The 71,571-nt window shown below is 48.1% G+C and overlaps 1 long non-coding RNA gene across 1 annotated transcript; it reads left to right on the top strand.

The window, feature by feature from the left end:
- Positions 1–24,028: 24,028 nt before the first annotated feature.
- Positions 24,029–37,012, top strand: LOC116534984. Its single transcript, XR_004261985.1, has 4 exons — positions 24,029–24,039; positions 27,279–27,288; positions 29,616–29,618; positions 36,943–37,012. It is a non-coding gene; the product is annotated as an uncharacterized LOC116534984 (long non-coding RNA).
- The last annotated feature ends 34,559 nt before the right edge of the window (positions 37,013–71,571 follow it).

Below are 71,571 nucleotides of genomic sequence, written 5' to 3'. Positions count from 1 at the left end.
AGGGATGTGTGCAGGGAGCGGGGGAGAGGGCCTCAGCCAGTCCCTGGAAAGGTGTGAGTGAAATGGAAGAAGCTGTTCCTTTGGGGCTCTATCCTCCCCAGTCCCCAGAAACAATAGGAGGAGGGGAAGCAGGCCCAAAGGGACTTGAGGCCATCCCCAAATTTGGTATTTAGGCCTCTCTGTGTGGTTTTCCTGCTCCAGAAAATGTTAATTTACTGCAATTTGAAAAATGATCAAGCCAGGGCTGGAACTCAGCAGCTGGTGCAAGGGAGAGAGAAATCTCTTTTTGTTCTGTGGGGAATTGGGCTGCAGCCCCCACCCCCACGCTGCTCCCATTCGGGGCCATCCTTCTCCCAGTGTTGAATGTCGACAGGCTCCTCCCGGGAGCGGCCTGCTTTCCTCGGGGCACTGAACCGCGCCAACATTTATCAAAAGCTTCACAGCTTCTGAGCAAAAGAGGTGTGTGTGGAGGTATGAAAGCCGGCACCGGTGAGGGGCGGGGTCCCAGGCTGGGCCTATCCCAGGCCCGGATGATTCTCAGCAGCCTTTGGGGGGTCACCACAGAGGCCCTGAGCTAGGAAGGGAGGCCTGCAGTGGGCAGCTGGCTGGAAGCAGTGTGGGAGCCTCCCCTCCTCTTCCTCAGCCCTGTCAAGCTATGTCCCACCTGCCTGGCTGCCCCCTCACCTCTATTGTTCAGCCAGACAAAAGATGATTATGGAAAAACAGCCTGCACCCAGCAGGCAGGCTCAGCAAATCAACACATCCCCAAACCTGCTGCTGCTGCTGCCTAGTTGGGGCCCACTGAGCCCGGCTCGACTAGACAGGCCAGCCTCTAGGGCCCTCCGTACTCATTCCACAGTCTCCACTGGCAGGGAGCACCTTTGTTGTGCCTTAGGGGGACAGTTCGCTCTCCGAACTCCGGGGACATGGACATCATTCTGTGGAGCCTCTGCTCCCACAAGGGAGTGTTCCAACATGGCCGCTTCTTCCGGTCATAATGGCCGGCCAGCCTCACCATCTCTCCTGCCCCACACTATTTCACACTCCATTCATCAGCAAGCACTTGTTGATACTGACGATATGCAGTGCACCAGGCCAGATGCTAGGACACAAAGGTGAGCAAGGCACAGGCCCTGCTCCAAAAGGGGTTCTAGAAGGGGAAACAGACGCATACAGAGACAAGAGGGAAAGTGTCTTCAGAAGGGTATGGACAACTCAGATCACTACCTTCATCACCCTCACTCACCACTTCCATCTTCATCAACCTCACATCCATCTACTTCCCTCGCCTTTATTTCCAGCTCCCCACCACCACTACCACGTCTCTCTCCTCTTCTTCTTATACTGTGGCCACCAACATCAACCCTCCTCATCCCGGCAAATCAATTCCCTGCCCTCTAGGAATTCATAGCCTGAAACTGACATGCCCACAGGGCACAACTATTAAGATACAATTTTTAAAAAAATAAACCTTTGCATGAATGTGTAGGAAAGTATACTGTAGTCTCTAGTTCAAGCAACCTGTTGGGGGCTTATGGAATCTCTTAGATCTGCGTGGAGCTTTTCAGTGAGAATTAGATTAGGTCCTGGCCTACAAAAAGCTCTTCATCCTGCCTCTCTGTTCCATTGGGTCAACATTAACTCTTCTGGAGGCTGAGGACCAAGGAGTCAAAGAAATCTAACTCAGGGACTAAGGGTGGTGCCTGTCTGTGTTTTAGCTGGAACCTGCCGGCAGCTTGCTAGTTTAGAATTCTCAGCATTCTTGCCAAGCCCAGGCTTGGCTTAGGTGCCACCCATCCTGGCCTGGCTGACAGTAGATGAAAAGGGTCAGAAACTCAAGAACTCCAAATGAAGCACCCCTCTGCTAGGTCCCAGAGCCTCCACACTGTCACACCTGGGATGAGGAGACCAGTCCCAGCTAATATTCCAACCCAGTGGTTTTCCAAGTAGGTCTACTTATCAGCAGCATCACTCCCTCCCCAACCTCCCCTGCTGTGCACATTATTGGAAATGAAAGCTCCTCCACAGCAGACCCACTGAATCAGAAACTCTGGGGTAGCGCTTAGCAATCTATGCCTTAATGAGCCTTCCTGATGATTCTGATGCATGCTAGAGTTTGAGAACCAGTGGCAGAAAGAGGGCAATGGACTCAGGCTAACCAAGATTTAAATTCCAGCTCTGCCATTACTAGCTGTGTAACCTAGAACAGGCTGGCAAATCTCCGTAAGCCTCGGTTTCTTCATCTGCAAAATGGAGAGCATAGTACCTGGCTACCTGAAAATTGCATTACTTTTGATTTCATGTAAGGAAAAAATAAACAGGTCACAAACAATTACAACTGAAGCTGCTGGTCCCCAGAGTTATTAAAGAAGAGTCCAGGGGACCACACTGTGGAGTGAGTGAACGGTGCATGAGCCAGGAGTCCTGTGTGGCTGGGACGCAAGGCATCTACTGTATGTCTGCCTTCTTGTTTAACCCTGCCAAATCTGTCATGTGTCACACACTTCAAGCCTCCATCCGTGCCTTGAACTGGCTGTTTCCTCTCTCTGGAATTATTTATTCCTAGAATCCACGCAAATTATTTCTTTCCTGTGGAGTTTTCCAAATAACTTAGGAATTGCACTCAGTGCAAGAAACTGAACCTAAAAGTCTAGCTTAAACACACAAAGGTTTGTAATCTCAGATAAGAGAAGCCTGGAGATAGGCAGTTCAGAGATGGCACTGTGGCACCATGGAGTCATCAAGATCTCACCTCCTCCATCTCTCTGCTGTAACATCCTAGTACCACCGTCATTTTCAAGGTCTTGTCAGGGTTCAAGATGGCTGCTAGAGCTCCAGTCATCACGTCACCATTCTAGGCAACAGAAAAGGGATAGGGCTGTCAATTTCCTTTTAGGCAGCAGCTCCAGAATTCCCATATGACATTTTCTTTTACATTTTATTGCTCAGAATGTAGTCACATGGTCACATCTAGTTGTAAGAGAGGCTAGGAAATACAGTCTTTCAGCTAGGCATTGCCATGGTGGGTAAAATTGGAGCTTTGTTACTCAGGGAGAAGGGAAGAATAGGTATTGAATGGTAACTGTCAGAGCAGTCTCTATGACAGCTTCCCTTCTCCTCCCAGAAGTGCTGATCATCAGCTGGGCTCCTATAGCACTGTGCTGCCTCCCCAATTACAGCATTTAGTGCTCCTCTCTGAAATGTAATATCAGTAGGTCCACCGAGCAGGAGCGAGTGCTCCAAGCACTGCTCTGTTTAGCCGAATTCAAAAGAAAGCCTTGAGTGGTAGTGCTGGTGAGCAGTGGCGAGCTAGAGGGTACAGAGCATTGCAAAGAGCGTTGGCTTTAGAACCAGCCTCAGGTTCAAATTGTAGCCCTGCTATACAACAACTCTGTAACCTCAGTCACTAGTAGCAATGACCTTTGAGCACTTGCTATATACGCCAGCCAGGTTGTTTCCATATGTAATCTCATTTAATCTATTTAATCGGTATGATTATCATCTCCATTTTAGAGCTGAGAAAACTGGGAGTTAAGTGATTTATTCAAGGGCCCCTAGCTACAAAGAGGTAGAGCCAGGCTTCAAATCTGGTGGTCTGAGCCAGAGCTCAAGCTCTTAGCCACTGCACTGCAGAGCCTCTATAAACGTCACCACCCCTCAGGTTCCTCATTGGTGAGGTGGGTGTGATCATCCTGCTTCACAGGCTTGTGTTAGGGATTTTATGTCATCATATATGTGAAAGTGCCTCCCACTGTGCCTGGTGCAATAAATGCTCATTCTTTTCTTCTTCCACTTCTGAAAGGGCCCTGTGCTGGCTCCCTATGGCAGGCTCTTTGGAAGCCAGGGTTTCTTGTCTTCCCACTCTTTTCCTCCTGTCAATGTCATGGTTCTCTGAGGATGAGGATCTGCTCACCTCTGCATCCAGACAGAGTTATTGTCACAGGCAGCCTCGACCCAAGGAACAACCTCACACTGTGGTGGTTCCTGACTCTAAGAGGAGCTGCCCCTGGTGGAGGAAGGTGGGCACCTCCAGTTCTGAGAAGACGTGGGGCTCATGTTTCACTTTAGGACAGATGGAAGCGAGAGAGCGGCTGCGACCTGTGCCAGGTCACACAGTGGGTCAGTGGCAGGGTGGGGTTTCAAACTACAAATGAACAGTGCTCTTGACACATCTCTTCCCCTCTCGGGGCCACCCATTTCCTGAGAACCTTAAATTGCTTGGTCTTGAAGGAACCCTCAGCTGGGATATGCTGACATTTCCCATCCTACTGGCGCTTGATCTAGGCTCATGGTCACCTCCTCCAGGAAGTCAACATCTCCCTTTCCTCCATGGTGCCACTGACATGGCTAGTCTGCCTTCTGCTCTCATGCTGACCACATTGCATATAACAGGATCATTTTCCCACCGACTGGGAGCTCAGGGAGGGTAGGGCCTATGGTGCATGAAGCACTGCTTCCATGGGAGTCAGCCTTGGGCTCATCCCAAAGTCGGTGCTTGACAAATGCTCAATGACAGAACAACTGATTGAGTGAAGAACAAATAAGTGATTGAATACGTGCACTCTTTCTCTACGCCTGGGCCTTAGGGGGCTGTCTGGGCAGTAACAGCCGAAGCCTGGCTGTGGCTTCCCTGGAGGTACAAGAACAGGAAAACATGGAAGAGACAAAGTGACATCACAGGAAAACCAATTCCCCATGGCATTAATAGCCCAAGTTTTGCTGCAGGAGAGAGGCGAGTAGCAAAACTGGTGTGTGCGCAGATAATACAATCTTCCTCCCTAACACCCATGTCGCTGAGCCAGGGAGCCGGCAGCCAAGAGATTAAAGCCCTGGCGTTTTCTAACAGTGCCAATCAATATTTATTGTTACAGGAGGCAGAGATTACTATCAGCGAGCATACAACAGAGAATAGATATATAGATATGCTTGTGTGTGTGCGCGCGTGCATGCACCTGTGTGTGTAAAAGCAAGGCATAACTTATTATTCCTACTTAGATTCAAGAGAAGCAAATAACAACAATAATGACGATAATAATACAAGACAACCTTGGAAAAGGAGCTTTGTTGATTTCTTATGCTGAGAAGATAGCTCCTTTGGCAAGAGGCTCACTTAGTCTCCATGTGTCCACCCCGCTGAGGTTTTGATGTTCCACTTTCATCAAGAATATTGAGCATGAAATCCCAACATTATGTGGGCTGTCTGGTGACAGCTGATGAAGAGATGGAGTGTGGAGTAGAAGAGTGCCAGGGATGCCTGCCTCCACTGCCCAGGGACAAAGCGCTGGCTTAATTGGGGCTCTGGGAACCACGACAGCCCAAGGGAGCAAAGCAGGGGACATCTGGGCCCTCTGCCACCCATCACCATTCGAGGCCTGACTTAGCAGCCAGGTTAGGGGTGTGAGGGAGGCTGAGGGTGCGTCACCCTTCAGGGCAGTGGAGAGCTGGAGATTCCAGTGCTGTTGACCTTGGCAGGAGGGGCAGACCAACACATGCCCAGGCTCTTGTGCTTAGTGAATGAGGATGCCGAGAGCTGTGGGATTTGCCTTTCAGCTGCAAATTCTGAGCTCCAAAAACTGGCTCATAGAGCTTGCTGCACTGGCCATGGGAACCCACTTACTCGGCCAGTACTGCTGCCTCATGGCCAAACCTGAGGCTTTTCTAGAGGAGCCGGGCCTGGGCTCTCCATATCACTAAGGTTTGCAGTGTTTTTGAAGGGCATCAAGTCCATCTCTGAGCTTTCAGGCCTTACTCCATTTGTCCAGTCCCAGACTTAAGAGGGCTCAAGGCATCATTGGCTTAAAGGTGTCTCAGAGTGCTGTCTGGGGCTGGCAACATGACGTTTCATGGTGGCTTATTAGGAATGCAGAGTCTCAGGCTCAAACCTACTGAATGGAAATTCTCATTGAAACAAAATCCCCAGGAGATTTGCCTTTACATTAAAGTTGGAGAAGCCCTGCTCTAGATGACTGGGTTTCAGCCTCAGCTGCACGCTACAATCCTTTGGGGATCCATTTGAAATGCTGATGTCTGGGCCATATCCCCACCTGAAAAAATGCAAGTCTCTGGGGATGGAGCCTGAGTACAGGTGCTTTGAAAAACCTCGCCTCTGATTCTAATGTGCAGCTGAGGTTGAGCACCCCAGGGCCAGAGAGCATTCTATGGGCACCCATTCAGACGCATCCTTGGCTTCGGAGTCAGGCAGTCCTTCCAGCTGTCTAGCCCACAGACCTCCTCTTGTGACTCTAACCCATAGGCTCTTCCTCAGTCAGGAGAGACAGGAAAGAGAAGTACACCCTCTTTCTAAGAACCATTCTGAGGCCTACAGGACATTCACGTGCATGACCACCATTCCTCCTGTGGACTCATTTCTGTAACAAACCCTGGCAGAGTTAGCAGAGAATCAAAAGAACAGGGAAGCCTTGCACCTTCAGAGCTTACCTTGCTCTCGTGTTCAAAGGGTACTGACCCCCAGCCAGGGGCTGCCCACACCCTTGGGTGCTCTCCCACCTGGGAGTACAGCAAGCTAAGTGCACTCATCTGTCATGCCCTTCCTCTACCTCCCTATTGGAGACCCTGATTCTTTAGGCAAATAGGACTAAAGGTGGACGGATTAACTCCACCATTTTCCCACATACAGAAAAGCTGCTCTGCTGGCCTACAGCTTGAGGGTCTCGAGAGGAGAAGGTGCCGACTTAATTCTAGGTTTTCCTCAAGAAAATAACTAGAGCCAAAGGGTGACTATTATAAGGAGGGAAATTGCCGCATAATTTTCTTAAAGGGCATTCCTAAAAGTCACAAGTGTTGCAGGTATCTCACAATGGCAAGGTCTGCACGTGAGGCAATGAGCGCTGACACTGGAGGGGAGCAATCACCTGGGAGGGAAATGAGAGCCTGTTGCATCCAATGAGAGTTGTGGTGGGGGCTGAAGCTCCTCGACAGTCTCCAGCTCTGAGCACTTAGAGGATCAATTGTCAAAAAAAGGGTGACACAATTTGCAATTGCAAAAATGTGGAACCAACTCAAATGCCCATCAAGCAACACATGCATAAAGAAACTGTGAGATATATATATATATATATATATATGTATACACACACACACACACACGTATATATATATACACACATATATACACGTGTATATATGTATATATATATATACATATATATATACATACATACATATATATACATATATGTATATATATATACATGTGTGTGTATATATATATGTGTGTATATATATATATAAATATATATATATATATATATATATAAAATGGAATACTACTCAGCCATAGAAAGGAATGAATGAGTGGCATTCATAGCAACCTGGATGGGATTGGAGACCATTATTCTAAGTGAAGTAACTCAGGAATGGAAAACCAAACATCGTATGCTCTCATTCAGAAATGGGAGCTAAGCTATGAGGATGAAAATGCACAAAAATAACAAAATGAATTTGGGGACTTGGGGGAAAGTGTGGGAAGGAGGTGAGGGATGAAAGACTACAAGTTGGGTGCAGTGTATACTGCTCAGGAGACAGGTGCACCGAAATCTCACAAATCACCCCTGAAGGATTACTCATGTAACAAAATACCACCTGTTCAGCAAAAACCTAGGGAAATAAAAAATTTTTAAAAAGGGGTGACAGGAGTGATTAGGCAAAGAGCTTGTTCTAGAGAAGCTTGAAGGGTCTTAATATCTGGAGCAAGTCTACAGGAGAGGAAAAGGAAAGGCAGTCTAGGTTCTAGTTTTCACACTGCCGCTGACTGGCTGAACTGTGTGACCTTGGGCAAATGTATTGCCATCTTGAGCATCAATCCAGGGAACTAAACTCAATGGGTTCAAGAGGGCCTCCCAGCCAGAGCTACCATTTTGAACTAGTGCGTGCCACTCATGTAGACCACAGTCTAGCCTGTGATTATGTATCTGCTACATACTTTGCAGGGCACAGTGCAAAATACAAATGCAAGGCCTCTAGATTAAGAAAAAAAATTACTAAGAATTTCAGCCAAGTGCAGTGGCTTACACTTGTAATCCCAGCACTTTGGGAGCAAGGCAGGCGGATGGCTTGAGTCCAGGAATTTGAGACCAGCCTGAGGAACATAGCAAAACTCCATCTCTACAAAAAATATAAAATTTACCTGGCATGTGGCATGTGCCTGTAGTCCCAGCCACTGGGGCAGCTGAGGTGTGAGGATCACCTGAGCCCAGGAGACCGAGGCTGCAGTGAGCCGAAATCACGCCACTCTAGCTTGAGTGAGAGAGTGAGACCCTGTTTCCAAAAAAAAAGGAATTTCAAAGTGAGAACAGCAGAGCATTAAAGCAAGTGTGGGACCCTGTGGATTGCACTGGTGGCGTGTCTGTGAGGCTGGCCCTGATAATACGAGTGCAAGCTGAAGGGGCAGTAAGACAGATATGGGGGCTTATACCTTAGCATTGTCCCTCCTCCCACCCTGCTCCCCTTGGGCTTGGCAGCCCTCAGATGAAGCCCTTGACTGTTTAGTTAGAGGGTGGGCGGAAAGCCCAGAGAAGCCATGGGCCTGTTGACCCTGGCGAACTGAATTAGGAGGAAATGATTTGAGAGGTAATCAATATGCTCAATTGCAGTTCATTACCATCTAATGAGTCCTCTAACAGTTCAGCCTCCACTGGGGCCCAGTCAGCACTGTCACCTCTCCATGCTCCTGTTTGTTCCCCTAGGGGGCTGATCCCAGGTGTGAGACAGTGAGCGATGAGGGGCAGTGAGGAAGGGGAAGGGAGCACCAGACAACTGACTGCAGGCTGCAGCTGAAAGGGCCCTTGGGGACCTTCCAGTCCAGCCTCTTCATGGCACAGGCAAGGAAACAGAGGCCCGGAGAGGGAAAGGAATGTATCTGAAATCATACAGCGAGTCCAGCTGGAAAAACCAGAATTGGAATTGGGTTCCACTAACCCTTCACCCAGGGCTGTCTTCCCACTTGCTTCGGCAGTACAAGCCCCAAGCTTGCACCCCAGCCTTGCCATATGCTGGCTGTGCCCCCTGACTTTTCAAAACCTCAGCTCCCCATCTATAAAATGAAGGCAATATTACCCATTCTACAAGTCTAGAGTATGGTTGAAGTGAGAAAACAGAAGTGAAAAGCGCTTTGTAAAGTGCAAGGAGCTCTTCAAACAGAAGACATCCATGCATTCATCATTTCCCAAGGCCCTGGTTTTGTGCAGGCGCTGCACTGTAATGCTGGGAGCCAAGCAAGAGCTCTGACAGAGTCCCTGACCTCCCTCAGGGAGACTTCTTCTGTGTAGAGGGAGGTAAGCTACAGCAGAGTGCAGCCTCCTGGGAGTTGCGGGAGAGACAGGCAGGGAAGACTTCACGGAGGAGGTTATCGGGGAGGAACAGGAAGTAGCATGGGGTTTTAAGTGAGGAATGGCATAATCATATGTTTGACAACATTTGCATAGCACTTACTATATGTTAGACCCTGTTCTAGGCACCTTCCAAATATTAACTCATTCAATCCAAACAACAAGCCTATGAAGTTTTCTAGGGAAACTGAAGCCCAGAAGTAAAATGACTCATTCAGGTCACAAAGCTAGTAAGTGGCAGAACTAAGATTCAAATTCAAAAAAGCCCACGTTGAGGAAGAGGTGACGGATCGGCAGTTTGCATGCAGAATAATGGACTTTGTGATATTTTAACTTCATCTTCAAATGGGATGACCATCGTTCTCTGTGGACACACACCAGTGAATTTGCATTGGTCAAAGTCCACATTTAGAGTTAACCTTCACTCTAATTTTTTAGAGTCCAGAGAATCGGTAATAATGATTGTCTTGATCCTTTTGGGATTCATTTTCCTTCTTTGGGTTAAAGGAGATGAAAATATTTTACTCCTAAATATATCTGACATATTTTGAGGTGGCTGTCAGGGGCCAGCAAGCAAAAGCGTCCCTGCAAAGCTGCCTTTTGTGGGGGCCATTTGCATCTGTGGAGAATCTGCATTGATGCAGCCAGGCCTTCCCTTGTCAGGACCTGGGAAAGACTAACCGAGAGGCTCACACGTTAAAGATCTGAAAGAAACATTCACTGTCTATTCTCTCTGAGGGCTGCTCCCTGTGAGGGTTCATCTACCTAAGGAGACCACCTTTGCTCGCCAGGCCTCGTCTTCTCCCCCTCCCATAACCCGTCCTGCCATCACAACCTGATTTACCACCATGACCTGTTTCTGGCCATGCCTCAGGGGAGCTCCCATTCTTCCTGTAACCTTAAGATGACATATAAGCTTCTGCACCCCATTGTGGGGTTGGGTAATCACTCTGTGATGCTCCCTGTGTACACATGTACACATGAATAAATTGTATGCCTTTCCTCCCCATTAGACTGTCTTTTGTCAGTTGATATTTCAGCAAACCTTCAGAGGGTCAAAGGGAAGTTTTTCCTTAGCCCCTCCAGGGTAAAACATCCAGCCTGCCTGGCCACAGGTGTGAGCATGTGGCCTAAGCCAGCCTATCAGTATCCTTTCCTGAGACTCTCCTAATCCGTGGTGTTGGGAAAAGCTCTGCTTCCTTGCTGCTACCAAACCTGTAAGAATGCAAGCACTGCTTCTACCCCTTCCTGGCCCTGTGACAGCTGTGCCTAGAGCTAAGCCTCCTCATTCTCTAGGCTACCTGCACCACCCAGGGGTGCAAGCCTCCCTAATACCTGGAAGACCCCCTTCAGGCCACCCTCTCCTTCATCTACATCCAATTTGTCACCAAATTTCTTAGATTCTGCTACCTCAGTAGGTCTTGAATCGTCTGCTTCTTTCTTTCCCCACTGCCTTGTCACCTCTCTCTTGGATGACTGTAATCAACTTCCAGCTGCTCTCTCTGATATTCTAACTCCCTGTAATATATCCTCTGCTCAGTGGTCAGAGGGCTCTGATAAGTCGTATGGATCTGATCACAACTGACACCTGTGACCAGCACACTAGAGTTCTTACCTCCAGGGCCTTTGCCATACAACTTCCTGTTCCCGGAGTGGCAGTGAATGAAGGTGCCTTGCAAACGTCTACTTTTTTGATGGCTGTCTTAGTCAGTTTGGGCTGTGATAACAAAGTACCATAGACTGGGTGGCTTAGAAACAAGAGAAGTTTATTTCTTACAGTTCTGGAGGCTGGAAGTCAGAGATCAGGGTGACAGTGTGTTCAGGTTTCAGTGGGGGTCCTCTTCAGACTGCTTACTTTCACTTCATGTTGTATCCTCACATGGTGGAAAGAGGACTAGATAACTTTTGGGTGTCTCTTTTATAAGGGTACTGATTTCATTTATGAGGGCTGCAATCGCATGAGCTAATCAACTCCCAAAGGTTCCTACCTCCTAATACCATCACCTTAGGGATTAGATCGAAACACATGAATTTGGGGGGATACAAACATTCAGCCCGTAATAACCCCTGAATCAAATATGGCAGTTTCTTAAACTCCTTTGACTGCCTGACAGTGGCTCCTCTTCGGGCTTCCACCTTGGTGACATTCACCCATAATGTTTTGGCGAATTCCTTTCTAGTCTTTTTTTTTTTTTTTTTTTTTTTTTGAGAAGGAGTCTCCCTCTGTTGCCGGAGTGCAGTGGCGCCATCTTGGCTCACCACAACCTCCACCTCCCAGGTTCAAGCAATTCTCCTGCCTCAGCCTCCCAAGTAGCTAGGACTACAGGCACATGCCATCATGGCCAGTTTATTTTTGTATTTTTAGTAGAGAATGGTGTTTCACTATGTTGGCCAGGCTGGTCTCAAACTCCTGACCTCATGATTCTTCCGCCTTGGCCTCCCAAAGTGCTGGGATTAGAGGCGTGAGCCACTGCACCTGGCCTCCCTTCTAGTGTTAAAAAGAAAAAAAATTGAAGTCATAACTTACTATTGTTTTGTGCTCTTTTCTTTTTTAAAAAAATTATTTATTTGAGACAGGGTCTTGTTCTATCACCCAGGCTAGGGAGTACAGTGGCACAACAAGGCTCACTGCAGGCTCAAACTCCTGGGTTCAAACAATCTTCCTGCCTCAGCTTCTTTTTTTTTTTTTTTTTTTTTGAGACGGAGTTTCACTCATGTTACCCAGGCTGGAGTGCAATGCCGCGATCTCGGCTTACTGCAACCTCTGCCTCCTGGGTTCAGGCAATTCTCCTGCCTCAGCCTCCTGAGTAGCTGGGATTACAGGCACGCACCACCATGCCCAGCTAATTTTTTGTATTTTTAATAGAGACGGGGTTTCACCATGTTGACCAGGATGGTCTCGATCTCTTGACCTCGTGATCCACCCGCCTCGGCCTCCCAAAGTGCTGGGATTACAGGCTTGAGCCACCGCGCCCGGCGCCTCAGCCTCTTTAGTAGCTAGTACTACAAGCTCAGGCCACCATGCCTGGCTAGTTAAAAAAAAATTGTAGAGACAGGACTTCACTAGGTCGCCCAAGCTGCTCTCAAACTCCTTGCCTTAAGCGAGCCCCTTACCTCAGTTTCCCAAAGTTCTGGGATTACAGGTGTAAGCCATTGTGCTTGACCTTGTGTTCTTTTTCACTTCACAATATGTCATTAGCATCCCTCTACATAATCAGGAATGCTTGAAATCAAAATTGTGAATGGCTGCCTAGCCATCTGGCCGGATGTGACATGCACTTAGGACTTGTATATCTCCAAGTTCCCCAGCCTCCCATGAGCACTCAACATCCAAATGGCCCAAGTCCGAGAACCCACCTGGGAGGAAGGCTAGAGGCCTCCCTGAGTTGAGTGGAGTGCTCCCACTCCAGGGATTCTGTTGTTTTGCTTGTCCTTTCTCACCTGCAGCCCCCAGCCAGTGCTCTGGGGTTCTCCCTGTTCCCTTCTGGTGCCCTCGTTGCCCCTTTCTTTCTATGTTTTTATAGCTATTTCTGAGACCCCCAGTGTCTGTGTAGACTACAGCCTCTGTCTTAATTTCCCGACATACAGCTGAGTCTGTAAGTCATAACTTACTGACTTTCTGATGGCTTGTTGGTAACACAGAGTGGTGTTCCCCATAGCAGTTCATTACAAACCTCCTTCACCACTTGCCATATTCATGTTCCACGTGTCCTAGCATGTACTCTAGTATTGGTCTTTGTAGCTTCCACCCCCTGCCCCCCGCACCTTTTTGCTTGAGTTTCATCCTAAGCAAGTATTCAATGTATTCAATTTCTTTTTCTTTCTTTCTTTCTTTCTTTTTTTTTTTTTTTTTTTTTTTTAGACTTGCTCTGTCAACAGGCTGGAGTGCAGTGGCTTGATCTCGGCTCACTGCAGCCTCCGCCTCCCAGGTTCAAGTGATTCCCCTGCCTCAGACTCCCGAGTAGCTGGGACTACAGGCGTGCCACCACGCCCAGCTAATTTTTGTATTTTTAGTAGAGACGGGTTTCACCATGTTGGCCAGGATGGTCCGGATCTCTTGACCTCGTGATCCACCCGCCTCAGCCTCCCAAAGTGCTGGGATCACAGGCAAAAGCCACCGCACCCAGCTGCAAGTATTAAATTTCTTTTTCCTCCACGGCCTACCTAAAATCCTCTCCGGTACAGAACTTCTCTTGGGGTAACGCTGGCATAGGGAATTACAATTGATAGCGGCCTCATTTGCTCCGAGTCTTTGCCCTTTCCCAGGGCTCACTGTTGGCGGTCATGGTCTTTAATCCAGACTGCCGCCTTGTTGCTGGGACCCTGTCCTCCTCAAACCCAAACCTCTTTTCTTCTGTCCTTTCTATTCCCATGCCAAGGCTGTCACCGACCCCCCGCCCCACCTGCCCCCACGCTGTAGCAAAGCCTGGCCAAAGGAAGCTGAAAATCATTTAACATCACAAGAGATTCTGCGGAGATGCCGCCCAGCCCACAAAGAAGACGGCCTTTTACATTATTAAACAGAATGCTTAACATCGCTGCTTACCGCATCTGCATATGGAGTCAGGGCCTCCCCAAGACAATGAATAGGTACTTGAGGTACATCTGCATGACCAAGAGGTCTCGCCTGCGGGTCCCTAGCGGAACAAAGGCACCGTCTGCCCCCAGGACAAATTTTAGCGGCTCCCCTTAGAGACCCAGGCAACGCACTACCCGCAGCTTAAAAAAGAAATAGCGGTTTTGTCTCTTGCCTCCAGCCTTTGAGGATTCAGAAATGTTAAGGTCCAGTCTCCGAGGTCGCGGTCACACAGTTTTAACACTTCCTGCATTCGATCCAGTTATTTGCTTTTATAAATAACTCCCGGGGTGGGGAGACATTTGGGGCATGAATTTTTACTCACATCCACAATTTCTCTAGGACAAATACCTAGAAACGGGATTTCCCGGTCACACGATGTGCACTTTTAAAAAGCTTTCAGCATCTCTTGTCAAACAGTCCTTCCAACGGCCGAAGCGATTCACGGCCCGACCGCCTCCCCCGCACCCCTCCCCGCAGTGACCAAGGGACCGCCTCACAAAACCCTCCGCAGCATCAAGTGTTATCATTTTTAATCCCTGCTAATTTGATAGGCCAAATATGGTATCTCATTGTTGCTTTAATTTGCATTTCTTTGCTTTCTAGTGGGGTTGAACATCTTTTCATATGTTTATTGGCCATTATTTTGTGAATTGCCAGCTCATTGGGGCCTTGTTTTCTTCATCCCTTGTCTTCTCCAAAGCCCAGGGCTAGCCATGCATTAAACACATCATACATTATTTTTAATTAATCTTCCTTAAACACAGCTCTGATCATGTTACTCCCCTACTTACAAAACCTCTGATGGCTCAGTATTGCGGACAAGATTATGTCCAGATTCTTTAGCCTGGTTTTCAAGGCCAGTCACAGTCGGCCCCAATCTAGCTCCTCCCCTGTCCCCCGCACTCATATCCACTCTCTCCTCTGCCACCGTGGACTGTCTGATGCTTCCCACCTCTGTGCTTTGCCCATGCCACTGGCGTTGCCCTCATTCATCCTTAGACACACAGCTGAAATGTCACTTTCTATTGGGCGATTTCCTACTAGCCCCAGGTAAGATGGCTTTCCCGCCTCCTCTCTCTACTCCTGTTGGCAGCACAGGTTTGGGCGTCTGGCTCTTCCTCTCCCTCTTTGGACTGTGAGCTCTTGGGTGGGGTGAGGTGAGGGACAGGGATCAGTCTCTTTCCAGTCTGTGGCCTCAGAACCTGACTGGTGAGAATGGGAAGACGGGTAACCACAAGGATCACTTCTCACAGGCCAGGTCATGTGCTAGATGCTTCATGGCTGCACGTACATGTGAATTTATGATGGAAGAGGAAAAAAAACCAGTTTTAACCCAAACAACTAAAGTCACTTCTAGCATCCAAGGCATTGAGACAAAAGTCACATGGAATGGAGATGGGGGGATACATCTCTACATAGCTGCCTTTCCCTCTATGGCAAAGAGAAAGGGTGACAGAGAAAGGAAGTGGTCCAGTGTTAATTAGAGCATGATAGTGAGTTTGGAAATGTAGAAAGGCATCCTGGGAGGGGGTGGGGGCAGGGGCTGGAGAAGGTCAAATTATTCAGCATAATGAAGTGGGTGGGAAGGTGTAGATATATGTATATTTGAGTTGCCATAGGGTAGCAAAAGGTGGGGAGCAGAGAGCTGGCCAAGCACGATAGAGCTTACCTAGATGGTAAGAAACACTCAGGAAAATTTTTAAAGAACGGTGTCTAAAACTCACTTTAAAATTGACAGTGATTCTATGATGTAAACTCCTCTGTCTTAACCAGACTGCGATCAAGTCGCCCCCCTACACACACACACACCCTGGCAGGAGTGCGTTCCCTGAGAGGGAGCCTGGAGACAACACCTGCGGGGCAGTGAGGCAATCTATAGAGAAACCTCTCAGGGCCGCAGGCTCAGAGCCAGAGGGTATTGTGAGAAGCAGCCTATCTGCCAGCTTCCTGCCTATGAACTGACACTTGAGTACTTTCCTTCGAATCTTAGAAAAGCTACCTAAGTTGAGACAGGAATACCCATACCTCTCCTGAGTGCCCCCAGCAACCCCAGGTATGGGAAGGTCTGCCATCCTACAGATGCTGAAATGAAGGCAGTGGTGGGAAGCAGTCGGCTGGGGTGCCTGATTCCAATGCCAGCGTTGCCTACTGCTGTGCTTTGCTGTTGGTGTCTAGCACCATGCCTGGCACAGCATCAGTATGCAATACATGTTTGTTGATTGAATTCCATCTGTTGCAACCAACGTTTTCTCCTCTGTCGATTGTGCTCCTAGGTGTGTGGACAAGGTATTGAGGGGTTTGGAGATAGAGGTGCAGATGGTATAAGGGATGATTTCTGCTCTCTCTGGGCATATAGCCAAATAGGCAAAATCTGAACATGTAAATGGTGAGCAAACAATCCCCAGCAGCAATGATAATAACAGGTACCATTTACTCAGTGTTTATTGTAAGCCATGTCCTGTTCCAAGTGCTTTTCTTTCTTTCTTTCTTTCTTTTTTTTTTCCTTTTTTGAGACAGAATCTCACTCTGTTGCCCAGGCTGGAGTGCAGTGACATGATCTCAGCTCACTGCAACCTCCATCTCTTGGGTTCCAGCGATTCTCCTGCCTCAGCCTCCCAAGTAGCTGGAATTACAAACACCCACCACCATGCCCAACTAATTTTTGTATTTTTAGTAGAAACAGGGTTTCACCATGTCGGCCAGGCTGCTCTCGAACTCCTGACCTCGGGTGATCCACCCATCTCGGCCTCCCAACATGCTGGGATTATAGGCATGAGCCATCGCGCCCAGCCCCAAGTGCTTTTCCTAGATTATCCCATTTAGTCCTTATAACAACCCCATGACAAAGAAAATGGGTCATAGAGAAGGTTAAAAAAACCTTGCCTAGGGTCACGCAGCTAATAAGTAGCTAAGCCGAAATTCAAATCCAAGCAGTCTAATTACAATTCCACACTTCTAACCTCTAACCTTGGTGCTCTGCTGCCTCCCTCAACACCCTAGCTGGGGTGCCAGGTACATGATGTTGAATGCTAAAGGTCACAGGAAGTTGGAGAGGACTGGGGTGGCCAGGGAGGGCTTCGCCAGCTCGATTAGACCTTACCTGGGCCTTGAAGACTGGGGAGGCTTGGGACAGGACAGGTGGAAGGGCACTCTAAGCAGGAACGGATGTGGATGGAGCCTGGATATTGCAAGACTAGAGTCAATGAGCAACAGCTCACAGCAGAGGTGTGTTTTGTGTGACCCAGCACAAAATTTCACAAAAATCTGAATGATTTGACAACATTAAAAAAAAATCTAGAGATTTTGCCTTCTAGTTTTGGATTTCTGGCTTCTCTGGATAAATTAGAGGATCTGGCAACATTGGGCCCTGCTATAGTCTGAATGTTTGTATTCTCCCCAAAGTTAATATATTGAAATCCTAGCCCCCAAAGTGATGGCATTATGTAATGGGGTCTTTGGGAGCTGATCGGTCATGGGAGTACAGTCCTCATGAATGAGATCAGTGCCCTTCTAAAAGAGACTCCAGAGGCACCTTCGCCCCTTCTGCTATTAAGGTTACAGTGAGAAGATGGCCAACTAGGGAGCAGGCCCTCACCAGAAACCAAATCTGCCAGCACCTTGGTCTTGGACTTGCCAGCCTCCAGAATTGTGAGAAATAAATTTCCATTGTTTATAAGTCACCCAGTCTATGGTATTCTGTTATAGCAGTTCAAACAAACTAAGATAGGCCCTCATTCCTGCATGGGCATGATTGGTGGGAATTGAAGAATGTCACCCCTTGTAAATGAAGCATGCTACTCCCATTCTCCACACTCTGCCCTAGTCCTGATTGCATCTGCAACTCAGCTCGCATCCCTCCCTTCCTTTCCCTACCCAGCCTCTGCACGCCAATGATTTTTGTGACCTCCACGCAGACCAAGACTGTTGGAGGACAGTGAGGAGCCCTGGATGCTCAAGGCACGTCAAATGGCAGCGGCCTACCAGGAGACGAAGGTTTCCTGCAGAAGCAATGGGGAGAGGGTTAGAAAGGGCAGTTGGAGCTTGACTGCACAGGATCTTGTCTCCTATGCTGAAGAATTGTGACTTTACTGGCAGGCAATGGGGAGGAATGTTGAGAGGGAGGAGCGCCACTTGTGGAGGAAAATCTTGGCGTGCAGAGGACATGACCAGAGGAGACTCAACAGTCTGGAGAGTGACCCACTGGCTGGAGTATATGGGAGGGGAAAGCAGGGATAGGCCGCACTTGTGGTGACTGAGGCTTGCTGGGTTGAGTGGATCATGAGTACCATGTGCAGTAATTGGACCAGATGGCTACTGCAGGGCACATGGAGGATGAGATGAATCTAGCTTAGCTATGTTGAATTTGAGGTGCTGGAGAGAATTCCAGGTGTCTGCCAGTAGGGATGTGAGACTGGAGTTTGGCGAAGAGGATGGGCTGGAAAGAAATTTGAGAAGCCTCCTTTCGGAGGTTGCAGTGAGCCGAGATCTCGCCACTGCACCTTAGTCTGGGCAACAGAGCAAGACTCTGTTTCAAAAAAAGGAAAGAAAAGAAAAGCCTCTTTTAAGAGGGCAGCAGTGTGGATGAGGGAGTAGAGTGTGTCTTAAGACAGAAACTTTGTGCCAAATCCAGAACCTCATTGTGGGAGTGGGTGAGGAGTGGGTGAACAGAAGAGGAAGCAGGGATGTTTGTGTGTGTGTGTGTGTGTGTGTGTGTGTGTGTTGGTGGAGGGCATCAGCAGAGAGATCAGAGGAGAATCAGGACAATAAGTCTTCATGAAAGCCAACAGAGGAGTTTCAGGAAGGAGTTTGTTGTGTCCACCAGGGCCAGAGGCCCAGGAGATGCAGGCGGAGAAGTAGCCAGTGGGGTGGATGATTTCTAATTCCAACCTCACTCAGCCTCACGGAGGGGGATGATTCCCCTTCACCTCCTCACCCTCTGGTGAGGTCCTCTGTGAGTTGAGGGAGGAGTCAGGGATTCTGGGCCATGTGCTTTGAAGGCAAAAGGTCACACAGCTTTGGCCCGAGAAGGATGACTGCTCGTGTCTGGTTCCAGAGCCCTCTCTCAAAACAGGTAAGAAGAGGCCGAGGGGGCTGTAGCCCAGTGGTTCGCAGCCTTGGCTACACAGGAGAATCATCTGGGGAGCTTTTAAAACATACGAATGTTCAGGCCCCACCCCACACCAATTAAGTCGGAGTCGCTAGGTTTTGGGCCTGGACATTCGTATGTTTTAAAAGCTCCCCAGGTGATTCTCATGTGCAGCCAGAGCTGAGAACCAGTGATCTAGGTGGTTACTGGAATCAGGTTTGACCCAATACTCCAGCACTTCATGGCAGAGGAGACAGATGGGGCTGCCTCATGTGTGCCACAGTTGCCCTGCCAGCTCGTTGATTCTACCTATGATACTTAATTGAATCCTTAGTTAGGCATACATGCCTATTGGAAAGCATACGTCACAGAAAGAGGATGTGAATTTTGAGATTGTTTTCTCCTACTCACTTAACCTAAAATGCATGGATTCCCTTATGCCTCTGGCCTCGAGGTCCCAGTTAGCACTGGAATTTGCTTCCCAGGGCATATCCACTTCACTCCTGTAAGGAATGCCTGAGGTTCAGCACATTTCAAATCCTGCATGTGATGCTGTCACGGGACATTTGTTTTATTATGAAATATTTCAGACACACAGACAAGACACAAGGAAAAAAAATGCCTTAACAGACATCTGTGTACCTATCACCCAGTTTGCTTTCTGCCTTGGTTTAGGAATGAAACAATGCAGTAGAGATGAGTGTCCTTATGTACTCCTGCCCTGGCCCATTTCCCTTCCTCCCACCCTCCCCAGACAGAACCACTCTCCTGAATCTAGCGTGCCTCATTTCCACGCATATTGATCATCAGCCCCATTTGAGAGAAGAGGAAACTGAGGCTCAGGGAAGTAAAGGAGTTTTCCCCTGAGTTACACAAATTTATAGTAGGTTGTAGAGTCCAGAAGCCCCAGGACAAGGTACCAAGCAGTCACCTCCCAGCATGCTGGCCCTGCAGTGCCCCCATCTGGGGACCTCCCACCCCATCATTCTGTCAACACCTCCTTTACAGGCAGGGCTGGCCCAGACCAGGCCCAGCACGGCCCAGGACCAAGCAGAAATTGTGGCCTTCTCCTCACATCTCCTGGTTCCTGCCCTGCCTAAGAGGCCAGGCTTCCCGAGACCCAGGCCAACCCCTCCTCTGTTTCCTCTCTGGGCCACTGTCCAGCCCAGCTCTACCCCACCTCCCCCAAGCCCAAAGCAAAGAGCCTGTCTGTGCAGCCAGATTTCCCCACTAGGCCACTGGGGCCTGGGCTGAGGCAGGGGGGCTGCAATTCTGTTCTGTGGGTCCTCCTGGTTTAATTAGCATGCTGCCTGGAGTAGCAGGCCTAAGAGGTGGTGGGCAGGCGCCGAGACACTCTCCCTGGGCCCCAAACCACTGCCTGCCTCCACCTCCCCACTTCCTTGCCAGCAACAGAGAAAGCCTGTGTGCAGTGGAAAGGAAGGCAGTGGCTGACACCTCCACACTGAGGAATTGGGTGGGGAGAGGCAAGCAGAACAGGCATAAACACAGGGAGAGAATTGCTTCCCTTACACATTAAGGAAGGGGAGGGAGCAGGGGAGGAAATGGCTATTTACGAAGCACCTACTTACAGGCGGCCACACATTATTCTAGTTGCTCCCCATAGCCACCCTATGTGGGACACAGAGTGGCTTCTCGGTACAGAGGGAAAAACTAAGGATGAGAGAGGTGGAGTCAGAGGCCCAAGGCCAACAGCTAAAAAGAGGGAAAAGGAATCTGAACCCAGGTCCACCTGGCTCCACATGCCTTTCCAAGGAAGCAGCCTGACTCCACAAACCTCTTCCTTCCCTGGAGGCCTCTTCCTCCAAGAAGTCCTCCTCTTTAGTGGAGGAATGGCCAGTTTAGATGGGTAGGCAGAGGTAAGGAGAGTGGATGGACAAGAGGCATAATTTACTCTTCATCCCGAAGCCCCCAGTTTCAAATTGACAAACTTCCACTCTGGAGGCTTCAGGCTGCCAGTTTTTCCTTCCTAGCCTCCAGCCCTGTCCCAGGCAGACCCTGCTTCATCTAGGGACCTTCACCTTAAGGCACTTTCTCCCACATGATTCCACCTCGACCCCTGAGTAGGACCCATATGTTCATAGGCTGCAGGACTAGAGGCCAGCCCAGGGTATCTCAAGATGTGGATTATGGTAAAAGCCAGAATACAGCTACCACTTATAGAGAAATTAATATGTGCCAGGCACTGGGTGAAGACCTTGGCACACATTAACTGCTTTGATCACTACCGTGGAGATACTATTATTTCCCCAGTTTAAGACCAAGGAATTGAAGCACAGAGAAATAGAGGAACCTGCTCTGGGTCTATTAGGTGGCTGGGCTCCAAAAAAAAAAAAAATGCTCTGAGGAACCCTGGAAGACAGGGCTGGCTGGTAAGAGGGAGGAGAGGCTGGTAGTCTCAGAGAAGAGTCTGAGGAACGAGGATGGCCATGGGAGAGAACTCCCACAGTCTCTTGGCTCCAGCTGGAAGCTCTCCAGGCTTTGCAGTGGGGCTCCTGCTCTGCCCCTGGAGTGTGTGCCAACTAACCCCTTCCAGAGGGCTGGTGTTGCTTGGAGCCATCTGCAGCATGTCTTTCTTGCGGAGCTGAGGCTGTGGGGTGAGACAGCACAGGCTTCAGTCCCCTGCCCTGCAGGGCAGAGCCTAGGGGAGGCCCAGCAGGTGGGAAGTTCTGAGCAGTTAGACCCTAGCTTGAAGGCTCCACCCATGCACCTCTTTTCCATATCTGGGCCTGAGGCCTCTAGGCTCTTAGAGAAAAATTGCTAAAAATCAAATTGCAATTAACAGAGGCAATTATCCACCTATTAGAAAACGTCCCCTGAGTCAGGCATGTGCTGTGAGTTGCCTGGGCCCCACGGAGCAGCTGGGCCCCAAGGGAGGCCCTAGAGCACGGCAGCAGCCAGGAGTCATGGGGAGGCAGGCAGCACACTAGGTCTGGTGCGGGGTGGGAGGCTCTGAAGAGCCCTAGGGGTATCCAATAGAAACATGGGTCTAGCTGTGCCCTGGGAAAGCAGCCCCAGCCTGAGCACTGGCCCTGACGCTACAGACCCTCGTTTCCCAGCCCCTTTCTGGCCCCTCCTCTCCATTAAGCTTTCCTAGAGGGCAGACCCAGGGCAGTCTGTGTGTGTGGAAAGAACAAAGGAAAGAAAAATCACGCAGCAGTAACCCTCCGGGAGCGATGATAACATTTTCACTTGAAAATTACCAGAGAACAGATTGTCTTATGCAAATTATATGCAAATCACTCTCCGGTTGGTCCTCTCCTAGCACTACCCAGAGTTCTTCCAGCTCTTTCCCTGGCTGGGTATGATGAGGGAGGGAGAGGGCTCTTATGGAAATCAGGGTTTAAGGGGAATTCTGCCTAGAAGCATGCGGATGAGATGACCTCTTGGCTTTCCATCCATTCCAGCTCTCTGAGTCTTGCTGCATTTGCATGAATCCTGTAGAAACCCCACTGCCTCCTGGCTGGACTGCTTTCAGACCCCAAATCCAATGAAGGGTTCTCTGCTGTGTCACCAGGACTGTGCATTTTCAGAAGATATTTGATGTTGGTTGCACAGAATAGAAGCATGAGACCAAGAATCAAGAAAGCAGCGGAGGGCTCTCAAATCTCTCTCCAGCCCAGACCTCACCGCTGGGATCCAAATGCAACCATTCCAGTCCCGGATGTCCCGTGACTCAACCTACCCTCTGTTTGCTCCTCCTCTGTGTTCCTTCCTGACTCAGAGCCTGGCAACCTCATCTCATAAGATGCCCAAGCCAGAGCCTGGGAATCAGCCTTGACCTCCACCCGTCCCCTGCCTTTAATCCTTCCTGTCCCATCTACCAGCTACAATTTTTGGGAAATTTGTCCCCTCTTCGCTGTCCCCAGGGCCACAATGGTAGTTTATCTATCGCCTTCCCTGACCTATTCCCAAGGTCTTCTGTCTGGGTTTTTGCCTCCAGCTCAGCCTCTTAGATCTGCAGACCCTGCTGCCAGAGTGGTCTTTCTACAAAACAAACTGACCATGCATAAAGTCCTCTGTGGCTTCCCAGGCCCATCAAGTTCAGTCCAGACACCTTGCACTGGTGCACAAGACCTGTAAGATACAGGCTGCAAGTCCACCTCCTACACTGTCCCACATGCCCTCTACAGGCCTCACCGCATACCATCTTGTCTCTCATCAGTCACCAAACACACTGCATTCTGACAGCCCTGCTCAAGCTGTTCCCTCCTCTAAAACATCTTCCCCTTCTTCTTTCCCCACCCCCAATGAAATTATATTTATTTTTCAATAAAAGCTTCATCTGGCAGACATTCACTGTCTGCCAATGCTCCCCACAACACACACACACTTCACAAACACACGCACACCCCTCCCAGCTGTCATTGGGTTTCTTCTTCCTCAGTTCTCCCCAAGTCTTGTTTCTATAACAGAAATTAATTCACATTGTGTTCTCAGTTCCTAATTAGTGATTAATGAATGAAAGAATAAGAAGTATGAAAAGTTTGTGAGTAAATGGGGCCTGGGTTTGATTCCTTGCTCCAGATGGGTGAGTTACCTCTTTGAGTCTCAGGTTCCTTACCTATAAATCGGGGAAGTAAAACCTACCTCATTGTGAGAATTCTTTGAGATGAGGCATGGAAAGTCACCTAAAGCAGTCCCTGGGATCCAGTAGATGCTCTGGATGAATCTTTAGCTATCTGAACTCAGAGTTGGCTTCAAGAACATGTGCCTTCTCAGCTAGCGTGACCCGATGGTCATTGTCTCTATGGTCCTTGCTCTGGATTGACTCTGAACCTTGGATCCAGCCTCCATTCCTAAGAGCTGGCCGGAGACCCCATGCCAGGGAGGTGCCAAGGCACATTTCCTAGAGTAAGGCCTATCACACCTCCTCAGACCTCACTGGCCCTCAGGGGAAGCAGTGGCGAGATATCTGCCCTGCAGGGGACCAGAAGTCCTTTGAGTGGATCAAGGCATATCAAAAGGGGATGGGGCAGGAACTGGAGGAGCCAATGTTAACTCTGCCAGTAGAGACCTACATCAGTGTGGGGGTCTCTCTGGACTAAATTTCTGCATTCTTCACATGGGGGTGATAATACATGCTGGCCATGACATGATTGTTGTGATGATTGTAATACTGTGTGTAACATGACTAGCCCAGTGCTTAGCACACAGTAATAATACAGCCGCCAGTATTTAATGAGCACTTACTGTGGGCATACCATGAAATGATCGTGTGCACTTGTTCATTCAATTCTCAAAGAAACCCCGTGAGATAAGTATTATATTATCACCTCCCTTTGATAGATGCAAAAGCTAAGGAACAGAGAGGCAAAGCTATTTGCTCATGGCTGCACAGCTTGTTAATGGCAGAGCTAGATGATTTTTTATGTAACAGCTTTATGAAATATAATTCACATATCACACAATTCACTCATTTGAACTGTGGCTTTTAATATGTTCACAGAATAGAGCTAGATTTTCAACTCAACTTTCTGATTCCAGATCTCACTTGCATAGCCTCTGCATTACACAAGATAATGCTCATAGGCTATGCAAATAAGTTCCCTTTCCCTGGGGCCTTTATTCACCTCTGCACCTGCAACGGAAACCTCAGCCTTCCTCTGACATAGACCCTACTCTTCCTGCTTTTCTAAAGTAGAGCTGCTGGCTTGGGGCCACGCTATGGGGTCTTGAGGCAGAGGAATGGAGATGACCCTAGGAAGTAGTCTCTGCTGCTTGCTGGGCCCTTGGTCCTGGGTTGACCTCTGGGTTAATCCTGCCAGCTCCTCAGTACCCACCACAATATTCACTTCAGCACATCTAAGTTGAATCAGTTGAGCTGCTTTCTGTGCCCTGCTCTATACCCATTTGGCAAAGACTCTGAAGGATGCGGAGAGGAAGTTGACTGGGCCTTTCTCTCCAGGGCCTTGAACACAGGTTAGTGGGTGAGATACACAATCACCAAGCTTACACATGCCCAGCATTGGAATCCCAGGCAGCAAAGGCGATTCCAGGCAGGGATTCAAAGAGAGCTTCGCAAAGGGGGTGGCCTTCAAAGTACACCGGGAGGACCTATAAAATTTAGATTAGCCCTGTCCAATAGGAATATCATGCACGCCACAGATGTGAGTCACATATGTAGTTTGAAATTTCTTAGTAACCATATATGTTTCTTTTTTTCTTTTTCTTTCTTTCTTTCTTTCTTTTTTTAAAGTGGAGTTTTGGCTCTTGTTGCCCAGGCTGGAGTGCAATTGCACAATCTCGGCTCACTGCAACCTCTGCCTCCCAGGTATAAGTGATTCTCCTGCCTCAGCCTCCCAAGTAGCTGGGATTACAGGCATACGCCACCATGCCCAGATAATTTTTTGTATTTAGCAGAGATGGGGTTTCACCATGTTGGTCGTGCTGCTCTTGAACTGCTGACCTCAGGTGATCCACCCGCCTCAGCCTCCCAAAGTGCTGGGATTACAGGCATGAGCCACCGTGCCCGACCATATGTTTCTTTTTAGTTAATTTGTTTTTTTCTGTAGAGACAAGGCTTCACTTTGTTGCCCAGGCTGAAATGCAGTGATATGATCACAGCTCACTGCAGCCTCGACCTCTTGGGCTCAAGTAATCCTCCTGCCTCAACCTCCCAAGTAGCTGGGACTATAAGTCTGTGCTACCATGCCCAACTAATCTTTACTTTTTATCTTATAGAGATGAGGTTTTGTTATGTGGCCCAGGTTGGTCTCAAACTCCTGGGCTCAAGTGATCTACCCATCTCAGCCCCTCAAAGTGCTGGGATTACAGGTGTGAGCCACTGCGTATGGCCTAGTAGCCATATTTAAAAAGTAAAAGGAAACGAAAGTTAATTTTAATTATATCTTTTAAAACCCAACATATCTCATTTTAACATGTAATCAAGATCAGAAAATTATGCAGATATTTGATATTCTTTTTTCATACTGAATCTTCAAATTCTGGTGTGGACTTTACACTTACAGCACATCTCAGTCTGGACTAGTAACATTTCAAGTGCTTAATAGCCACATGCAGCTTGTGCCCACCAGAATGGCCAGCACAAATTTAGCCATTCACAGAAGCTAGAAGGAAGGGGAAGGGCAATTTAGGTTGAGGGAAGAGCATGGCCAAGGTTAGGTGTGTGACCTATGAGGAGATCTTGTTTTGTTTGTTTGTGTAAATAATAATCGTGGTTCACAGTATTAAATTTTAAATAATGAAGTTTATATTTTTCACTAGGTAATAAATTCACTTAGTTCAAAAATTTAAAAGTAGAAGAGACAAGTAGGTTAACATACACAGCAAATGCATTTTTTAAAATTATTCTTTAAGTTCTGGGATACATGTGCAGAACATGCAGGTTTGTTACATAGGTATGCACGTGCCATGGTGTTTTGCTATACCCATCAACCGTCATCTACATTAGGTATTTCTCATAATGCTCTCCCTCTCCTACCCTCCCACCCCCTGACAGGTCCTGGTGTGTGATGTTCCCCTCCCTGTCTCCAAGTGTTCTCATTGTTCAACTCCCACTTATGAGTGACAACATATGGTGTTTGATTTTCTGCTCCCGTGTCAGTTTGCTAAGAATGATGGTTTGCAGCTTCATCAATTTCCCTGCAAAGGACATGAACTCATTCTTTCTTATGGCTGCATAGTATTCCATGTTGCATATGTGCCACATTTTCTTTATCCAGTCTAACACTGATGGGCATTTGGGTTGGTTCCAAATCTTTGCTATTGTGAATAGTGATGCAATAAACATATATGTGCACTTGTCTTTATAGTAGAGTGATTTATAATTCTTTGGGTATATACCCAGTAATGGGATTGCTAGGTCAAATGGTATTTCTTGTTCTAGATCCTTGAGGACTTGCTACACTGTCTTCTACAATGGTTGAACTAATTTACACTCGCACCGACAGTGTAAAAGCACTCCCATTTCTCCACATCCTCTCCAGCATCTGTTCTTTCCTGACTTTTAATGATCGCCATTCTAACTGGTTTGAGATGGTATCTCATTGTGGTTTTGATTTGCATTTCTCTAATGACCAGTGATGATGAGCTTTTTTTCATATGTTTGTTGGCTGCATAAATGTCTTCTTTTGAGAAGTGTCTGTTCTTATCCTTTCCCCACTTTTGTTTAAGTTCCTTGTAGATTCTCAATATTAGCCCTTTGTCATATGGACAGATCGCAAAAATTTTCTCCCATTCTGTAGGTTGCCTGTTCACTCTGATGATAGTTTATTTTGCTGTGCAGAAGCTCTTTAGTTTAATTAGATTCCATTTGTCAATTTTGGCTTTCCTTGTCATTGCTTTTGGTGTTTCAGTCATAAAGTCTTTGCCCATGCCTATGTCCTGAATGATATTGCCTAGGTTTTTTTCTAGGGTTTTTATGGTTTTAGGTCTTACATTTAAGTCTTTAATTCATCTTGAGTTAATTTTTGTATAAGGTGTAAGGCAGGGGTTCAGTTTCAGTTTTCTGCATATGGCTAGCCAGTTTTCCCAACACCATTTATTAGCTAGGGAATCCTTTCCCCATTGCTTGTTTTTGTCAGGTTTGTCAAAGATGAGATGGTTGTTGATGTTTGGCATTATTTTTGAGGCCTCTGTTCTGTTCCATTGGTCTATATATCTGTTTTGGTACGGGTACCATGCTGTTTTGGTTATTGTAGCCTTGTAGTATAGTTTGAAGTCAGTTAGCATAATTCCTCCAGCTTTGTTCTTTTTGCTTAGGATTGTCTTGGCTATACGGGCTCTTTTTTGATTCTATATTAAATTTGAAGTAGTTTTTTTTCTAATTCTGTGAAGAAAGTCAGTGGTAACTTGATGGGAATAGTGTTAAATCTATGAATTATTTTGAGCAGTATAGCCATTTTCATGATATTGATTCTTCCTATCCATGAGCGTGGAATGTTTTTCCATTTGTTTGTGTCCTCTCTCATTTCCTTGAGCAGTGGTTTGTAGTTCTTTTTGAAGAGGTCCTTCACATCCCTTGTAAGTTTTATTCCTAGGTATTTTTTTCTTTTTGTAGCAATTGTGAATGTGAGTTTGCTCATGATTTGGCCTTCTGTTTGTCTGTTACTGGTGTATAGGAATGCTTGTGATTTTTGCACATTGATTTTGTATCCTGAGACTTTGTTGAAGTTGCTTATCAGCTTAAGGAATTTTTGGGCTGAGACAATGGGGCTTTCTAAATATACAATCATGTCATCTGCAAGCAAAGATAATTTGACTTCCTCTCTTCCTATTTGAATACCCGTTATTTCTTTCTCTTGCCTGATTGTCCTGGCCAGAACTTCCAATACTATGTTGAATAGGAGTGATGAGAGAGGGCATCCTTGACTTGTGCCAGTTTTCAAAGGGAATGCTTCCAGCTTTTTTCCATTCAATCTGATATTGGGTGTGGGTTTGACATAAATAACTCTTATTATTTTGAGATACATTCCATCAATACCTAGTTTACTGAGTGTTTTTAGCATGAAGGGATGAATTTTCTCGCAGGCCTTTTCTGCATCTATTGAGATAATTATGTGGTTTTTGTCACTAGTTCTGTTTATGTGATGGATTATGTTTATTGATTTGCTTATGTTGAACTAACGTTGCATCCCAGGGATGAAGCCGACTTGATCATGATGGATAAGCTTTTTGATGTGCTGCTGGATTTGGTTTGTCCATTTTTTGTTGAGGATTTTCACATTGATGTTTATCAGGGATACTGGGCTGAAATTTTCTATTTTGTTGCGTCTCTGCCAGGGTTTGGTATTAGGATGATGCTGGCCTCATAAAATGAGTTAGGGAGGATATTCTCTTCTTCTATTGTCTGGAATAGTTTCAGAAGAAATGGTACCAGCTTTTCTTTGTACCTCTGGTAGAATTCGGCTATGAATCCGTCTGATCATGGGCTTTATTCATTTATTTTTTTTGGTTGGTAGGCTATTAATTACTGCCTCAATTTCAAAACTTGTTATTGTTCTATTTAGGGAAACTTCTTCTTCCTGGATTAGTCTTGGCGGGGTGTATGTGTCCAGGAATTTATACATTTTCTTTCTAGATTTTCTAGTTTATTTGCATAGAGGTGTTTGTAGTATTCTCTGATGGTAGTTTGTATTTCTGTGGGATCAGTGATGATCTCCCTTTTATCATTTTTTATTGTGTCTATTTGATTCTTCTCTCCTTTCTTTTTTGTTAGTCTAGCTAGTGGTCTATCTGTTTTATTAATCAAAAAAACAGCTCCTGGATTCATTGATTTTTTGAAGGGTGTTTTGTGTCTCTATCTCCTTCAGTTCTGCTCTGTTCTTAGTTATTTCTTGTCTTCTGCTAGCTTTTGAATTTGTTTGCTCTTGCTTCTCTAGTTCTTTTAATTGTGATGTTACAGTGCTGATCCTAGATCTTTCCTGCTTTCTCCTGTGGGCATTTAGAGCTATAAATTTCCCTCTAAACGCTGCTTTAGCTATGTCCCAGAGATTCTGGTATGTTGTGTCTTTGTTCTCGTTGGTTTCAAATAACTTATTTATTTCTTCCTTAATTTCATTATTTACCCAAAATTCATTCAGGAGCAGGTTGTTCAGTTTCCATGTAGCTGTGTGGTTTTGAGTGAGTTTCTTAATCCTGAGTTCTAATGTGATTGCACTGTGTTTTGAGAGACTATTTGTTATGATTTCTGTTCTTTTGCATTTGCTGAGGTGTGTTTTACTTCCAATTATGTGGTCAATTTTAGAATAAGTGTGATGTGGTGCTGAGAAGAATGTATATTCTGTTGATTTGAGGTAGAGAGTTCTGAAGATGTCTATTAGGTCTGCTTGGTCCAGAGCTGAATTCAAGTCCTGAATATCCTTGTTAATTTTCTATCTTATTGATCTGTCTAATATTGACAGTGGGGTGTTAAAGTCTCCCACTATTATTGTGTGTGGGAGTCTAAGTCTCTTTGTAGGTCTCCAAGAACTTGCTTTATGAATCTGAGTGCTCCTGTATTGGATGTATATACATTTAGGACACTTAGCCCTTCTTGTTGCATTGATCCCTTTACCATTATGTAATGCCCTTCTTTGTCTTTTTTGATCTTTGTTGCTTTAAAATCTGTTTTACCAGAGACTAGGATTGCAATCCCTGCTTTTTTTTTTTCTTTCCATTTGCTTGGCAAATCTTCCTCCATCCCTTTATTTTGATCCTATGTGTGTCTTTGCACATGAGATAAGTCTCCTGAATACAGCACACTGATGGGTCTTGACTCTATCCAATTTGCCAGTCTGTGTCTTTTAATTGGGGCATTTAGCTCATTTTCATTTAAGGTTAAATTGTCATTTGTGAATTTGATCTTGTCATTATGATGCCAGCTGGTTATTTTGCCCATTAGTTGATGCAGTTTCTTCATAGCATTGATGGTCTTTACATTTTGGTTTGTTTTTGCAGTGGCTGGGACCAGTTTCACCTTTCCATATTTAGTGCTTCTTTCAGGATCTCTTGTAAGGCAGGCCTGGTGGTGACAAAATCTCTTAGCAATTGCTTGTCTGTAAAGGATTTTATTTCGCCTTCACTTATGAAGCCTAGTTTGGCTGGATATGAAATTCTGGGTTGAAAATTCTTTTCTGTAAGAATGTTGAATATTGGCCACCACTCTCTTCTGGCTTGTAGAGTTTTTGCAGAGAGATCTGCTGTGAGTCTGATGGGCTTCCCTTTGTGGGTAACCCGACTTTTCTCTCTGGCTGCCCTTAACATTTTTTCCTTCATTTCAACCTTGGTGAATCTGACAATTATGTGTTTTGGGGTTGCTCTTCTCGAGGAGTATCTTTGTGGTGTCCTCTGTATTTCCTGAATTTGAATGTTGACCTGTCTTGATAGGTTGTGGAAGTTCTCCTGGATAGTACTCTGAAGTGTGCTTTCCAACTTGATTCCATTTTCCCCATCACTTTCAGGTACACCAATCAAACGTAAGTTTGGTCTTTTCACATAGTCTCATATTTCTTGGAGGCTTTGTTCATTCTTTTTCATTCTTTTTTCTCTAATCTGGTCTTCATGCTTTATTTCATTAAGTTGATCTTCAATCTCTGATATTCTTTCTTCTGTTTGATCAATTTGGCTATTGATACTTGTGTATGCTTCACAAAATTCTTGTGCTGTGTTTTTCAGCTCCATCAAGTCATTTATGTTCTTCTCTAAACTGGTTATCACAGTTAGCAATTCCTTTAACTTTTTATCAGGGTCCTTAGCTTCCTTGCATTGGGTTAGAACATGCTCCTTTAGCTCAGAGGAGTTTGTTTTTATCTACCTTCTGAAGTCTGCTTCTCTCCTGCCCACTCCTCCCTGGGCTTCTAGGTCAAGAAACATTTATCGGATACAGTTCTCCAGAACTCATGGCAGTAGCAAAGGCCAGTCTTGTGCTTGCTTGTCTTCGGAGGAATTGTATGGCTGGTGGGCACTGGCAGTAAGGCTGGGGGAGGGGGAGGGGACATCTTAACCTTTAGCACCGCTGAGTTCTAATTCCTTCTGAGCTGCTTTGGGAAATCCCAGAAAAGCTAAATGAGCCGTCAGGAGGCATACAGCAAAGTTGATTTTGGACGGGGTTTCCTAACCTGCCAAGCAGCCTGAGTTCTAAAAGACCTTCAGTCTCCTTTCGTATCTACTAGGCCAAGTCTCCATTTCCTCTCTCAGCCTTCTCTCCAGATGTTTTCTCCCTGGGTCTTGAGCCTCAAGGAGGACCACTTAGTGAGCAGGCTCTCCACTTGGGGCCAAGCAGCTCCTCTTCGCCACCTGACCCTGTGTTTGCCCCGTCAGCCCTGAGCCTGCTGGCTGGCCACTTGCTACACCCCTGCCTTGGGTTCTGGGCCTTCTCCCTATCCTTCCCCACTTCAATTTGCCCTGCCAATGTCCCCTAATGATTCCCAGCTGATCCCAGTCATATCCTCTTCCCAGGGCCTTGGCACTGAGTGCAGACCTTCTCCAGTGGGCCCCTCCAAGAAGCAGCCAAAATAGGAAATTCAGGAAGAATGAAGTAAAGATCTGACAAAGTGGTCAGATTTCTCTGAGGGTAACTTGAGCCACCCTGATTCCCTTCCCTGGGGTCAAAACTCTGGAAAAGTACCCAAGGAAGGGTCTTCGGCTGGTGAACACCTTCTCATGCTTGCCTGCCATGGTGGCTTTGGAACGCCTGCTCTATGTCTAGTCCTAAGCCTTCTTGCTGCCACATTCAGCTCTCTTCATTGAATTTCTGATAATGCTGGATCAGAAGTCTGGTTCTGAAAGCAGTCTGCTGGGTTCAAACCCCAACTTTGTTACTTGCTAGCTGTTTGATCCTGGACAAGTTGCTTTTTTCTCAATGCCTCTGCTTCCTCATCTGTGATAATAATAGTACCCATCACATAGCCTTGCTAAAAGGATTATACAAATTAATCCACACTACAGGCACAGAAAGACACACATCACATGTTCTCTCTTATTTGTGGGATCTGAATATCAAAACAATTGAATTCATGGACAGAGAATAGAGGAATGGTTACTAGAGGCTGGGAAGGGTAGTGGGGAGCTTGGAGGGGAGGTAGGATGGTTAATGGGTACAACAAAATAGAATGAATGAATGTATAAGATCTACTACTTAACAGCACAACCACGTGATATGGCCAATAATAATTTAATTGTGCATTAAAAAATAACTAAAAGAGTATAACTGGATTATTTGGAACACAAAACACAAATGCTTGGGGTGATAGATACCCCATTTACTCTGATGTGATTATTACATACTATATATGTCTGTATCAAAACATCTCATGTACCCCATAAATATATACACCTACTATGTACCCACAAAAATTAAAAATATTTTTAAAACTCATAAATTAATCTACATGAGCTACTTAAAACAGCATCTAGCATTGACCGCTTAATGTCAGTCTTCGGTGTATTATTATTGTAGACAGTGACTCGGACCTTTGTGCAGCCAGGCAGTGAATCTTTGTCATCATCATCCTCCCAATGCCCAGCACAGTTCCAGGCATACAGGAGATGTTTGCTACATGTTTTGTACATGACAGAGTCAAGTATAGACAGATAAGAGTGTCAATTCTACATGCCCTATCTCAGCCAAGGACCTGGGTGTTCTCATGACTAAAGAAGACAGGTAGATACAAGGAAGAGCTTCCAGTCTTCTACTGGGGGCCTGTGTCCACCCTGATCTACCCCAGTCCTGTCAGTCCCCAGACTAGTGGCTCAATGGGCAATCCAGTAGGGCTTATAGGGACTCTGCTTACAAAGGCCATTGGAAATCGGGCAGAGTGGTGTGCACCTATAGTCCCAGCTACTTGGTTACTTGGGAGGCTGAGGCAGGAGGATATATTGTGCCCAGGAATTCAAGACTGCAGTGTGCTATGATTGTACCAGAGCCTGAGTGACACAGCAAGACTCTGTGTCTAAAAAAAGAAAGCCATCAGCAGTAATCAATTCACAGGCTCAGTGGCTCCCACAGGCCACATCCTTGGTGGTGGCTGGGCCAGTGAGATCCAAGGACCCAAGACACAGAATATGGATACAGCGGGCAAAACATGGACTCAGGAGTCAGACTGACTTGGATTTGAATCCCAACTGCAAGTAAGTAATTCTTACTTACTTGCTTTATAGACCCAAAAAGTCATACATCTTCCCGGCCTCAGTTTGCTCGCTTGTGAAATGGAGGTAATAATAACCCCTCCTGTCAGCTTGGCAAGGGCTTAATGAAAAAACTGTGTCAAGCATGCAGCATAGTGCCTGGCCCAGAATTGGCACCAAGGCAGTCACTAGTAGTTCCTGCCTTACCCTGGGGCCCTGAAAGCGAGGAGTGCTGGCTGGAGTGGGGGAAGGCATGCATGGGGTTCTTCTGCCCACAGGGGTTTCCAGATGGTGGTTTTGAGCAGGGTTCCAGGCCAAGGGGCCACAACTGGGGCTCCCAGCCACCTATCCCCTACGCCTTGGCATGGTGGGGCTCTTGGCCTCCTGCCATGGCCGACTATGTAAATAAACCAGCTTTTCGCTGGCTGGGAGCGAGACTGCCCTAAGTGACATTTCAAATTAGTTCTGCTATATTGGGCTTGAGCTCTGAAGGGCCTGGGCATTTTTCCTCCCTAGCTCATCCCTTTCTTGTGAAGTGAGAGCTCTTAAAGCACACCCGGTGTGGGCAGAGGGCCAGGGCGGGGTGGGGGCAGGCCTTCTGAGGTGACCTGCTAAAGCACTCACCAGGCCCGGGGCCACAGCTTCCCTTCCCAGGGAGGTCAGGAGCCCTGCGCCAGGGTGGCCCCCCTCCACACCAGCCCTCCACGGCTGCCATGGCAACCCAGCCTCCTCGTACAGGGCGCACACACCAGCTGGCAGGAATGCTGAACGGAAGGAGGGCTGTGTCGTTGGCCGAAGAGAGGGAGCTGGGCACTGGAGGGGGCACGCGAGGGGTGGGCCAGCTGCGGGCCTGGCAGAGCTGAAAGGGAGATGTGCTAGCCACATGGCCTGCCCGGCTGAGCCCGAGGTTGGGACTGTGCCAGGTGATGAGACTATGGCAGAAGAAGAGAGCCAAGCTCGTGGACACATGCCACTGTCTTTCTGGCAAGGCTTGGCAGCTTCCCTGCAGGGCTGAGGGCAGAGGGCACTGGATTCAAGTTCTTTCTTTCTGGGCAAGTCGTCTTACCCCATTTGGCCTCCGTTTCTTTAGGCTTTAGGTCTGAGAGTGTGAAAGAACTCAGGCTGTGGAGCTGGGCAGATCTGAGGCTGACTCTTGGCCCTCATGCTTAGGCCATTTTACGTTTGTGAGCCTCAGTTGCCTCCTCCATGAGAGAGAAATGATAGTAGCATCCACTTCAGAGCTCTTTGAGGGCAAATAATAAGAGGATGCATGCCAAACACACAGCACAGTGCCCAGGACAGAGTAGGAGCTCAATATGTACTATCTGCTACCAGTATTACTGCTATTCTTTTAAATACATTATTCTGAGTGACAATTTCTGTGTCTGTGTCTGTGTCTGTGTTCTTCATTAGACTGGGAGGCCCTTGGAGGACAGGGACCAGGTTTATTCCTCTCTCCATCTCAGCGGCTCCAAGCTTGGGCTAGCCCAGGGCAGATTCTGGGCAAGGGGGTAATGACAAATACACTTGGGCTAAATGGCTTCCAAACTCCCTTGCAGCTTGGGCAGTCTGTACTTTTAACCCCATGAGTTACAAAGGACTGCCCCTAGAGTGCTGTGTGCCTTGAGCCCATTTCTTTATAACCAATTCAAGTCAACCCAAATCAGCCTGTGAGCGCCATTCTGGCAGCCTAATCTTTCTCATGATCCTGCACAAAAAAGTACTGAGCCAGCGAGCAGGGCTGTCTGCCTGCCAGATCATTCTCTTGGAACTGGGCCCGGCCCCAGAACCCCAGGAAGACACCATAGATGTGAGTCCTGGAGCTCCTCAGGGCATCTGGTTGACTCCATGCATGCTGGCCAGGGATTGTCCCAAAGAGGAAGAACAGAGACTGGGGTGTGCATGGGTCCATATTTGTGCTCGGAGCACTCCACATGAGAGGCACTGCCGGCCCTGACTGATACTAGGCACCAGAGAATAAATGAGAACATCAGGAGGAAGGCCCTCCAAAGCAAGAGGGCCCTTGAGTGGTGGGGCTGGGGTAGGAGCCCTGTTTGCATGGGGCTATAGAACATACTGCTCCAAGGTGACAGTCACTGAGCCAAGCTGATTTGAACTCTGGCCAAAGGAGCCTTAGTCTTTCATGCTATGGGTTGCCCATGCCTGGGATTCTAATTTTCTCTGGATCTCCTACCACACCTCAGCCCAGACTACTGGCCTGGTACTGCTGGTCTGAGCAAGGCTAAGCAAGAGATTCCCATGGCTGGCTAGCAGGAAGGATGGCAGGGGAAGGGGCAGTAAGACTAGTACACCAGGCAGTGGAGAAGGGGCTGCTGCCGCACCAGCAATGAGTTCCTTCAGGTCTAATGGCTTAGTCATCCACAGTCAGGCACTGGTGCCAACCATCCTGGGTCCTCCAAAGGACTGGAGGAGGTTCCTCCAAGGACTGCCTGTGGAAACCAAACCAAAGAGGGCCTGAGGGCAAGGCTTTCTTAGGCTGCAAAATCACAGCCAGCCACTGAGGGCCACCCGTAGCACAGGAAAGCTGAACACAGCTACTTCCCATGGCAGATGCCATGTAAGCCTTGGGAACTTGGCAGGAATGAGGGAGGAAGGACTAAGAAAAAAGCATGAAGTCGGATGGCGGATGGTGGGAGCCAGGTTGCTCACTGTTGGAGTGAGAGTGTACAGGTAAGCAAGAGAGAAGGCTGGAATGATTCATGTGGCAATGCATTAGAGTGGAAGACATAAGTATGAACTCATGTTTAGCTTAATATAGGTACAGATGGTTATGCAGATAAATATTTATAGATATGTGTATATATGCTAATTGGTATATATACATATATCTCCTTAATCTCTTAGCCAAGCGAGCCCAGTAGCAATGAACACATCCAGTGCCCAGATCTTGGTTTCTAATACCATTTTCATATAAAAGGAATCAGAGCTCCTCATGGAAATGGTTGATTCCAGTGCTGGAACAGAAAATATACAAGATGAGCCTGGAGCATCTTGTAGTACTAGAAAAAAAGTATTATACTAAAAAAATAAAACCCACAATGGTGGGATTATGTCAAAGGGATATAGGAGCCAGCTAAAAGAGCTCCCAATGGCCAAAACTGGAACAATTTGAGCAACAAAATAAATGATGTAGCGTTGGATTATAACCCAAAGTATAAAACAAATATCTATGAGTCTATAGTGATATAAATAAATGATCAAATAAATAAATACTTGGAGGAGAATAGGCGAGTCTCCCGTGTAGAAGAATTAGAAATAATTTATGTAAATCTTGCTCCCACAAGGAGAAGGAGCATATCTTCCCATTCCGCATTCCTTAAGAGGGGCTGCACATAGTGACTTCCCTCCGAAGAGTACAATATGGAAAGCGGAAAAACAAAGAGTAACTTTACAACAAAGAAAACTGTCAAACACTACCTCTCCCAGGTGATCAAGGTCAACAACAATATGATAAGTCATATTGATCATAAGTGCCCTTGATACGACGTGATGAGAATGGCACTTCACCTCTGTGGTCTTCCTCCCTAAAATTCATAACCCCAGTCTGATCATGAGAAAAACATCAGACAAATCCTAGTTGAGGGATGTTCTAAAAATACCTGACCAGTACTCCCCTAAAACTATCCAGATCATTAAAACAAGGAAAGTCTGAGAAACTGTTGCAGCCAAGAGAAGATTAATGAAGCATGATGACTGAATGTAACTGAGTATCCTGGGACAGAAAAAAGCAGGTAAAAATGAAGAAAATCTGACTTTAATCAGTAGCAATGTATCAATATAGGCACATGAATTGTGACAAATATATCATCCTAGTGGAAGATGCTAAGAACAGGGGAAACTGGGTGCAGGGTATATGGGAACTCTCTGTATTATCTTCTCTGTATTTTTTTTTTAATAAATCTTAAACTTTTCTAAAATAAAAATGGTGTTTGAACAAAAAGAGCATGAAGTGTTCGGTTTGAGTCCCATTTCTGCCCCTCCTGACTGTGTGGCTTTAAGAAAGTTATAAGCCTTTCTGAGAGTGTTTCCACTTCTATAAAATGAGAGAAATCATTTTTCCTCTCCAGGCTTCCAGGAGAATCAGAGGAGGTAATTTAAGGCAATGTGCCCAGACAGACGTAGGCATTCAGTACCTGCTAATCTCCTCCTTCTCTCAATCTTCACAGACCCTAGCATGAAATAGATGAGAGAACTTAAGCTCAGAGGCAGAGGGGCTTGCCCAAAGGCATATAGCTAGGACATGGAGAAACCAAGATATGCTGTTTCCTCTAAGGCGTATCGGTAAAGCTCGGACTACATTGGGAACTATTGAAGCGTGGTTGGGAAAGCTAGCTGTCTGCCTGAGGGCCTCAGGGCCTCTGAGAGGCAGCCATTTCCTCTGAGAAACTGTAAAAGGTAGTACAGCGTAATGGTTAGGTGTGTGGTGCTTAGGATCAGGCTGCTTAGTTCAAGCCTACTTCCCCACTGTGTGGCTCAAGCAAGTTGTTTCACTTCTTTGATCATTAGTTTCCTCACCTGTAAAATGATACTGTTAATAGTATTTACCTTTTAGCACTGTTGTTGTGAAGGCTAAATTTGTTAATCCATGTAAATAAGGTATTTAGACTAGCACCTGGCACATGATAAATGCTTAGTAAATCCTAGCTATCATTATCTGCAGAACAGAGGTCATGGAGGGGCAGTTAAGTTTTTCTAACAGCCCTTCCAAGTCTTCTATTGTGGTGGATGGGGTGGGAGAGATGCCACTTTCTTTGAAAAGACCTTGGCCAGGTGCAGTAGCTCATGCCTGTAATCCCAGCACTTTGGGAGGTTGAGGCTGGCATATCACCTGAGGTCAGGAGTTCAAGACCACCCTGGCCAATGTAGTGAAACTCCATCTCTACTAAAAATACAAAAATTAACCTGGCATGGTGGTGCCTGCCTGTAGTCCCAGCTACTCAGGAGGTTGAGGCAGGAGAAGAGCTTGAACCAGGCAGGCGGAGGTTGCAGTGAGCCGAGATTGCACCACTGCACTCCAGCCTGGGAGACAGCTAGACTCTGTCTTAAAAAAAGAAAAAGAAAAGGGAATACCTGACTTTTCCCATAAAATAATAAACACTTGTTAGCATATCAGTCAATGAATAAACCCTTTGTAGCCTGAAATTTGGAGGAAGCTTTGAAATCATCAATATCATTTTAGATGGGTCAACTGAGGCCCAGAAAGGGAAAGGGACTGGCCTCAGGTTGCTCTGCGAGTCAGTGGCTGAGTTGAGTCAAAATGCAAAGCTCCTGGTTCCCTTTCCTAGATTCCTGCCACTCTACCAAGTTGCTGCTATGAGTCATTAGAGAATAACTACAGTTCCCAATCCTGTGCTAGGCGCTATGAAAGAAGAGAAGAAAAAATATATAGACCATGCTGCTACTTTTACTTAAAAAAAAAATTTTTTTTTGAGATGGAGTCTCGCTCTGTCACCAAGCTGGAGTGCAGTGGCTCAGTCTCAGCTCACTGCAACTTCTGCCTCCTGGATTTAAGCGATTCTCCTGCCGCAGGCTCCCAAGTTGCTGGGACTACAGATGTGTGCCACCACGCCCAGCTAATTTTTGTATTTTTAGTAGAGTCAGGGTTTCACCATGTTGGCCAGGGTGGTCTCGATCTCTTGACCTCGTGATCCACCTGCCTAGATTTTCACAGTTTTAAAAGAAGCTTTGGGGACTAAGATTATCATGTTTACTTGGAGAAAAAGATGACAAAAATCAATTCATAGAAATGCTGGCTTAGGTACTCTAGCCAGGTCACACTGAGGCTATCAGCAGGAGTGAGATCAGAGAGGGCTGCAGTTTTCTGGGAGACTCAGTGCTAGATCTGGACCGTGAAGGCTGGCAGGCTGGATGCAGGCAGAGAACATGGGGTAGGGTACTTTGCTAGGGTGGGGAGACCACAGAGGTGAAGCCTAGTGGTGGTGTATGGGGAAACAGGCTCTTGTACCATTTACTAATTTCTGTAATATAAATACTACCACCATGGCCATTCTTAAGCTACCAATAGTTTAACATCCTGCATGTAAATTTCTTGAATATTTAATAACCAGCTCTCAATTCCAGCATACCGCTGCCTACAGATAAGAATTGGTTGTTTTCAGGGCAGTAGGAGCCGGGCCTTGCAGGGAACAGAGTGTTGGGATGGACTAGTTGGCTAGGGTGAGGCCAGCTCAGGGAGCAGCTGGGTGTCCAGCAGCAGGTCACATGAAGATTTATGTATTAGCTATTGAGCTGTGTTCTTTGCTGGGCTCTGTGCCAGATAGTTAACATGCATTATCTCATTTAATTCTCATGACAGCCTTAAGAAGTGTTCATTTATTCACTACTGCAACCATCTACCTATTCGTCTGTCTATCTAACAATTCCATGGTGAACACAGCCCCTACTGTGTGCTGAACATTATCTGTGGCACAGTGGTGATGAAAAGAGAGTCATTATCCTCACTTGAATGGAAGGAAACAGACAATAAATACATTTTTTAAAGGAATAAAAAATAATGACCAATTGTCATGTTTGGAAGGAAACAAAAGAAGTACTGAATACAGAACAAAAGTGATACTGCAGTTATATCTCTGAGTAGGTAATATTTAGGGATGAGAAGAAGTCAAAAATGCACATGCGGCTGGGGTCAGAACATTGAAGTGGTAGGAACAGCAAGCACAAAGGCCCTGAGGTAGAAAGGAGGTCAGTTTGTTTCAAACAACATTGAGACCAACATGGTGAATGAGAGAGTGTGGCCTCAAAGGAGGCCAGGGAGGTAGACAGGATAGACAGGGGTCCAGTTATGCAGCTTTGCAGGCCACAGTGAGGACTTTGAAGGACTTAGGGCTATCACATGAGCTGTCTCATGTTTATCCAGCTGATTCTGGCTACAGTGTGAAGAGTGGATTACAGAGAAGTAGGAAGCAGACAGGGAAGCCAGTTAAGGTATTGGGTTTCCAGGTGAGAGTTGGGATGCTAGGTCCGGAATGGTGGGAGTAAAGACAGACAAAGATAAAGAGGGACGTGGCCAAGATCATATACCTAATAAATGGCAGAACCTGGATTGAAATTGAGGCTCCACAGTTTATGCTTCTTCCTGTACCCCAAGCAGTCTCATGGAAATTAAATTTGCTGTTTAGGGCCTCAAAACTTAGGAAAAATGTCAGAGCAGAGTAATGCCATGATGGAAGACAGATGTATTTCTTTATGTAGGTTTTGTACTTCAATGACTTGCTACTCCAATGACCATAGACCTCCACTGGAACATGAGCTCCCTGAGGGCAGGAGTCTGAGTCATCCAGGATTTCCATCCCAGAGCCTTGACTCATGGGGGAGGAGTCCCTGAATCAAAACATGACCAACTCTGGCACTGTGCAAGCTCTGGCTGTGCCCAGTTGGGTCCATCCTGGAAAAGCTGCACCACAGCAAAGGCAAGCCACTGCCTATCCAAAAGCCCCTCTCTGAACAGCACAACCTTCCTGTAGGGGCAGCAGTAGCCAAAGAGAGTAGTCCTGGCCTTCGAATTAGATCCAGGCCCAGCTCCTCTGCTTCCCTGTGGTGTGAACTCAGACGAGGACCTTAACTTCTGTGTATCTCCTTTTCCTTGTCTATGAAATGAGGCAACGAATACCTCCTATCTCTGAAGGTCATTGTGAAGATCGAATGAGATCATGTAGAGAACGTGCTTAATGCACTACCTGGCACATAGTAGGCTCTCAAGAGTCTTCTTACCTTCATCCAAGATGGGTGAGGAGTTAAGAACCCTGTGCCTGAGGTGTCACTAAGTTTGAGGTTCCTGAGGTGTCCCAAGTCCAGTCATGGGAGGTTAGCAGCTGAGAGAGATGACTAAGGAAACAAGCACCTTTCCCACCCCTTCCCCACCTGTCTTCCACTCCCCATCCCTTCCTCTCCCCTAATCCCCCTGTCTTGAGCACCTGGGAGTTGCCTAATTAGAGCTAATTAGCTTATCTGGCAATAAAACCCCAATGATGGAAAGGCTCTGGAGCTCAGGCCTCTGACAATAATCATGTTAAGTAGATATTTATTTATCCCTTTATTAAGCAAGGCAACTAGCATGTAATATCTGAGAAGCTGATTTTCAGGCCTGGGAGCTAAGCATGTGCTGTCAAGAGTCGAATGCCCCACTTGGGGCCAGCCTACTTGGGGCTCTTCCTCTTCGGTGTCTTGTCCTCCCTGACCCCCAAAGAAGCCAGATCATAGGGTGGCAGGGTTGCAAGAGTCACCGGAAACATCTGTACAGATTGGAGACTGAGGCCCAGAACAGGAGTAGGAGCTTGCCCAAGGTCACACAGCGGGATGCAAATGATACCTGAGAAGATAGAATATCCGAAGCAGTCATTTAAAGGCAATCTGCCCTGCACAGTGGGATTCATGGGAAAATGAGATCACCTTTAGCTTTCGAGAGGGTGGATGGTTGGGAAAGCTTCACAAAGAAGGCTGAACATGCACATTGACAAGAGGGCATTGAGTGGGAAGGACGCTCCTGTAGAGGGAGTGGTGAGGCAGAGAAGTAAGGAAATGTCCAGCATGTTTGAGAAACTGAGGTCAGCCATTTGGTCAGTACCCCGGCAGTGCGAAGGCAGTAGAATGGGTGGGAAGGTCTCAAAAAGAGAGGGGCTGGGGCCAGATGCTGAGGACTGAATGCCAGCTGGGTGAGGTTAGCATGTGATGACAGGATTGGTAGGCAGGAGGCTAGCGGCCGGCAGCTCACTTAGAAAGCTGGGCTCTAGTCTAGGGAAAGAGGATAGGAGTCTGGACCACCGACAGAGAACACAGTGTGGCAGGACCTCTGACAGAAGGAGCAGGTTTGTGAAGGAAAGTCACTAAATTATTTATTTATTCATGCCACACTCCTTGGGTGCTACTATGTGGCAAGCACTGGGTCCTGGAGATGCTCACAGTTGAATTAGGGAGGCCAACATGCTAAAGAAGAATGGCAGCCCCATGCAATAAGAGCTGTGATGGAAGAGGTCCGTAGGAAGAAAGGGTTCTTAAAGGTGTGGGCAGAGAAGCCCAGAGAATTGACCAGGGCTTCAGAAGGTATGATTATCTAGTGTCTGCTCAGCACTTTTTGACGTATACATCATTTCCAAACACAGTATGTTTTTCTTGGGGGGGGGGGGCGGGGGGGTTTGACAGAGTCTTGCTCTGTCGTCCAAGCTGGAGTGCAGTGGCATGATCTTGGCTCACTGCAACCTCTGCTTTGCTGGTTCAAGTGGTTCTCCTGCCTCAGCCTTTCGAGTAGCTGGGACTATAGGCACTCACCACCATGCCTAGCTAATTTTTTGTATTTTTAGTAGAGACGGGGTTTCAACATGTTAGCCAGGATGGTCTCTATCTCCTGACCTCGTGATCCTCCCGCCTGGGCCTCCCAAGGTGCTGGGATTACAGGCATGAGCCACCGTGCCCGGCAGTATGTTTGTTTTTTAATCGTCCCAGTGACTGTGGGCAGAGAGTATTAGCCCCATTTAACAGATGACAGAAACTGAGGTTGAGTAGTGAAGCAAGAGAGAACACAGCAGAGTGGAGATAGCACAGCCTTTGGAATCTGTCAGATCTGAATCTGAGTTCCAGTCCTAGCTCTACTACTTACTAGTTGGGTGGCAGTGAGCAAGAGACTTAACCTCTTGTAGGCTCAGTCAGTTTCCGTGCCCATAAGATGGGGATAATGCCTACATTGGATTTATTCAACAAGTTTAAGTGCCCTTAAACAACTTGCCCAAGGTCATACAACTAGTTGCAGTTCAAACCCAGGCCTTTTGACTCTAAAATCTATTGTATGTGGGAGGTCCTCCCTGTCTCTTCAAACGTGAGAGGAAGGCTGGTTATAAGACTGAACAGGAAGGGTCTTGGCTATATAAGGCTAACAGCCTGCCTTTTCTTACCTCCAAGGGAAGCTAGGAAGAGAAAGGCTGAGCTTACTCAAGTTGACAGCAAGGAGGATGGAGGCTAGACTTTGGGGATGATCTTGCTGACAAAGCTGTGAATCACCAACTGGAAGAACTGTGGTTTTGGGGGCCTGGGAGATCTCTAACAACAGGAGTAATCCCAATGAGTCTGAGCTGGGGTGAGGCAGCCTCGGCTGGAGGAAGAGGGAAAGATGAGATCATCAAGCATGCAGACAGGAAAGAACCCAAATAGGTCATCTGGTCCAGCCCCCTGCCTCTGGGCAGAATTGTTCTGGAACCAGACAGATGAGACTCTCTTCTGCTTTTCAAGGTCTCCAGGTGAAGGGAATCCTCAGCCTTCCTTGGACATTCTAGAATAGGTTCTCATAGTTCACTACCAGAAAGTTTTTTCTTTTGGCCATCATTTCCCCTACTACCATTTCAGCCTTCTGTGGTAACGTGGGAAGACTGCTGACCCACTTTGGGTCACTTGCCCAACTCAGCATGGAGGAATTATGGCATCCCTTGTTTGCTGATGGACAGCCACCAACTCCCAAGGGAAGACAAGGTCAGCAGCTAAAATCCCCACAATGGGTCCTGCTCAGCTCTCTGGGCTCCTCTGCAGTGCATTCCCCCAGGTACCTTATGCCTTTAGCAACATAGTCCATCCCCATTTCCCAAACAAGTTCCTCATGACCCCACCTCCATGCCTTTGTCTAGGCTCTCCCCTCCCCCTAGCCTGCAAGGGCTTTCTCACTGATTTTCAGCCTGTTGGAGTCCAACCCATCCTTCAAGACTCAGTCAAAGCTCACTTCCTCAAGGGAAAGCTTCCCTCCTTTTTCCAGCTAGAGAAAATCATTCCCTCCTCTGTTTCTATTTTGTGTTTATTTCACTTTGCCTGATGTCAGAAGTAGTATTGGTTTGTGGGCCAAAAATGGCTGAATGTTGGCAATTTCATATGGTTCAACCCAAATTGTTTGTCTGCCTGCTTCCGCTCGTAGACAGCAGGGACTGGACTGTACTCATCTCTGTGTACCCCTCCACACCCGTTGCTTTTCCTCCCTCGTGCCTAAGTGCCTGGAATGCTGCCTTGTGCATCAAGGGAGCCAAAGCATGTTTATTGAATTTGTTGAATAGTGATAATAATAAAATGATAATATTTAGATGGGCCCTTACAGAAGTCCACTCACACATTTTGTCTGTTAATCCTCATAATCACTCTGAAAGGAAGGCCCTCTTATTTCCCCATTTGTAAAATGGGGACACTGAGGTGTGATGAAATTAGTTGTCTAGGGTCACGCAGCCACTGTGGCTGAGGATCCCTGCCCTTATCAAATATGGTTGAGCTTGGCCTGAACCTTGAGAGAATCCAAAGTCTTCTTCAGGATTTCTGCACCACACAGACAGTTTGCTGCCTGGGTTCTGCCTTCTTCAGTCTGCCCAGAGTCCCACGGCCTTCACTACTTGCCTCAAGCCTCCTGTGAGGGGAATGACGAACTGGTGATTGGGGGAGAGGGGGTTATAAGGTGGGGGGTCACTTGGCAGTATGAAGGCTCTTATACCATCTTGTCAACTGCATTTCCTTCTGATTTCCTCCTGGCTTCTCTAGAATAACAAATAAGCCTTAATCAGGGCACTTCTGGGCTCTGGAGGCTCTGGTCCAAAGCGGGGTTACCGAAGCCACTTCCCAACGAAGGTGGTCTCCACCCAAGTTCCCCTCCAAGCAGCTAAGGGAGTCATATTTTCTTTCTACTCCAGTGTTTCCCCGAAGTATGGTGTTCATATTGCTGGTGTTGAGGGAATTTTAGTGCACATAAATAAAGATTTATATGTTGATAGTGATAAATTCATTTAAAGGTTTATTAGGAAAGAAATGCAACCAGCACACCAACAAATGATTTCATAGATATCAATGCTTAGTATGACACTAAGTATTATGAAAGGTCTTCTTTCTTTTTTCCAGAAATGAGTCAATTTAAAGAGAAACAGCAGCTGAATAATGAAACAGGAGTGAGACTGTGGCAAAAGTCATGCTGATGGGATGTGAACAACTAACATTTAGGAGTGCTGTGCTCCTCTCACGTTCCTGGACCAACCCAGTCACAGGGCAGCCCTGGGAGGGCTCCTGGGAGCTTTGTGTGGAGGGAATCTGCACATGTGGTAGAGGTAGGGCAGTCTAGAGGAGGAGGACTTGTGGACTCAAGTGGACCAGGCTTGCTATCTCAGCTCAACCTCTTTCTAGAAAGCTCCTTTCCTGCTTGAAGACTGAATGTAATCTCTAGGAGGGGCTACCCTTTACTCACTTCCGTATCCCCAGCACCTAGCAGAGGGCCTGGAACATAGTAAGTGCTCAATAAATATTCATGAAGTGAATCCGTGAGTTTTGGCTTCCTCCTTCCTCAGGTATAGTGAGAACAGTAATTCCTACTGTAAAAAGTTGTGAGGATCAATTGAAGTGAAATATCTCAAAGCATGCTTCATTAGGCAAAGCAGATAGTCAGTCCTCAATCAGTGGGAGGTGTTATCATTGTTGCAGTGATTGTGAGGGAAGAGTATGAGGGGAGCATCAGACAAAGCAAGGCTCATAAGGAGTTCTTGGTGAGGCCCTAACACTTCGGCTTGCAATGGAGCCTATGGCCTTGCTAGGGCTGTACACACACTCCTGTCCTCATTCACACTGAAAGGGACCAGAAGCACTCATCTGTTTAAGCCTCCCGCTGAAGGTGAGGCCTGGATTTCCTCTCCAAGAGCTCCCTCCTCAGAGTCTGGTCCAGGCAGCAGAGCCAAGCTGGCCCAGGTCTGCGGTTTCCCAGGCACCTGAGGGTCATCCCTGTGGCCCCCTCCCCTACCAGATCCTCCAGCGGGGTTTGAGTTCCTCTACCACATGGCCTGCTGGGCAGGCCTGGCATTGGTGCAGAGCAAAGGGCAATGGATCTCAGGCTCCACTGAGAGAGGCCCTGGAGGAAGGAGGAGGGGGAGAAGTGAGAGGTCCCCCACACCCGGGGTGGGCGGGCCAACACCAGCAGACCTGCCTCAGAGGTCAGAAAACCCCCTGCAGCCCCAGCAGCACAAGAGGGGTCTGTTTCTGTGGCTAATGCAACAGGTCCTTCCTGGGGTGTGAGGTCTGGCTGTTTCAGGACATGCAGAACCTGAGAGGGGCCAGCTCTCACAGAGAAAGGGGCTGTGTGCAACTGTGTTTACAGGTACCGCTCATTACAGACACAGGCAGGGACCTAGAATGTAGCTGGTCCAGTGGTTCCCAACCCTGGCTGCATCTGAACCACCCCAGGGGCATGTTAAAGATACAGACTTACAGGCCCAGAATCCCCAGGAGGAGGGGTAGTTCTGGAGTAGTTGCAATTCTGCCAAATTTGTAAATTACTGCTACAGTTCGCTCTTTCTAAAAAAGATTGAAATATAATTCACATGCCATAAAATTCACTCTTTTAAAGTGTACAATTCCATGGGTTTTAGTATGTGCAACCATTATCACTATCTAATTCCAGAGCATTTCATCACCCTAAAAAGAAACCTCATATCCATTAGCAGTCACTCCCCATCCCCCTTTCACCCTACCCCCTATCAACCACTGATCTGTTTTCTATGTCAATGGATTTGCCTATTCTGTACAATTCATATAAATGGAATCATAAAATATGTGCTCTTTTGTATCTGGTTTCTTTCAGTCAGCATAATGTTTTCAAGGTTCATCCATGTTATAGCCTGGATCAGTACTTCGTTCCTTTTTATTGCTGAATGGTATTCCATTGTATGGATATACAGTATTTTGTGTATTCATTAACCAGTGGCTGGACTTTTGGGTCATTTCTACCTTTTGACTGTTATAAACAATGCTGCTGTGAACCTTCATGTATAAGCTTTAGCATAAACTTGTGCTTTCATTTCTCTTGGGTATATATCTAGGAGTGAAATCGTTGGATCAGATGCTATGTTTAATGTTTTGAGCAAATGACAGGTTGTTTTCCACGGCTATATCATTTTTATATTTCCACCAACAATGCAGGAGAGTTCCCATTTCTATACATCCTTGCCAACACTTGTTATTTTCTGAGTTAAAAAAAATCATTCTAGCCATGGTGGTGTGTCTGATGTGGTACCTCATAGTGGTTTCAATTTGTATTTCCTTAATGACTGCGGTGTTGAGCATCTTCTCAGGTGCTAATGGAGATTTGCATATATTATCTGGCGAAATTGTTTGTCCAAACTTCTCTTACACATTTGAAAAAATGTGGGTTGTCTTTTTATTCTTCGGTTGGAAGAGTCTTTTACACATTCTGAATACTAGACCCTTATTAGATATATGGCTGGCAACGATTTTCAGCTATTCTGTGGATTATCTGTTCACTTTGATCTATAGCTCACACTTAACTTCCTTTTTGCAGATGAAGAAACTGAGGCTCAGAAAAAAAAGTGGCTTGTCTGAAGTCACATTCAGTGAGAGTCAGTGGCAGAAAGCTCTTTCTACTTAGCCATGTCGGGGGATAGGGAAGTGGGCCAGGAGAGTGGGGCAAATCAACATCATGGATAAGTCAAACCAGGGCCTATCCCACCAACTATTCCTCTTTGCTTTTGGTATGCATGATCCCATTTTGGTAGATGGCTTCTCTTGATCATTATGTCCTACTCAAGCCACTCCTAACATTACATTACTTTCCTGATAGTCCCTCAAAAGTTGGTTAGAGAAATTAGCCCAGGAATAAACCTCTCTTGGGGATAATCTATATGAGGATGATGAAAAATTCATGCCAGTGTGCTTCTACAAGTTGCTCTGTGGTGCATGATGGTCCATGGAAGGCTGAGAAGGGAACTAGAGCACTGGAACCCTTGCCTGGGTGCAGGGACAATGAGGAGCCCCATGTACCAAACCACCCTTTTGGGGTGTGAATATGCCTTTGTGTTCAGGACTACGTCTTTCACATTTCAACCTCAAAGCAAGAGAAGGCTTTTCCTTTTTTGCTTCTTCGTGTCAAACATCAGCCAAGCTAATGTTAAACCCATGATGAAAATTTGCCAAAATTTACACAAAAATATATAGACATCCTGGCTTGGATAGCAGCAAGGACAATTAAGTAATTTAAGACATTAACCCTTTGCTTACACCTCAGTTATGAGAGTTCACTCTGATTGTACGTAATTCACAACATTTGAGCAAATTCTCAAGTCTCTTTGTTTTTGCTTTTGTGATAAATTACTTAGACGGCTTAAGAAGGCGGCAAGTCTTGTACTGTGGTCATATATAAATTGAAAGTGAATTCAGTTATGCTTTAAATTTATTTGCAAATTTCATGGCATTTAATTGCTCCTTCTAAAAGTGTTGATCGAGGACTTTGTGAGTGCAGGAGATGCCACCTTAATTTACCTCTTTTTTGAGACAAAGTCTAGATCTGTCACCAGGCTGTAGTGCAGTGGCGTAATCTCGGCTCACTGCAACCTCCGCCTCCCAGGTTCAAGTGATTCTCTTGCCTCAGCCTCTTGAGTAGCTGGGATTACAGGTGCCCGCCACCAAGCACAGCTGATTTTTGTATTTTTAGTAGAGACAGAGTTTCACCATGTTGGCCAGGATAGTCTCAATCTCTTGACCTTGTGATCCGCCTGCCTCAGCCTCCCAAAGTGCTGAGATTACAGGTGTGAGCCACTGCCTCTGGCTTAATTTGCCTTTTTAGGCCTTAGTTTCTCCCTTTGTAAAATGTAGGGATGGGTTAAATCAGGGTTTGTTAAACTTTCTTTTTTGTTGGCGTTATGTTTTCTCTAGACAAAATCTCATCTGGAACGCTAATAAAAATGACAGACTGAGTAGAGCTGTTTTGGGATGAGGGGGCCGCCCCTTAAATACCCCACACTTATACCTAGCTGTCCCAGGGCCTCTCTGATTTTTTCAGAGCAGAGCTAGAGGGGCTGAAGACCAGCAGGGCCCTACCCTTGATGCTGCAGATCCATGTTGCTGGGCCTGTTCTCAGCTCTTGCTCGCTACCTCCTGCTGGACTGGGGAAAAGTCTGGGTTGGAGCCTGCTTAGAGGTGACACTACATCACAGAGCTGAGCATCTTCTGCTTCCTCCTCCCCCACTAGGCCTCCTCCTCTCTCCTGCTCTTTCCATCAGTCCAGTATTTCTGGAGGCCTAAGCAGATTTCAAACAAAAGAAGCTCTAGGCCCAGTCCTCGTCCTCTGTCTCCCCGAAGCCAGAGGAAACTTGAAGCCCTTTTGCCCTCTCCTACACAGAGGGAGACTCCACCAGGGAAGGCCGGGTGCTTCGGGGGGATGTAGGCTGAGTACTCCAGATTTCTGGGGTCGACTATTGGTTCCTTCCCTCCTCATTGCCTGTGAAGGAGCACAAGGAGTTTCACCCCGAAATATGGCTCCCTGGTATAAGGAGTATTTTGAATTAAAGGTCTTTAGACAGCAACAGGCACTGGACGAGACTTTTTCCCCATCTACGTAAAGACCGGACAGATCCTCCAAGGAGAATAATTGTTTTGCTTTTTTTTTTCTTCCCTGTTATCTCATTATCTATTGCAGAAAAGAAAATCAAGAATGTAACCACACCTGAACAGACCCTTTCACAGAATAATGTGTCTCTCAGGATCGTTCGAATTCCAGAGAACTATTTACACGTTAATCTCTCTTCCCCGATTCAATCATTCCTCTTCTCCCCCTTCCCATAACCTGTTTGCCACGATCCAAGCCCCATTCTTTGTGTAACCTCAAGATGGTATCTAAGCTTCTGCCCCCCACTGGGGGTGTGGGTAATCACTCCATGATTCTCCTTGTGCACATGTTAATACATTTGTATGCCTTTTCTCTGATTAATCTGCCTTTTGTGAGTTGATTTTTCAGCGAAACTTTCGAGGGTGAAGGGGAAATTTTCCCTTGGTCCCTACACTTGCTTCAGCCAGAGCAGGTTCAGAAGGGGCTCCAAAAGGGAACCAGGCATGGAGGGGGCTTTAATTAGAGACAGGGGTCACCTGCCTCATTTTGCTCCCTACAAGGCTTGAAGAAAAATGCCCGCAGCCTGCAGCATATGGCTAAACAGGCGGGTTGGGGATAGGAAGAAGGGAGAGGCCAGAAGCAGGGTGTAGGAACCAAAAGAAAGCAAGCAGGCATGGGGGAGGGGTGGATCCCATTTTCCTGGTATTCAGAGGGGCTGGTCAGCAGCTCATGGGTCTCCAGGCAGTGGCGTACGGATCGGGCCACAGCCTATTCGCAGGGTCCAGGTGGTCAACTGACTTGCAGGACTGCTTGGCCCTCAAACTCACACCTTCCCTCCACCCCACAAAAACGGAACTCCCGAGCTAGTGCCCATTTCCCCAGCCCACAAGGAGGAGGGAGTGGCTGGGGAAAATTCTACCATTTTCCAGATGGAGAAAAGTGAGGCCCAAGGAGGGGAAAAGCCCGGCCGTTGGCAACAGAGTCTGGAGCAGGAGCCATTGCCAGCACCATGGACTAAGCCCCAGGGCAGGGGTGGTGAAGGCGGCGGTCAGGGGGTGGGAGGGGTGGGGTGGGGTGGGGTGTGAGGTTGAGCTGAGCCGGCTGGGACTCTAACCATCAGCTCTTTATTTAGCTTTGGGTCTAAAGCAGCTAAACGAATGCAAATGAAATTCCGCAAGTGAAAGGGTTTCTCCGGTCAGACTCCTCCATTGCCAGCCCAGAAGCCAGGTATGCGAGGATCTACCCCAGGGAACTTTGGCATAGAGCCTAGGCAGCCACTGGGTGGCGCTGTCTCTCCATCCAAGTGTTTAGGCGGGTTTCAGATGCCAGGGCAAAGAAGTCACCCCCATTCATGCCCCATCCTGCCAGGCCCTTAACAAAGGCGCCTGGGTTAGGGCAGGGAAAACCAGTTTTGACAAAACTACATGTCTCCCTTGGCACGTGGGTGGGAAATGGAGGGTCCAGACTGGCAGGGCTTAAAAAACTCAGAGGAAGGAACAGGCAGTTGATTGGGGCCCCTGGGGGGCGCCCCGTTTCTCAACCACTCTTGGAGTTGAGAAGCTCCAGGTGTTTTGAGCCTAGAGACGAGGGAGAACAGTTCTCCCCATTTCATCGGCTAACACACTGAGGCCCGGAGTTAAAGGACCCAAAGATAAGCTTTTGAGCAGCCTAGGAAGCACCCTTCCCCAAAACTTACGTTTTAAAGTGAGCACCTTTTTGGCTGAGCCACAGCGGCGACCCGGAGAAGGGGCCTTTAGAAATGCTAATACCATGCGTGAGTGACAGTGCGAGGACAATGGAGGAGGGCTCTGTGAATGGGGCAGCCGAGGCCTGGGAGCCGGGCTCCCCACGTGGGAGCCGGGTGGGGGAGAGGGCGGGAGGGGAGAAGCCCGTCCCAGCCTGGGGGCTCCCAGCCTGGGCTAATTAATTGGAAGGGGCTGCCGCTCCGGGGGCAGGAAGGGGGAGGGGATTACCTGCGGGTCGGCCGCGGAGGGGCGGGGCTCCGAGGAGGTGGGGGGCCCTGCCGGCACCGGGAGGGGGCGCCGGAAGAGCTTTGGACCCGCTGACCTGGAGACCCGGAGAAAAATGGCGGGGAAGTTGAGGGGTCCGGGCAAGCTCAGAATTAAGGAAGGCAACAGCAGGTGTCTTGGAATAGTGTGAAGGGGGCCCGAGAGCCGGTTCTCTCATTCGTTCATTCCGCATCACAAGGTAGTTAGGAGGCTGCTGTCCAGTCACACTGCTAGAAGTCTTGTCAGGCTCCCTGGTTTATTCACGGTGTGCCTCCAGCATCGGTCACTTTGGAATAAGAGCACCTGCCTCACAGGATCCTTGGGACAATTGAAGGAGACAGTGCAGGTAAAGTGCTTAAGAAAGTGCACGATTCTCCTGCCTCAGCCTCCCGAGCAACTGGGATTACAGGTGCCAGCCGCCACGCCAGGCTAATTTTTGTATTTTTAGTAGCGACAGGTTTTCACCATGTTGGCCAGGGTGGTCTCAAACTGCTGACCTCAGATGATCTGCCCGCCTTGGTCTCCCAAAGTGCTGGGATTACAAGTGTGAGCCACTGCACCCAGCCAATGGTGAGCTCTTATTATGAATTTGAGAAATAGTGATTCATGCCGAGTGTGAGCCCTGGGCTTGGCTTGCTCATCTGTGGTTCAGAGGTTGATGCCCTGCCCTGTGAGGCCAGCTATGCTGAGGGAAAGAAGAAGGGGCTCTTGTCTAAGGAAAAACTGGAGGCCTGATGTGTGAGCTGCAGAGCCTGTGAGCTCTGTGGGAGGGTCCCTGGGATGGTGCTGGCCCTTGGGGTCTGGTGAGGCGGGGCTCCGTTTAGGCATCTTGAAAAGATGCAGCAGCCCTAGGAGTGGTTGTGTAGTGAGGGCCATCCCAGTCAGTTCCCAGGGCCACCGTCAAACTCAAGCTCCTCTGGTAGAGTCAGTCAGAAGGTGAGAGAAGGGGTCTCATCCAACTCTACAACTGCCACCTCCAACTCCAACTGCACCAGGCGACCCATTTGGGGAGTGAGAGAAAAATATCACAATATATGTTTTGTTTATTTTTATCTCATCCTTTGACAATTTTGACATTCAGCGTGTCATTTGTCATATACTTAATCAATTAGTAAAGTAATGCATGTGTAATAATAGCAACACATGTACACTTACTGTGTCCCAGACACCACATGGATTAAGTCACAGTATCCTCACAACCCCTTATGGCCGTAAGTACTATTACCAGCTCCACTTTCCATAGGGGGCATCTAGGATGGAAAGAGATGGACTCACTTGCCCAAGCATAAAGCCAGCATGCAAACTCCCACAGGCCAGGCCCAGAGTCTGTGTTCTTAAACACTATTATGTATAAACACATTTCTGTGAGTATGTTGAGTAGGTGTGCTCAAAATGCTCTAGTGATAAGAGTTCATGATTGTAAAAGCTTGGTGACTGTTGCCCTGTCACCAAACTCCAGGGCAGCAGCTCTGGAAGGATTCTTAAAGATGCTCATAGTGTGGACGGAAACACTAAAGCACAGAGAAGGACAGGACTTCGTCCTGGATCACACAGCAAGCACATGACAACACTGGGCCACTAATCTGGATGTTCTGCCTCCCGTGATGAAAATTAACAAGTGCTCCGCTGCTCCCACATTCCATCTCCCACCCTCCCCTCCCCCACACTTCCCCAGAATTCTCTTCCTGCTTCTGTCTTCGTCACTCCCAGATGCAAGCAGAGCAACTGCTTTTGGCTTGCAAGGGTGGCTTTCCGGACTTTGGCCAGGATCCTCACAGTAACCCCTTGGCCCAAGCCCAGGACGGCCACTGTACTGTGGGAAATGAGGAGCTGGGAGGCCAGGCCTTGAACAGCTGGCGTGAAGGCTGGCAATGGCCATGGACAGAGGCAGCTGAGGAAGCAGGGGTCTCTAAACCTCCAGGATCTCCATCAGCCACGTTCAGAGTAGAGAGAGAGATGCATAGAGACATAGATAGATATAGAGCAAAGAGATGTATAAATAGACATATGGTTACTTAGATATAATGGCATTTAGATGCATAGATAAATAGATATGGAGATACAGAGATATGGAAATTTATAAATGCATATATAGTTACATAGTCATAGATATTACAACATAGATGCATGCATATTCTTCAGATTAGAAACATAGAAACATTCTTATGTAGAAGCCTTGTTAGAAAGCGTGGCTATGTAAAGTAACAGCAGGATTCTCTCCTTTGGGCTGGAAAGATGTGTCACCCAGCACAGAGGGAATCACAGAAGCAGCTCCTCTCTTAGGCTTTGAAGCTGTCTAGTTTTATTTCCACGCAATGCTGGGCCCTCCCCCTCCACCACCAGGCGGTCAGCCAGCCTCTCTTGGCCTCTCTTACTCCATCCCTCTGTGAAGCTCTGATGGCTCTCAAGTCCTTCCCTGGATTGAGCTGAGTGCTACCTCTGTGTGGCTGCCACCCATGGGTCACAGCTGTATACCCTGGGGCCACCAGACTCCAGTCTGCCCCCTCTACCCAGTGGCAGCTCTTCAGAGGTATAAAGTCAGAGACCATCTCCCCCAGAGCCTTCTCTTGGCGTTTCCCATCTGGACACCTCAGGGGCCACATTGGAAGCCTCTCTCTGCCCAAAGGCACAACCAAGGAGAAGCATGGTGTCCCGGGCCAGGCATGTTCCAAGGTCTTGACCAATGCAATTGGCAGAGCTACCCTTGGGGGCCACTCCTTCTCTTTTGAAGCAACATGTAGGGTTAGGGGTCAGTTAGGCTCCTCAGAAACCTCAATGCCGCTGGGCTGGAGGCAAAGGAGAACGAAGTCCAAGGAACTGTTCTCTATCTCCAGCTTTGTTCCTGCATTTGCTTTGATGTCTCTGGTCCTTTTTCTATGTATCTATCTCTTCCTTTTTCTGTCATTGCTTTTGCTGCGCCTCCTCATCCCACTTTTCTTTTTTCCTTGTCTCTTTCCTCCTCTCTTCCCCCCTGCCACTCCTAAGCCATGGCTTGAGTTTATTCTTGGCCTTTTCGGCTTTAACGTTAGGAACTTGCACAGATGTTCTGGTGAGGAGAGCTGACCAGAAGTTAACATCCCATGGGGCTGTAGCAATTGCAACAAAGAAACACAGAGAAGGACGTGGGGATAGAATAGTCCCACCCTCCCTTCACTGGCCCTCTTACATCTCTCATGGTTGTCTATCCAGCGTCCATTTCCACAGACTCAGCCGTCCCCTGGCAGAACGGCTCAGACTGACAGGAGGTCCTTTCCAGAAGTGGACTAAAATCTCTATGGACCTGGCTTCCCTCCCAAACTGTGGTCCTGGGGATCACCCAGGTCACTCCAGCTCCCTCTGCACTTTGGCAGTCCTTCAGAGGTCTCCTGGAAGACTTAAGGTCATTTTCTGCCTGCATTCTCTCAATGTGGGCTCTCAGGAAAGAATGAGAGGCTCCCCACCCCGCCGTAGTTGCACTGCATCCTCGGAGAGATCCCCATCCTAAGCCAAACTGGGGAGGGAGTTGGTAGGAGTGGCAGAAATATTCCAGGGAGGGTCAGAAATGAAGTCTCAGCAGGTCATGTTCATGAACCTCAGTCTGAGATAAGATGGGGGAATGGAAACTGGCCCAGCCTGAGGAAATAGGGAAGGTAGGCAGGCAGCTGGGAAGCAGGCCAGGGAAGGAGACAGGCTGGCCCGTCCCTGTCTGAGACCCAAAGCCCTTGACAGGAGACCTCAGGTGTTCAGGGAACTGGGCAGGCAAGAGCCCGAGAGCAGAGAGGCCTGCTCTGGGAGCACATTCAGGACTGGATGGCCTGTAAGAAGAGAGGCTCAGAGCATTCAGTCAGCACCTTCAGCCTAGCACCCGGGCATAGCAAGAGTTCCTTTGAGCCACTTACTCCCTAGCGAGCAGGCATGAAGTCTTGAGATCCTGCCGGCCTGGGCTCTTTGGCTTGCACCAAACTAGGAAGGGGCCCAGCCGAGCCCGGCCAGACCCTTTCTGCATCTACCCCTCAACTCCCATCAGAGCTGGCACCCTTGCAACTCCCAGCAGATTCCACCCAGGCACTGGTGCTTCCAAACTCCTTGGGGTGGCACAGGTCTCTCTATGCTTCAAGCTCTCAAGGGGAGATTTCTTCTCTCCCTGGAATGATTCCCAGAAGCCAACCAGGATCCTTCATGCTGCGGGTGTTGCTCTGGCCCTACCCTCAGGGCATTTTGCTGTTTGTTACACATTTAGTGGGCACCTTACTTCTCCATGCCAGGCCCTGTACTAAGCTTTTTGCATAGATATCACAGATGAAAGGGTTAACACCATGTGCCCCACCAGAAGTCCTGCCCCCCTTCTGGCATCCCCCTGTACCTCGCAGGCAGTAGGAGTCATATTCCCTAAGGCGGCACTTGGCAGAAAGTGGCCTGCTTTGCCCAGCTGGCCACATGTCCCTTTGCTTTCCCTTCCCTCTCTGTTCCTCAAGCAAGTGTCAGGAAATAGGATCCAAGGAGAAAGCAGGCACCTGTTCCTGAAGTTCCTGACAGGCCCTCTCTTCCCTGCCCCAGCCTCCGGGCCTCCTGGTGCCCCTAGGGCCTGATGGGAAAGAAAGGCCTTGAAGGCACTGGCCACCTCCTCCTAGTGTCTTTATTTGGCCTGCCGCATTTGGTCAACCCTGTCCAAGACAGGAGATGCCGTAGAATGTAGCAGTTAATAGCACAGACTCCAGAACGAGATGGCCCAGGCTGGGCCACACAATAGATTTGCAAGCCTCAGTTTGCCCCATCTATAAAATGGGCATCATAATTGTATCTACCTCATTGAGTTGTTTTGAGGGTTGAGTTAATATATGTAAAATATTCAGAATAGCATCTGAGGTATAGTAAATAAACAATCAATTGTTAAATAAATTCAGCCCTTGTCCCCTAGGATCTCCCCAACTCCTACCCTCCGAGTTGCCCTAGTTTTTGCTCTACCTCTTTGATCTCCCTGGACAGGTATAGGAATTCTGCTCTTGCTTCCTGCCCTGGCCTCTTCTACCACTGTCCCTTAGTTCCCTGAAGCTAGACCCTAGCCCAGGTGCTCAGCCACCCTCCCTCTGGAGATGCTGAAGGCCCTGCATGGGAATGGATCTTCCTTTACCTGCAGCTCAGTGGGGGCCTCCCCCTTCCCAGAGTGGGGCAGCTGCTCTGCCTCTTTAAGGCCCTAACTAGGTCATCTCCCAGCTGAACACCCCCTCACATTCCCCTTACACTAAACAATCTGATCTGATCGCTGGTGATGAGGTCAATTTCACATGGCTTTGTTCCTGCAGTGAGCTTGTCACGACCAATCATTTCCGAGCGAGGAGCCCATAATCCCGTGCTGGCTCTCTCACCCCCAGAGGCCATGGCCCCTTTCTTGCTCACCAATGTGAGGTCCCCAAGGGCCGGCTCAGCACGAGTTTCCTCAGGCCTCTCTGTGCCCTCCAGCTCTTCCTGGCTTGAGTGGGAGAGGGTCTGGGCTGGGGTCAATGATGGGGCCACCAAGAGGGGTCATAGTGGGTGCCAGGTAATCTGGGGAGAAGCCAGTCTCCAGGGATGGAGGTGGGTGGTTGAGGCAAGAGAACAGTGGTGGCGTCCATTCCTGGGCCCTTGACCCACACAGCTTGGGGAATAAGTCCTCCCTCTGGGGTGACCCAGGATAGAACCTCTGTCCTGCGGACAGAGAGCAAGGGTCAGGGGCTTGTAAGAGATTCTGAACTATACACCACCTCCCACCACCAATCCCCCTTGCCTGGCCCCTGCATAGAATAGCGGAAGCTAGTAGGGGGCACATGGGCTCACATGCCAGGTACCTGCGGGCTGTAATGTGGTCACGATGAGAAGTCAAGACACACTTCTGGGAATGAAGACAAGGATTTCATTTCTGGTGCCACTGTTAAGTAGCTGTGTGCTCTTGGCCAAGTCCGTTTCCTTGAGCCGAGATTTCCCAGATGTACCGTAAGAGTGCTGTGCTGAGAGTAAGCCAGTGCTTCGTTTTGGTTTGAAGTATTCTTGAGGCTTTGTGGCAGGAGAGCTGGGATGTGGAGGGGAAAGGCATGGGATGGATATTTTGCTTCCTCTCTGTTTCCCCAGAGGGACTTGGGCCTCACAGAGTGGGTGTCAGTTATGTTTGGTTTTGGTGGGAATAAAAAAATCATGCCAGAGGAAATGAGCTTTTCTTCCTGCTTCTGCATCCTTTTTGCATGACAGGACTCATCCCATCTGCCTGAGCCCCGAGGAATGGACAGCGAGAGCAAGGGAGAGCGTGCACCTGACTGGGCCCTGCCTAGGGGAAGTGGCTTCTGAGTGGGGAACTGGGTGAGAAAGGGAGCACCAGGGCAGCGGGGGCAGCTTGCTGGGCATCTGGGCCCCAGGTGAATCCTGCAGCCAAGAGGAAGGAGGCAAGGGAGTGTGCCAGACTGTAGACAGGGAGCTTTTGCTATCTCATCTCGTCTCATTTAGCCCTCACATTGCCATAGTGACAGTGGGCTGTCCCTGCATTTTACCGATGAAGACATGAAAGCTGAGAGTGGCTGGTCTCAGGAGTGAGGGAGGAAAATCAGGTGGGCTGAGCAGGGCTCCGGACTGGGTTTAGAACATAGTAGTGGCAAGAAACTCCTCTTCAGAGAGCTGATGCCGAGGAAAGCAGGGCCCAAAGGCCTGACCTAGCCCAGGCCCCAGTCACAGCATCATGGAAGGCACATAAGCTTTAGAATCACACAGATCTGGCCCTTAGTTCTAGTCTGCCACTTTGCTGTGTGACTTTGGGCAAGCCACTTGCCTCTCTGAGTCCAAATTTCCTTCTTAGTTCAGAGGAGGTAAATGAGTTTGACTTTACCGAGCAGTCGGGAGGATTTAGTGAGACGACGGATGCACATATAATAGATACCAAGGAAATGTTCTTTGTTCTTTCTTTTTTTTTTTTTTTTTTTTTGAGACTGGGTCTCACCCTGTCACCCAGACTGGAGTGCAGTGGTGCCATCTCAGCTCACTGTAACCTCTGCTGCTCAGGCGATCCACCCACTTAAGCCTCCCAAGTAGCTGGGACTACAGGCATACACCACCACACCCTGTAATTTTGGTATTTTTGGTAGAGATGGGATTTCACCAAGTTGTCCAGGCTGGTCTGAACTCCTGACCTCAAGTGATCCACTCACCTCGGCCTCCCAAAGTGCTGGGATTACAGGTGTAATCATCTGGGATTGCTTTCCTCTTACACACTCTGTTCCAATTACACTCATCTCTTCTGTGCCCTGAACCTACAAGCTGGTCCCTGCCTCAGGGCCTTCGCCTTGCTGCTCCCTCTATCGGAAGACACTTGCTGCACTTCTCATGGCCAGGTCCTTCATGTCATACAGATTTGAGCTCAGATGTCAATTCCTTACCGGATCCTTCCTTTCTAAAAGTTTCTTGGTTCCAAGTCTTCTTCATCTGAGAATTCTTGCTGTTGTCTCATCTGCATCTATGCTGAAGTCATTTAACCTTACTCCCTTGACCCCTGTCCTCATAAAAGGTCCCTTTAAGAACTCATTACTTGGCTGGGCGCGGTGGCTCAAGCCTGTAATCCCAGCACTTTTGGAGTCCGAGAGGGACAGATCACGAGGTCAGGAGTTTGAGACCATCCTGGCCAACATGGTGAAACCCCGTCTCTACCAAAAATACAAAAAATTAGCCGGATGTGGTGGTGGGCGCCTGTAATCCCAGCTACTTGGGAGGCTGAGGAGAGTTGCTTGAACCTTGGAGGCAGAGGTTGCAGTGAGCTGAGATTGCACCATTGCCCTCCAACCTGGGTGACAAAGCGAGACTCTGTCTCAAAAAAAGAAAAGAAAAGAAAAAAAAAGAACCCATTAGTCAATTTCCAGGCACTCAACACTTAGGAATCTACTTGGGTTCTACTGAATACGGCCCCTAGATAAGATAGTGGGCTCCCTAGGGAACCTGGTAGGGAAAGGAAATGGTGGTTTATTTGGGTGCTAACAGAATGCCAAGCACTTGCACACATGTGCTGTCACCTAGTGTTCACATGCTATCATTTATTTGAGACAGCCAGGTAAGGTAGGGATTCCTATCTCATTGTACAATGAAGAAACTGAGAGTCAGAACAGGTGACTTGGCCAAGATCACATAGCTGGTTGCATGGTGGTCTTCTCATTCCAGAGCCAGTTTTCTGTTTCTGTCCACCACATTAGAACAGACCCCTTGCCACTTACACAGCAGAAGTATTTCCAGGGATCCCACAATAACCTTGTTTGAGTGCTTGCTGAATACCCTTAAAGTCATGTCTTAGCTTTAAGATGCTCCACCCTCCTTCAACCCCTCGCTTCCATTTCTTCCACTGAAAGTATCCCCCACCTGCGCTAACCAGTTTCTGCTTGGCCTTGGGGTAAGAGATTCTACCTGCCTGACTGTCCCCCATACTGACCACCCTGATGCTACTGGCCAAAATGCCTCAGGGCGTCTCCTCTGAGCTAGGCTCCAGGCTAGCCGTAGGGGACCACAGAGAGCATAGACACAAGGCACACCCTGATACCAGGAGAGGGTGAACCACTAAGCCCCTGGGAGGGCAGGTCTTGGAGACGGTTGCCTTTGCAGAGTGGGTCAGTGTTTGGACTGGGACCTGTATGATGAGTGGGGACTTATTACATGGAGATAGAGCAGAGGCTGAGGGGCCGGCACAGGCAAAGGCCCGGAGGTGGAAGAACAGAGCAAACAACTGAGTATGGCAGGAGCTCAGAGTACGTGAAGAGAACAGCTAGAGCTGAGGAATGAGAGGGCAATTAGGGCCAGGCCTCCCCTCTTCTCCCCAGCCACCTCGGGCTGCTGCCAGCCAGCCATCCTGCCCAGTTTCCCATGGACAAAGTGGGCGGGCAGGCCTGCTGGGCCACTGCTTGCCGAGTCATGACAGCCAGACTCACAAGAGCCAGGACCCAGGGGCTGCCGGCTCTAAGGCTTTGGGGGATTTGGACCTGCACATTTTGACAGACAAAAGACCCTACTGCGGTGGGAAGGGCCAGCACCTGAGGATCAGCTTGAGTCTTGGCACTTGGGCCAGGAAGAAGTGGAGGCACGAGCCTTGTCGAAAGCAGGCAGCTCTCATCCTTAGCAAGAGATCACTCCCACTGTTCAAGCCATCGCAGCCCAGTGAATGAGAAAGCAGCGTCTACACTTGTGGAGAAGCGAGTGGCATAGAAGGAAGGTGGGTCCAGGAAGGGCAGGCCAGATGAACCAGGAGCCAAACTCCTTAGTGACCATCGTCTCTGCCCATGGTGGACCAGAGAGCGGAAAGGGACCCTAGGATTCACAATGTCTTGAGTACCTACCATAGACCAGGCTGGGAGCTTTACAGACACAATCTCACATAATTCTCATGACAGCACTGTAGTCTAGCTGTTGTTCTCCCCATTGCACAGAAGGGAAAACCAAGGTACAGAATGAGCAAAAGTCCTGCCTGAGGCCAGTCAGCAAGTCCGTGGGGCAGTAAGGCTCCAGTTCAGGCCTGGGGCTCCCAGGTTAGTGCTCTTCTTCCCGAAGCCCCTGGCATGGGAGTCCTCAAATCTCCCAACATCCTTCAAGATGCCAGCTTGTCTAGCTCTGTATCTGTATGGAGAGGGGCAGAAGTTTGCCCAAGAACATACAGCTGGCTGAGAAGAAGAGGCCCTGAGGTCTCCCACCCAGCCTGTGGCAGCTGAAGGGAGATGGTGAGTCGTGGAGCAGGGAGGGAGGGTGGGCTTGCTCACCTGAAGCATTTCAATTATATCCTCTTGAAGTAGAATGTATGACTATAAAGAAAGACTTGCTCACACATGCTTTTGGCAGCCTCCATGCAAGAAGATAGCAGAAAGCTCAGAAGATCTAATTGCTTATGTAATCTCCGTTGAATTTGGTCTATTGGGAAATATCTCTTGGAAGTGTTTATCACATCCCATGTTATAAATAGCCAAGCTCAACTCTCCTCCATGCCTCCCTGAGGCTGCCTGGGAGCTGGGCTGGGAGATGTCAGCAGGGAGGAGCCAGGCCCTCTGGGGAGGAAGGGGCACCTGCCCTGGCAGGGCGGCTCCTGGAAGTAAGCAGGGAGGGCACTGGCCTTCAGCGTGCACAGAAACAGAGCAGGCTACTGTTTTGCTCAACCCCTGCCTCATCCCAAAGAGGGGGTCTTGGCATTTCCATGTCCCCCTGGCATCTCTTCATTTAAAAGCAGTGGCCCTTTTCTTGCCTATGGACATCTAGCTTAAAGAAGATAATGTGACAACAAGGGGAAGCTGGAAAATGAGAAAATATGCTTGGAAATTACGCCAATATTATCATCCCCATTTTGCTGATGGGGAGACCGAGGCTCAGGAAGGCAGCAGGCGCCAGTATGTGGTGGTGCTAGAACCAGGTCTGTCTAACCCACATCTTGGCTTTCTGCAGCATGACCTAGGGCCACCCCACTGGTGATGCAGGGTTCTGCTGTTCATTCTCCCCCAGGAGGAAAGTAAAGTGGTAACATGGCAGGATGTGGCCTTTTCACACACACACCACCCTCCCTCACTTCTGCAGTCTCAGTGATCTCTGGCCACACCAGGCCCGATCTGCTCAATTGCCACAGCCCAGGGAGCCCTGTCTCTTCCCTTTGCTCAGCCCCCTCCTCCGCCACTCTTGAGGTCCCTGCTCCAGGCCTGCCTCTTCCTGGAAGCCTTGCCTGAAATTTATGGCCATCAGTTGCCTGGCCTGCCTTGGTTGTGGTCCAGGCCCTTCGCCTGCCTGTGGAGCTCCCTCATTACCTGTTTCAGTTTCCTGTGGCTTCTGTAACAAATGGCCACAAACTCAGTGGCTGAAGACAACAAAAATGTATTCTCTCACAGATCTGGGGGCTAGACATCTAAAGTCAGTATTGCTGGGCCAAAATCAAGGTGTTGATGGGACCATGCTCCTTCCAGAGGCTCTAGGGCAGAATCTGGTCCTTGTCTTTTCCAGCTTCTGGTGGCTGCGGGCATTCCTTGGCTTCTGGCCACTTCGGTCTCTGCCTCTGTGATCACATGGCCTTTTCTTTTTCTATATCAAGTCTCCTTCTGCTTTCCTCTTATAAGGATACCTCTCTCTTACGTTATTGCATTTGGAAATCCTTAACTTGTTCACATCTGCCAAGATCCTTTTTCCAAATCAGGTAACATTTACAGGTTCCAGGGATTAGGAGCTAATCTCTTTGGGGAATATTATTCAGCCTACTATATTGCCTTTAGGGCCTCTCTAGTCTTCCTTTTTGTGAAGACTAGAAGCTTCCAGAGGGCAGAGGCAGTAGCTGATGTCTCTGAATGTTCTCTGCATTATCCCATATGTCACTTGGAGCCTCCACCAATCTTCAGGAAATGTTGGCTGACTGAGTAACTGGCACCTTACCCCTTCTCCCATGGGTCACCCATCAACTTTTAGATATACTTGGTATTTCCTTCAGGCTCCTGGGGCCACAGGGCAGCATACGGGAGGCTGATTTCTGACCTCCAGACATCAAGGTCTCTGGATGAATTTGCAGACAAGTGCCTCATTGCGCATGTGTGGACGTGACTGTTCACTGATCGAATTTGGAGCCTGGGTCCAACTGTGGGCAGGAGGAGCACATCGCATTGGCTTTCAGAGTCTGTTTTCAAAACCATTCCCATTTCTGACAGACTAGAATGAGGGGCTGAAGCTTACAAAGTAAATATGACAGGGAGAAATGTTAGGTCTTGCTCTTGAATGCAGTCTTCAAATATAGGCTGGCAAGGGGGAACCAGATGGGAGGACAAGGTGCAGAGCCGAGGAGGTGCCTTTCATATGCATGGTCTGACCAAATACATCCGTGGAACATTCAGCTGCATCTGTAGGCAGTATAGAAGTGAAGTTTCCAGAACAAGGAGGTGACAGACTGCCCTGGAATATGGTGTCAGCTCTGTGTGCCACATATTAAGGGTACCACAGTCACACTGAAGCATGACCAGGGAGGCAAAAACACGCCATGGAGCAAGCGGGAGCCCTGGTCTCATGAGGAACGATTGAGGGAAGTGGGGTTGCTTGGCTTGGAGAAGATTCAGATGTCATGGCTATCGTGATGCTTCAGACCTCTAAGGGGGTGTTGGAGGGCACAGGGAGAAGACAGAGACTAGGTGCACCAGAGGCAGCACTATGACCCATGGATGGAAGCCACGAAGAGACAGAGTTCAGCCCAGTTGAAGAAAGCAACTTTCGGGCCAGGCACAGTGGCTCATGCCTGTAATCCTAGCACTTTGGGAGGCTGAGGCAGGCAGATCACCTGAGGTCAGGAGTTTGAGACCAGCCTGGCCAACATGGTGGAACCCCATCTCTACTAAAAATACAAAAATTAGCCGGGTGTGGTGGAATGCTCCTGTGGTTCCAGATGCTCAGGAGGCTGAGACAGGAGAATCACTTGAACCCAGGAGGTGGAGGTTGCAGTGAGCCGAGATTGCACCATTGCACTCCAGCCTGGGCAACAGAGCAAGACTTTGTCTCAAAAGAAGGAAGGAAGGAAGGAAGGAAGGAAGGAAGGAAGGAAGGAAGGAAGGAAGGAAGGAAGGGAGACAAGAAAGCAACTTTCTTAGAGTTAGGGCTGTCCTGAAATGATCTCTGTCCTGAGAGGGAATGAGCTCCCTGCCTCGGGAAGTGGGAAAGGAGAGGCTGGGCAAGCATTTGGTTAAAACATGGAGGAAGGGAATTGAACATCTGAATGAGGATTTGACCAGAGCAGGCAGCTCCCTGGAAGCTTGAGATGGCCTTCTGTCCGTAGAGCCTTTCACTTCTTCTGGATACCTCCTCTTGGGAGGCCTTTCTTTACTCTCCCTGCTGGTCCCCGCACGCCACCCTCCAAAGACCTAATTCTCCCTCCTCAGAAGATCCAAACCACTGACTACATTGTATCTGAGAAAATTCTTTAGGATTGGTTTCCTGCATGAGACTGAAGTACTCTAGAACAGAGAGGACTTCTTCAGCTGTGGATCCATTCTTTACCTTTCCCCACACATTGCCCGGTGTCTGAGCCACAGGAGCCAGTGGAGAAGAAAGGGCAGAGTGCTAAGGTACAGTGGGCAAGGAGAGGGCTCAGCCAGGAGCCTTTGGAAACTGCACATTGACACAGATTCAGACACAGTGGAAATGCATCCTAGATGAAGGTGGGTGAGTGAAGGTGACCTCTCAGAGTTCTTTCAGGCCTCAGAACACTCTCATGAATGCCAACCGAGGTTCCTAGCCTTTCCTTTTCTTCTTTGCATCATTTTGAGTTTCCCCAGCCCAGGCTTCTGTTCCCAAGGGACTTTTCCTCCCTAGTGGCCCCTCCGCCTCACTCCAAGTTCCCTCCAGATGGGCCCCATTGTCCTTGAAATCCCCAGCTGGGCCCACCAGCTGGACCTTCTCAGGAGTGAGGCCCCAGGAAGGTCCAGAGCCCACCCAGCAGGCTAGAAAGAGAACAGCTGCCTTTGGTGTAAGACGGGTGTGGGGTGAGTTTCCCCCATAAGCAATCTGTGTTGGAAATGAGTAAGTTCAGAATAGGACTGGAGGTGGGGGTGGCTTTTTTGGTCACCAAAAAATATGCCGGGCCCAAAGTGGTCATTCTCATCTGTGGCTCTGTTGATTAGCTCCATGCCCACTTAAACACTTCATGCATGTGATGGTCAGTGCCCCACAGGAAAGCCCTGAAGCCTGAGGGTCTGTTTTGAGGGTATGACCTTTGGCAGGCCCTACCTCTTCCTCACCTTGACCCTCACTCGGGTATCCCTTCAAACATGTTAGCAGTGCCTGTTTATGTAGTGAATGACACTGGACTAGACAGAACCCTGGGCCCCAGGATCACTATCTGTCCTTACATGTAGATATTATTGGTTCGCTGACTCCCCACTGGATGGGAGGCTCCCTGGAGGCAAGGATCTCTGTCCTACTCATTACTGTACTCCTAGTACCTAACTCAGTGCCCTACACAGAGTAGGCATTCAATCAATATTTGCTAAATGAGTAGATGAATGGCAAAAGCTATGAATAGCCACTCCAGAAAATGTCACATCCCCCTATGGTTTGGCTTACAATTCTAGGGGAAGCTGAGACCCCAGTAACCTGTCTCTCAGACACCCAATAGATCCATGGTCCCAAGTTAGGAGACCCAGGAAAGACCCAAGAGGGTAACTCATGTTTATCATCTTATGCACTGTGCGAAAACAGGATGTTATGGGCCTAGACAGGAAAAGGAATGGGCATAATCAGGAAGCTAGAAGGTGTGAGGATGTCTCTAGGCTTGGCTGGGACACAGCAGCCCTGAACCATGGAGCTGCCAGAAGCACCAGGCTCTCTCCACTGAGGCTGTGGGTTTACCTGCTGGTAAGAAGCCAGTGAGAATACATGGGCTTCTTGCTGGCTTGCTGTTCTGCCCCCAGTGCATAAAATGGGCCCTCTGGTTGAGACCTCAGCATCTTGGGCTATGGGCCAGTGACTTTCAGTGGCCCTGAGTCTGCAACCTTGGAGGATTCCTGAGCATAGATAGGGATGAGGAATAGCTCCTGGGTCATGGGGCCCCACCAAGGGGCCATTCCTTGGTGAATCCAGGCCAGGACCTTCCTCTACCCTCTGCCTGACTTCACACCCACCCCAACAGCTCTCAGTACTCACCCGCTTCAACAGGAATCCAGGTCCTTGCCCTGCCTCTTTACCAGGCCTGTAGTGGGCAGGCAAGTACTCTGGATATGCTAAAGAGCTGTGCCCAGAGAGTGATTTATTGCTATCACTTCAGGTGCTGCGTTGCAGTCCTCTCTCTGTGGAGGGGCAGACATCCCCTGAGAGATGCCATGCCACAGGGAAGCTCTTTGCCAGAATGGAAAAAATAGGGATTGGGAGTCAGCCTGGCCTGAGTTCAGACGCTGTGTCTGCCACTTCCAAGCTGTGTAACTTTGGGAAAGTCACTTGATTTCTCTGAGCCTCAATTTTCTCATCTGTAAGATAAGGATGAAAATACATACCCTTCAGGGCTGATGCAAGGATTCAAGGAGATAATGCATACAGAGCACTTCCCACAGGGCCTGCCACTTACTGGGTTTTCAAGAGACAGCAGCTCTCTTTGGTAGTTAATATCGGCAAGGGCTACTATGGAAAGTGTAGTCCCTGGACCAGCAGTGCCAGCACTACCTGGGAGCTCGTTAGAAGTGCAGGGTCTCTAGCCCCATCCCAGATCTGCTGAATCAGAACCTGCATTTTAATGAGATTCCCAGGTGAGTTCTAGGCATAAGAAAATTGGAAAAGAGCTAGGCTAGTGGACAGCCTTTAGGCTGACAGTCATACATGAGGAACATGCACTTCTAGAAACCTATCCAGAAAATAGCTTCATACTTCCTTAAGTTAAAATGATACTAGTAGTGAGTGCAGTAGTAGGGTTGGGAACAGTAGTAATAGTGGTAATAAAAACTGAACATTTACTATGTACCAGACACTGTTTGGGGTGTTCGGTACATAGTAATGTATCATGACACATGTAATGTTTCACAGCAAACCCATGAATCAGTAATATGATTGGTGATATTTTACCAGTAAGAAAGCAAGGCAAAGAAAGGTTAGATCACTGGCACAAAGTTGGGGTTAGTGAGTGACAGAACCACAGCACAAATGCGGGGCACCTGCCTCCAGAGCTCACTCACTGAGATCAGGCACAGAAGAAACTACATTTCAGGGGCTGAGCGCAGTGGCTCATGCCTGGAATTCCAGCACTTTGGGAGACTGATGCAGGCAGATTGCTTGAGGCCAAGAGTTCAAGATCAGCTTGAGTAACATGGTGAAACACCGTGTAGTAAAATTACAAAAAGTTAGCTGGCTGTGTTGGTGTGTGCCTGTAGTCTCGATAATTGGGAGGCTGAGGAGGGAGGATCATTTGAGCTCGGGAGTCAAGGATGCAGTGAGCCAAGATGGCGCTACTGCACTCCACTCTGGGTGACAGAGCAAGACCCTGTCTCAAAGAAGGAAGGAAGGAAGGAAGGAAGGAAAGAAGGAAGGAAGGAAGGAGGGAAGGAAGAAAGGAAGGAGAAAGGAAGGAAAGAAAGAGGGAGGGAGGGAGGGAAGAGAAGAGGAGAGGAGAGAGAGAGAAAGAGGAAAGAAAAAGAAAAGAAAGAGAAAGAAAAAGAAAGGAAAAGAAAGGAAGGAAGGAAAAGATGGAAAGATGGAGGAAAGGAGGGAAGGAAAGAGGGAAGGAAGGAACTGCATTTCAGGAGCAACATGGTCAATTCCATGCCACAGGAACCCACTGAATTGCCTCCCCATGTGTGCCTGGCACAGGCCTGGGAGATATGGAGATGGAGGAGACACAGCTCTGCTCTCAAGGAACCCCCAGTTCAGTGCCAAAGACAAGAACATGAGTAAATGATGAAAGGGGGCAGCCTGCACCCCCTGCTGTGCCTACATGGGGAAACAAAATGCTGTGGGGGCACAGAGGAGTGAAGTCATGTGTCTTGCTTGTGTGCACCTGGGAGAAGCAGCTTCCCAGCAGACCGGGTTGTTCCTAGTTACAGCTTCCTTTGTAAATCTCCAGGCTTTTCAGCATGATTAAAGTACCTTCTGGATCAGTGAGTCTAGGATTCTAGGGAAAAAATTTTGACAAAGTAGGAGAAGGTCGTGGTGGCCAAGAGATGAGAATTCGAGCCCAGTTTTCAGTTTTAATTCTCTGTGTGGCCTTGGATGATCAGACCCCAAATTTCTCCAAGTCTCTAGGGAAGAGTAGTAGATGCTATGGCTGGAATTGTAAGGCCTAATTGAGGAACCAAGGGTTTGTTGCAATTTTTAGCAGGCTGGACCATGCCCGCCTTGTTCACTGCTGTACCCTAGGCACCTAACTCATGCCTAGTCCAGAGCTGCTGCTCCACAATGATTTTCTGAATACATATTGAGGGAGCAGTCACAGGAAAAGGGGCCAGGGTGAGCAGATCCCAGCCTCTTTATGCCCTTATGCCCCATTCAGCCCTCTATTCTGAACAGTCCAGTTGGCCTCCTCTCTGCCTCCAGGTCTGCTCTCAACCTCCAGCTGGAGTTCATTCTGCTTCTCTCCATTAGGGCAACGGGTCTCTGCTGCCTGATGAGAAACCCAAGGCTGACAAGGCCCTTGGACATTGGCCCATTGCACAGTTAGGGAAAGAGGCCAGAAAAGGGAAGGGATTGACTCAATGGCATGTAGGAAGTCTGTGGTAGAGTCAGGACTGCGAGCCACATGTTCTAGTGTCTCCACCCATCACTGTCCCTCCCTGGCGAGGGGCACCCAGGAGCCAGGGAAAGAGAGAGATAATGAGCAGATGAGGGAGGAGGCTCTGTCATAAAGAAAGATTGGCTTTCAAGGGCTCTGGAAACAAACTGGAGGTGCGGGGAGAGCCAAAGGTGGCATTACCAAGGACAAGGCTGCTCAGGGGCAGAGGCTGGTGGGGGAGTGAGGGGGAGGCACAGGGGAGTGGGCAGGCAGGGAGCTGTAGCTGGAATGCTGAGGACACGTGTTTCTTTTTAAGCACTCTTCCTCCACTGCCCACTGTCTCCTCTTGGGCGTAAAGGGAGGAAAAAGATGATGTGATGCCTAGGTGAGCCCTATTATGTGGGACGTGTTGGTAGGAGCTCCCCAAACAGCCCCTTCTGCAGTTGGCAACACCAGGTCCAAGGCCTTCCTCCAGGCCAGAGGCCAGCCTGCTCTGTCTCCTTGAGGCTGGGTCAGCACCCTCAGGGTCTCACAAGAACTCCTTAACCCACTGGCTTTGAGTTAAATACACCTATTTTGAATCCTTTCTTCAACACTTTCTAAGCTATGTGAACTTGACCTTACTTCTCTAAACCTAGGTTCATGCAACTGTAAATTGAAGAAAATGGTCCCTGCCCTGCCCTCACACCCAAGTGGAGGGCAGGGAGGGAGCAGAGACCCCAGCAATAATGTTCTACGCTCCTTCCTGTGCAAGCACTGTGATGGGGGCTATGAGTCTCTTACTTCTTTCTTTCCCTCTGTACATCCTGGTGGAGAGGGTACTGAAGGCTTGTCTGTGGCAGCTCAAATTGCAGGCCCTCTCAGCAATGGAAGTGTCTCTGGTCCCTCAAAACTGTCCCCCACCCCAACCATCCCCAGAGCAATACTGGCAGTCATTTCACAGCACAACACGCAATCACACAGGTGCTGTGTTCCCCCACGTTTATGCACAAACTATACCTGCTGCTCACCAAACGCACAGGCCAAGGGCAGAGGAGGCACATGGTGTGCCCTTGAGCAGACCCTCCAGACCAGGGCCTCCACTAAGTGCTTACTATGGACCCTCTTGCTAACTCTTTGCTTCATCTGGAGGAGGTTTGCCACTATCTGTTTTACAGATACAAAGACAGAAGGGAATGTCCTGTGCAGAGAAGAGGACTCCACATCCCCAAGCTCAGCAGTGGCTGGGCCCACATCAGAGCTTATACCTGCTATCTCAGGCCCCCAGGAGGAGACAGACAGGGAAACATCATTAACATGGAAGGTACCAGGAGAGCGTCATATAATGGAACACCACACAGCAGTGAAAAAGAACAGACTACGGCCACATGTAACAACACGGGAGGCTCTCCCAGATGTGATGTTGAGTGAGGGAAATACAGCACAAAGAAAGAACACACTATGGCGTGCTATGTTTATATTCCATGAACATGAACTTCAAAAACAGGCGGAACCAACCTACAGGGAGAGAAGTCAAAATGGTAGTTTCCCTTGGGGCAGCAGCAGGGATTACTGATTGGGAAGAGGCACAGAAGAGCCTTCTGGAGTGCCGGAAATGGTTTATATCTCAAGCTAGGTGGTGGTTACAGAGGCTGATACATATGTAAGTATTCATGGAGCAGTACACTTAAGATTAGTGCACTTTAATGTATGGAAATTATGCCTCAATAGAAAAAGTACTTTTAAAAGCCCAGAGTGCCAAGAGCTTCCCCCAGATCTTTGCATAACTGACTTCTTGTCATTCAGGCTATCCCCTAAATGTCACCTCTTCAGAGAGACCTTCCCCGATCCCCACCCCCACACCTAATGTAATTTAGCAACACTCCCCACCTCTGTGCCTCAGCTGCTTTCTATTCTATTAACTGGTTTTCTTTTCTTTTCAGTATGTACCAGTGTGCTGGAGCTGGCTTTCACTGGCTCTTCCTGACTCAGTATTCAATGACTTCTCACTGCCAGCTTGAGCTCAGCTATGATGGCAATGTCGGCACCACAGAAATCAGCGGGTGCTACAGATGCCCTCCTCCAAGCAGATCACTCAGCATTTTCCAGTACATCCTGTACACAACACTGTTTGAAATCATCTTATGTATTTGTCAGCTTACTGATCTGCTGTATGTCTCCTCCACATGGAGTTTCATGACGGTAGGGTCTATGGCTTGTCATTTTAGCCACTGTATCCCTGGTTCCTAGAACAATGCTTGTCTAGTAGGTACTCAGTACATGCCGCTTGAATGAATAAAAGTCTGACGGAAACACTGGAAACACAAGAGGAGAGACTGTTACCTTTGTACCAGAATAGGGAATATTTGAACTGAGGCTTCAATCTGAAGAAAGAGTTTGCTAAGGAGCCTAGGGAGAAAGGATTTCCCAGGCAGAAGGAACAAAA

This window comes from Sapajus apella, unplaced genomic scaffold (assembly GCF_009761245.1).
Source record: "Sapajus apella isolate SASKATOON/1434 unplaced genomic scaffold, GSC_monkey_1.0 scaffold91, whole genome shotgun sequence".
In the NCBI taxonomy this organism is placed as follows: domain Eukaryota; kingdom Metazoa; phylum Chordata; class Mammalia; order Primates; family Cebidae; genus Sapajus; species Sapajus apella.
This window is presented reverse-complemented; position numbering and strand designations above follow the sequence as displayed.